The sequence below is a fragment of the Ranitomeya imitator genome, chromosome 9, assembly GCF_032444005.1.
Source record: "Ranitomeya imitator isolate aRanImi1 chromosome 9, aRanImi1.pri, whole genome shotgun sequence".
Taxonomy (NCBI): Eukaryota; Metazoa; Chordata; class Amphibia; order Anura; family Dendrobatidae; genus Ranitomeya; species Ranitomeya imitator.
In genome coordinates this window covers 45,094,355-45,166,443 of record NC_091290.1, presented here as the reverse complement: position 1 = coordinate 45,166,443, position 72,089 = coordinate 45,094,355, and the positions used below count along the sequence as shown (strand labels likewise).

General features: G+C 44.6%; 1 protein-coding gene across 1 annotated transcript; it reads left to right on the top strand.

Annotated features, from left to right (window-relative positions):
* Window positions 1–21,821: 21,821 nt before the first annotated feature.
* On the top strand, window positions 21,822–53,372 carry GATD1 (glutamine amidotransferase class 1 domain containing 1). The gene is made up of 8 exons (XM_069740420.1): window positions 21,822–22,019; window positions 23,939–24,015; window positions 25,228–25,333; window positions 29,295–29,402; window positions 40,944–41,038; window positions 42,105–42,198; window positions 43,236–43,347; window positions 52,909–53,372. The coding sequence occupies exons 1-8, from the start codon at window positions 21,926–21,928 to the stop codon at window positions 52,913–52,915; spliced, it is 693 nt and encodes a 230-aa protein (XP_069596521.1). The 5' UTR covers window positions 21,822–21,925; the 3' UTR covers window positions 52,916–53,372.
* The last annotated feature ends 18,717 nt before the right edge of the window (window positions 53,373–72,089 follow it).

Genomic DNA, 72,089 nt, shown 5'->3' with positions numbered 1-72,089 from the left:
CCAGAAGAAGCAGCAGGACAGAGGCCAGAAGAAGCAGCAGGACAGAGGCCAGAAGAAGCAGCAGGACAGAGGCCAGAAGAAGCAGCAGGACAGAGGCCAGAAGAAGCAGCAGGACCACGCAGTGCCACATCCTCCAATATATCAACCAGTATTTGAGAGGAAAGAAGAACATCATCTGGACAATCCTGCTAGGACCTCTCAGCCGATAACATCATATACGGCGAATACTGGGAGGTAAGTATAAAAAAAGAATAGCAATAAGAGCGGTATAATAATTTTAGAGCAGCAGTATATTAATATTAGTAGGAAAAACTATAATAGTAGCTATCATAGTAGTAACAAAAAGTAGTAATTATAGTAAAAAATAGTAGGCGTAAAAATGTAAAAATAATAATATTAGTAGTTATAACAGCAGGTTTGATGTAGCAGTAAGTAACATAGGGACCTTATTATTGGTAGGGGCGTAGAATTAATAATAATTAATAATATAAACAATTAGTTACAGTAGTATAAATAGGATATAGAGAAGTAGTTGTCATAACAAGGTAGTTAGCTAGTATTACCCACTATTCTATTAATATAACACAATATACACATTTCATTAGAATTAGGCGGCTTGATCCAGGGTTCTAGGACTGATCGCCTTTTCCTGGGGTCAAGAAGGAATTTTTCCCTTCAGACACAAATTGGCTGAAAGTGTCCAAGGGTTTTTGCCTTCTTCTAGATCAAAAGCATGTACATAGTATAGTAGTAGTATTTATAGTAGAAAAGGTACAATAGTCGTTTTATAGTAATAACAAAAAAATAATTAAAGCTGCAATGGTAGAATATTTATAATAAGGAAGAAAAACGAGAAAAAGCATAAAATAATTATAACAGTTATTAAATTAGTATTTTAATAATATGCATATAGTAATGATTTTAGTTTTAATATTTTCGAATAAACATTACATAGAATAGAAACAATAATAATAAATAAATAATAATAGATAATGTGGGAGGATAATAATAACCTTAGTATTAGTAGTAGGGTTTGATCCAGGGTTCTAGGACTGATCGCCTTTTCCCGGGGTCAAGAAGGAATTTTTTCCCTGAGTCACTAATTGGCTGAGTGTGTCCAGGGTTTTTTGCCTTCTTCTGGATCAACAACATTAGACATAGGGGCGTTATTAATACCGGTTAGTGTAGTGTTAGTGTAGGGTCCCATCTGAAGAGGTCGCCTTGTCGTTGGCAGATGGGCTCGCACAGTTTGATAAAAGTGTGCGCTAAAAACCTCACGTTTCTCGGAGCTGTGTAATAAATATGGCCGTTTACATATTTGCGGTTGCAGAATTTTGTTGCCTCTTTTCTTTCTGCTTTTGATTGCGTCTACAGCAGCTGCTCCTGCACATTTATTTCAGTTTGTTTGTGTTAGTTTACTTTCTTTCTGGATTAACACCTTTAGACATTATAACCTTACAACTAGTTAGTAATAATTTAAGTACGGATGTTGGGTAAAATTGGTGATAATTTTAGATACTGAAAGAAATTACCCGTATATACTCGAGTATAAGCCGACCCAAGTATAAGCCGACCCCCCTAATGTTGCCACAAAAAAACTGGGAAAACTTAATGACTCGAGTATAAGCCTAGGGTGTAAGATGCAGCAGCTACCGGTAAATGTCAAAAGTAAAAATAGATACCAATAAAAGTAAAATTCATCGAGACATCAGTAGGTTAAGTGTTTTTGAATATCCATATTGAATCAGGAGCCCCATATAATGCTCCATAAAGTTTGATGGGCCCCATTAGATGCTCCATATTAAAATATGCCCCATATAATCCTGCATAAAGGGTAATAAGGGCCCCATAAGATGCTCCATAGACACATTTGCCCAATATATAGTGCTGCACAAGCGTTATGGCCCCATAAGATGCTCCGTACAGTCACTTGCCCCATATAGTGCTGCACAAGTGTTATGGCCCCATACAGATGCTCCATACAGTCACTTGCCCCATATACTGTGGCTGCGATAAAATACAAAAAATCATATACTCACCTCTCTGTCGCTCAGGCCCCCGGCACTTTCACCTGCTCCTCGTTCGGGTGCGGCTCTGTCCTCAGCACTGACGTTCAGCAGAGGGCGCGCACTGACCACGTCACCGCGCCCTCCGACCTGAGCGTCACAGCCAGAGGACGCTGATGACGGAGCCGCACCGGAATGAGGAGAGGTAAATATCGCACAGCGCTCCCCTCCCTGTATACTCAACTGCTCCTGGCGCGTGCAGTCCCTGCTTCTCCCGGCGCTGCATATTCTTCCTGTATTGAGCGGTCACCGTTACCGCTCATTACAGTAATGAATATGCGGCTCCACCCCTATGGGAGGTGGAGCCACATATTCATTACTGTAATGAGCGGTACCATGTGTGTTGTGAATTCTGTGGCAGAGCTCCCTCCTGTGGTCACAAGTGGTACTTCGGCTGATTCTCTCTGGGATCTTCCGTTTGTGGAGGAAAGTGGTACTGCAGCTTCTGAGTTTCCTCCCTCAGGTGATATGGTGAGCTCGTTAGCTTCTTCTCTACTTAACTCCACCTGATGCTTTGATCCATGCTTCCTGTCAATGTTCCAGTGTTGGACTGGTTTTTTCCCTGGATCATTCCTGTGGCCTGCTGCTCTGCAAAGCTAAGTTTTGCTTTTGTTATTTTGTTGCTATTTTTCAGTCCAGCTTGCTTTATTGGTGTTTTTCTCGCCTGCTGGAAGCTCTGAGACACAGAGGGACGACCTCCGTACCGTTAGTCGGTGCTGAGGGTCTTTTTGTCCCCTCTGCGTGGTTATTTATAGGTTTTTGTGCTGACTGCAAAGTTATCTTCCCTATCCTCGTTCTATTCAGCTAGTCGGGCCTCACTTTGCTAAATCTGTTTCATCTCTATGTTTGTGGTTTCATCTTACTCACAGTCATTATATGTGGGCGGCTGCCTTTTCCTTTGGGGAATTTCTCTGAGGCAAGGTAGGCTTATTTTTCTATCTTCAGGCCTAGCTAGTTTCTGAGGCTGTGACGAGGCGCCTAGGTTCTGGTCAGGAGCGCTCCACGGCTACCTTTAGTGTGGTTGGATAGGATCAGGGATTGCGGTCTGCAGAGTTCCCACGTCTCAAAGCTCGTTCTATTATTTTGGGTGTTTGTCAGACCACTGTATGTGTTCTGACCGCTATGTCCATTGTGGTACTGAATTGCCTTCATATCAGTTTTCATAACAGTACAGGAAGCCAACAGTGCTAATGATTCTCAATAGAGGGAAAAAAGAAGTTCTGAGACCATTTTTTTTTCTTTGCACTGTGTTTTGTCTTTTTTTTCCCCTAGACATTTGGGTGGTTCAGGACACAGGTGTAGCAATGGACATTAAAGGTCTGTCTTCATGTGTGGATCAGCTCTCGGCAAGAGTACAAAAGATTCAGGACACTATTGATCAGAAATCTATGTTAGAGCCGAGAATTCCTATTCCAGATTTGTTTTTTGGAGATAGAATTAAATTTCTGAGTTTCAAAAATAATTGTAAACTATTTCTGGCTTTGAAACCTCGTTCTTCTGGTGACCCAGTTCAACAGGTTAGGATCGTCATTTCTTTTTTGCGCGGCGACCCTCAGGACTGGGCATTTTCTCTTGCGTCAGGAGATCCTGCATTGAGTAATATTGATGCGTTTTTCCTGGCGCTTGGGTTGCTGTACGATGAGCCTAATTCAGTGGATCAGGCAGAAAAGAATTTGCTGGCTCTTTGTCAGGCTCAGGATGAGATAGAGGTATATTGTCAGAAATTTAGAAAGTGGTCAGTGCTCACTCAATGGAATGAATCTGCGCTGGCAGCAATATTCAGAAAGGGTCTCTCTGAAGCCCTTAAGGATGTTATGGTGGGATTTCCTATGCCTGCTGGTTTGAATGAGTCTATGTCTTTGGCCATTCAGATCGGTCGACGCTTGCGTGAGCGTAAATCTGTGCACCATTTGGCGGTATTACCTGAGCTTAAACCAGAGCCTATGCAATGTGATAGGACCTTGACTAGAGTTGAACGGCAAGAGCACAGACGTCTGAATGGTCTGTGTTTCTACTGTGGTGATTCCACTCATGCTATCTCTGATTGTCCTAAGCGCACTAAGCGGTTCGCTAGGTCTGCCACCATTGGTACAGTACAGTCAAAATTTCTTCTGTCCGTTACCTTGATCTGCTCTTTGTCATCGTATTCTGTCATGGCATTTGTGGATTCAGGCGCTGCCCTGAATTTGATGGACTTGGAATATGCCAAGCGTTGTGGGTTTTTCTTGGAGCCCTTGCAGTGTCCTATTCCATTGAGAGGAATTGATGCTACGCCTTTGGCCAAGAATAAGCCTCAATACTGGACCCAGCTGACCATGTGCATGGCTCCTGCACATCAGGAGGTTATTCGCTTTCTGGTGTTGCATAATCTGCATGATGTGGTTGTGTTGGGGTTGCCATGGCTACAAGCCCATAATCCAGTATTGGATTGGAAATCCATGTCGGTGTCCAGCTGGGGTTGTCAGGGGGTACATGGTGATGTTCCATTTCTGTCAATTTCGTCATCCACCCCTTCTGAGGTCCCAGAGTTCTTGTCTGATTACCGGGATGTATTTGATGAGCCCAAGTCTGATACCCTACCTCCGCATAGGAATTGTGATTGTGCTATCAATTTGATTCCTGGTAGTAAATTCCCAAAAGGTCGATTGTTTAATTTATCCGTACCTGAGCACACCGCTATGCGCAGTTATGTGAAGGAATCCCTGGAGAAGGGGCATATTCGCCCGTCATCGTCGCCATTAGGAGCTGGGTTCTTTTTTGTAGCCAAGAAGGATGGTTCGCTGAGACCTTGTATTGATTACCGCCTTCTTAATAAGATCACGGTTAAATTTCAGTACCCCTTGCCATTGTTGTCTGATCTGTTTGCTCGGATTAAGGGGGCTAGTTGGTTCACAAAGATAGATCTTCGTGGTGTGTATAATCTGGTGCGAATTAAGCAAGGCGATGAATGGAAAACTGCATTTAATACTCCCGAGGGTCATTTTGAGTATCTTGTGATGCCGTTCGGACTTGCCAATGCTCCATCAGTGTTTCAGTCCTTTATGCATGACATCTTCCGAGAGTACCTGGATAAATTCCTGATTGTGTACTTGGATGACATTTTGATCTTCTCGGATGATTGGGAGTCTCATGTGAAGCAGGTCAGAACGGTTTTTCAGGTCCTGCGTGCTAATTCTTTGTTTGTGAAGGGATCAAAATGTCTCTTTGGTGTGCAGAAGGTTTCATTTTTGGGGTTCATCTTTTCCCCTTCTACTATCGAGATGGATCCTGTTAAGGTCCAAGCCATCCATGATTGGACTCAGCCGACATCTCTGAAAAGTCTGCAAAAGTTCCTGGGCTTTGCTAATTTTTATCGTCGCTTCATCTGCAATTTTTCTAGTATTGCTAAACCATTGACCGATTTGACCAAGAAGGGTGCTGATGTGGTCAATTGGTCTTCTGCTGCTGTGGAAGCCTTTCAAGAGTTGAAGCGTCGTTTTTCTTCTGCCCCTGTGTTGTGTCAACCAGATATTTCTCTTCCGTTCCAGGTCGAGGTTGATGCTTCTGAGATTGGAGCAGGGGCTGTTTTGTCGCAGAGAGGTTCTGATTGCTCAGTGATGAAACCATGCGCTTTCTTTTCCAGGAAGTTTTCGCCTGCTGAGCGAAATTATGATGTGGGTAACCGAGAGTTGCTGGCCATGAAGTGGGCATTCGAGGAGTGGCGTCATTGGCTTGAAGGAGCTAAGCATCGCGTGGTGGTATTGACTGATCATAAGAACTTGACTTATCTCGAGTCTGTCAAGCGGTTGAATCCTAGACAGGCTCGTTGGTCGCTGTTTTTTGCCCGGTTTGACTTTGTGATTTCGTACCTCCCGGGCTCTAAAAATGTGAAGGCGGATGCTCTGTCTAGGAGTTTTGTGCCCGACTCTCCGGGTTTGTCTGAGCCGGCGGGTATCCTCAAGGAAGGAGTAATTGTGTCTGCCATCTCCCCTGATTTGCGGCGAGGGCTGCAAAAATTTCAGGCTAATAAACCTGATCGTTGTCCAGCGGAGAGACTGTTTGTCCCTGATAGGTGGACGAATAAGGTTATCTCTGAGGTTCATTGTTCGGTGTTGGCTGGTCATCCTGGAATCTTTGGTACCAGAGAGTTAGTGGCTAGATCCTTTTGGTGGCCATCTCTGTCGCGGGATGTGCGTACTTTTGTGCAGTCCTGTGGGATTTGTGCTCGGGCTAAGCCCTGCTGTTCTCGTGCCAGTGGGTTGCTTTTGCCCTTGCCGGTCCCGAAGAGGCCTTGGACACATATCTCTATGGATTTTATTTCAGATCTTCCCATTTCTCAAAAGATGTCAGTCATTTGGGTGGTCTGTGATCGCTTTTCTAAGATGGTCCATCTGGTACCCTTGTCTAAGTTGCCTTCTTTATCTGATTTGGTGCCATTGTTCTTCCAGCATGTGGTTCGTTTGCATGGCATTCCAGAGAATATCGTTTCTGACAGAGGTTCCCAGTTTGTTTCGAGGTTTTGGCGAGCCTTTTGTGGTAGGATGGGCATTGATTTGTCTTTTTCCTCCGCTTTCCATCCTCAGACTAATGGCCAGACCGAACGAAACAATCAGACCTTGGAAACATATCTGAGATGTTTTGTTTCTGCTGATCAGGATGACTGGGTGTCCTTTTTGCCTTTGGCTGAGTTCGCCCTTAATAACCGGGCCAGCTCGGCTACCTTGGTTTCGCCATTTTTCTGCAACTCTGGGTTCCATCCTCGTTTCTCTTCAGGACAGGTTGAGTCTTCGGACTGTCCTGGTGTGGATACTGTGGTGGACAGGTTGCAGCAGATTTGGACTCATGAAGACACAAAAGAGAATAGTAAAACCAAAAACACTCAGTTTGAAAAAATGTTGCAGTAATCCGCAAGTGCTAGTAAAAGATGTAAAAAACAGGGTATTTGGTTGATACGTTTTTTGCAAAAAATGTATACTAAGCTGCTCTACCAATCTTCACGGTATACCCTTATCAGAGCAGTCCTAACTAATGTATGCAATCCCTATCTGATGTATTTAAAAACCTGATCATCTGTATATAACCTGTGTGAACAGGGTTCAGAGAGGAAAAATCCATGTGTGCATACAGGGTAGAACAGCTTTTGTGCAGATAGCCCAAGAGGAGTGGTGGAACTCCCCAGTCTTGTAGACACAAGAGAACAATTATGGAAACAGGAACACATGGGCTACTTGCACAGTGAACAAGTCTGTATGATCATGTTCACACACCACCAAGAAACCTGAAGACACAAAAGAGAATAGTAAAACCAAAAACACTCAGTTTGAAAAAATGTTGCAGTAATCCGCAAGTGCTAGTAAAAGATGTAAAAAACAGGGTATTTGGTTGATACGTGTGTTCCTGTTTCCATAATTGTTCTCTTGTGTCTACAAGACTGGGGAGTTCCACCACTCCTCTTGGGCTATCTGCACAAAAGCTGTTCTACCCTGTATGCACACATGGATTTTTCCTCTCTGAACCCTGTTCACACAGGTTATATACAGATGATCAGGTTTTTAAATACATCAGATAGGGATTGCATACATTAGTTAGGACTGCTCTGATAAGGGTATACCGTGAAGATTGGTAGAGCAGCTTAGTATACATTTTTTGCAAAAAACGTATCAACCAAATACCCTGTTTTTTACATCTTTTACTAGCACTTGCGGATTACTGCAGCATTTTTTCAAACTGAGTGTTTTTGGTTTTACTATTCTCTTTTGTGTCTTCAGGTTTCTTGGTGGTGTGTGAACATGATCATACAGACTTGTTCACTGTGCAAGTAGCCCATGTGTTCCTGTTTCCATAATTGTTCTCTTGTGTCTACAAGACTGGGGAGTTCCACCACTCCTCTTGGGCTATCTGCACAAAAGCTGTTCTACCCTGTATGCACACATGGATTTTTCCTCTCTGAACCCTGTTCACACAGGTTATATACAGATGATCAGGTTTTTAAATACATCAGATAGGGATTGCATACATTAGTTAGGACTGCTCTGATAAGGGTATACCGTGAAGATTGGTAGAGCAGCTTAGTATACATTTTTTGCAAAAAACGTATCAACCAAATACCCTGTTTTTTACATCTTTTACTAGCACTTGCGGATTACTGCAACATTTTTTCAAACTGAGTGTTTTTGGTTTTACTATTCTCTTTTGTGTCTTCAGGTTTCTTGGTGGTGTGTGAACATGATCATACAGACTTGTTCACTGTGCAAGTAGCCCATGTGTTCCTGTTTCCAGATTTGGACTCATGTAGTGGACAATTTGACCTTGTCCCAGGAGAGGGCTCAACGTTTTGCTAATCGCAGACGCTGTGCGGGTACCCGACTTCGTGTTGGGGATCTGGTTTGGTTATCTTCTCGTCATATTGCTATGAAGGTTTCCTCTCCTAAGTTTAAACCTCGTTTTATTGGTCCGTATAGGATTTCTGAGGTTCTTAATCCTGTGTCTTTTCGTCTGACCCTTCCAGATTCTTTTTCCATACATAACGTATTCCATAGGTCGTTGTTGCGGAGATACGTGGCACCTATGGTTCCATCTGTTGACCCTCCTGCCCCGGTTTTGGTGGAGGGGGAGTTGGAGTATATTGTGGAGAAGATTTTGGATTCTCGTGTTTCAAGACGGAAACTCCAGTATTTGGTTAAATGGAAGGGTTATGCTCAGGAGGATAATTCCTGGGTTTTTGCCTCTGATGTCCATGCTCCCGATCTTGTTCGTGCCTTTCATGTGGCTCATCCTGGTCGGCCTGGGGGCTCTGGTGAGGGTTCGGTGACCCCTCCTCAAGGGGGGGGTACTGTTGTGAATTCTGTGGCATAGCTCCCTCCTGTGGTCACAAGTGGTACTTCGGCTGATTCTCTCTGGGCTCTTCCGTTTGTGGAGGAAAGTGGTACTGCAGCTTCTGAGTTTCCTCCCTCAAGTGATCTGGTGAGCTCGTTAGCTTCTTCTCTACTTAACTCCACCTGATGCTTTGATCCATGCTTCCTGTCAATGTTCCAGTGTTGGACTGGTTTTTTCCCTGGATCATTCCTGTGGCCTGCTGCTCTGCAAAGCTAAGTTTTGCTTTTGTTATTTTGTTGCTATTTTTCAGTCCAGCTTGCTTTATTGGTGTTTTTCTCGCCTGCTGGAAGCTCTGAGACGCAGAGGGACGGCCTCCGTACCGTTAGTCGGTGCGGAGGGTCGTTTTGTCCCCTCTGCGTGGTTATTTATAGGTTTTTGTGCTGACCGCAAAGTTATCTTCCCTATCCTCGTTCTATTCAGCTAGTCGGCCTCACTTTGCTAAATCTGTTTCATCTCTATGTTTGTGGTTTCATCTTACTCACAGTCATTATATGTGGGGGGCTGCCTTTTCCTTTGGGGAATTTCTCTGAGGCAAGGTAGGCTTATTTTTCTATCTTCAGGCCTAGCTAGTTTCTCAGGCTGTGACGAGGCGCCTAGGTTCTGGTCAGGAGCGCTCCACGGCTACTTTTAGTGTGGTTGGATAGGATCAGGGATTGCGGTCTGCAGAGTTCCCACGTCTCAGAGCTCGTTCTATTATTTTGGGTGTTTGTCAGACCACTGTATGTGTTCTGACCGCTATGTCCATTGTGGTACTGAATTGCCTTCATATCAGTTTTCATAACACATGTGACCGCTCAGTACAGGAAGAATATGCAACGCTGGAAGAAGCAGGGACCGCGCCAGGATCAGGTGAGTATAATTAGATAGCCCCCGCTCCCCCTCCCCTGCCGACCCCTGGGTATGACTCCAGTATAAGCCGAGAGGGGGACTTTCAGCCCCCAAAAAATGGGCTGAAAATCTCGGCTTATACTCGAGTATATACGGTATGCTACAATTCGTGTTAATTTATTTTTGTAAGAAAACCACATTCACACGTTTCCTTTATGCTTCCAAGTTTGATATCAAAGGCACCATATGAAGATTTATATTCATGTTCAGCTTTTGATTCTTAGCTAGGTCTGCCTGATCCCTACAGAAATGTCAGTAGTAAACGGACAAACCTTACATTTGACACCCATATGCATAACTGTAACAAGTAACCATATAGCCCAGCGCTGGAGTTATACTCTACACTATCTTCACATTCAGAAGTAGGACACGAAAGACTCTCCTCTGTCTAATAAGCCTTACCCTCCACAGCTCTGGATTGGTCTGGTGTATAGCGCCACTCTTCTCTTTAGGCTGTGTTTGGTATTGCAATAATAAATGTATTGTAATTCAAAGGATGAAGGAATAAACATTGCTGGACGAATCATCAGCAATCTGAAATACGCAGGCAATTTAATATTGATAGTAACAAGCGTAGATGGACTTATGGAATTATTACGGAGTGTCCAGATGGAAAGCTCAACCGGGGACTATTACTCAACACAAAGAAGACAAAGATATTACTGACTACTGACAGGTACAACCGGACACATTAGAGATAAACGGCGACAAACTGGAAGCTGTAAGGCTACGTTCCCATTAGCGTTTTGCGGGGCTGCGTCGGGCGCAGCCGTGGCGATGCATGCGCCATGCGCCCCTATATTTAACATGCGGGGTGCATGGACATGCGTTGTCTTGCGTTTTGTGACGCATGCGTTTTTTTGGCGCAACAGTAAACGCTGCATGATGCAGTTTTTTCTGCGCCAAAAATCATGAAAAAATGAATGCATGCGTCACAAAAAGCTGCGTTTTGCATGCGTTTTTGCATGCGTTATGCGTTGTGTGTTGCGTCGCCGACGCAGCACCGCAAAACGCTAATGTGAACGTACACTAAAAGACTTCCACCTACTCAGATCAATGATCACTCAAGATAAAACGACAACACCAGAAGTGAATATCTGTCTAGCTATGGGCAAATCAACAATGAAGACACTGGACAAGGTCTTCAACTCGAGGAACATTTAATTGGCGACGAAGACACGGCTCATACATAGTTTTATCTTTTCTGCGGTAACAAACAAATGGGAAAACTGGGCGATGAAGAAGCAAGACAGAATCAATCAAGAAGAATCAATGCCTTTTCAAATGTGGTGCTGGAGAAAGATGTTATCAATACCAGGAATGGCAAGAAGAATGAACAAATCAGTTTTGGAACAAATGAAGCCGGACACGTCACCTAAAGGACCCATCACAAAGCTACGACTTGCCTACTTTAGGCACATCATACGAAGCGAGCAATCACTGGAGACGGACATCATAATTGGAAAAATAGAAGGAACAAGGAGAAGAAGAAGAACCCAATGGCTTGATACAATCAAGATAATGGCGGAAAAAACCCTGGTGGACCTATCTAGGCTTGCACAAGATCGATCTCCCTACAGATTGTTCATCCATCAAGTCGCCATTACTGCAGACTGAGCTGAAGGCCATGAATTAATAATTAAATAGTGATATACTGTAGCTATAAATTCAATAGTAGAGGTGAAAATGTTATGGTGGTACAGCTGTATCATAATAGAGGGGTGACATATCTGCAGTTATTTGGCCGTACAATAAAAGGGAGGGGGTGATGTCACCACTGTAGTGATACAGCTATGTAATAAATGGGAAGAGGTGATGACAAAACCCCCAAACATAGAACTGACAGTGTCCAAATAGTCACAAACGCTCCCTCCTCACATCACATACAAACACATTGCTCTTCTCAGCCAAGTAAAGACCCTGCCACCTAGGAGAAGTGGCTTCCCTATCTGTCAATGTCTGAACATTAAGCTTTGTGATGACCAGAGAGAAGTTCCTGGCCAAAAACTGACTCGGGGCAAATCTGCGTACATTCCCAGTATGGAGCATTGCCAGTAAGACACCATATTCAGCTGGTTTCTTTAAGGAAAACCAGTGCTTCCCTCAAGCTAGCAATGATAGATGTCTTAGGCCTCTTTCACACTTCCGTCTTTTAGCTCCCGTCGAAATCAGTTGATTTTAGACAAAACAGGATCCAGCAAATGTTTCTGCTGGATCCTGTTTTTTCCCATAGACTTGTATTAGCGACGGATTGTGACGGATGGCCATCCGTTTCATCCGTCGTGCACTGGATCGCTGTCCGTCGGGCGGGGACAACGCACAGAGGAACGTTTTTTCTGCACATCGGAAAATCGCTCAGTGACGGGTTCTGCGCTGTCCGTCGTTGGCTATAATGGAAGCCTATGGACGCAGGATCCGTCACTGACTGTCAAAAGCAGGAATCCAGCGACGGATGCCGTCTTTTGAAATTGAGCATGCGCAGAAGAATTTCCAGTCAGGGAAATTCTCTCTCGCTCTCTCTCTTTCTTTTTACTATTGATGCTGCCTATGCAGCATCAATAGTAACAAGATATAATGTTAAAAAAAAAAATTGCAATATTCTCACCTTCCGGCGTCCTGCGCAGCGTTACCGATGCTTGCGATGCTCCCGGCAGCTAGCGTTCCCATGGATGCATTGCGAAATGACCCGATGACGTCGCGGTCTTGCGAGAACGACATCATCAGAGGTCATTGCACACAAGGCATTACTGGGAACACCAGCTGCCGGGAGCATCGCGAGCATCGGTAACGCTGCGCAGGACGCCGGAAGGTAAGAATATTGCGATTTTTTATTATTTTTAACCTGGGTTTTGTTGCGTATGCATTTTCGCAGCGGAAAAACGCTGCGAAGATGCGTACACAGCAGGTGCACATAGCCTCAACGGGTCTGTCAGAAAAACGGGCCCAGTGCACCAGTTTTTTACAATCTGCACAGGATCCGTCATTTCAACATTTTGACAGATCCTGTGCAGATTGTAAAAACGGAAGTGTGAAAGAGGCCTTAGAAAAGCAGTTTGTGTAAAGCAGAAATTGCTGAGCATCTAAAAGGCTAAATAGAAATCTGCAATACAGCAAAAAATAGTGTGGTAATAAAAGTCCAATGGTGACACAGTGTAAGACTTCTGTACAAAAAGACTCAGGAATGAGCTGAAACATTGCAATGATAGATACAAGTGATACAGTTTCTCACTATCTTGAACTTAACCCCATCACGTGTTGGCGATTTTCTGTTTTTTTTCATTTTTGTTTTTTCTTCCCCTTCTTTCAAGAGCCATAACTTTTTTTTGTTTTTCCATCCATATAGCCATATGAGGGCTTATTTTCTGCTAGGCAAGTTGTACTGTTGAATAATACCATTCATTCTACCACATAGTGTACTGGAAAATGGGAAGGAAAAATCCAAGTGCTGTGAACTTGCAAAAGAAGTGCAATTACACAATAGTTTTTTTTTATTATTTTTTTATTTACCATGTTCACTATATAGCAAAACTGACTTAGCAATATGATTGTCCAGGTCAGTGCAATTACACAGATATTAAACACAAATATATATTTTTTAAGTGGTAAAAAAGTGGAAATTTGTAAGTAAAAAATGTTGCTTTTGTCAACAATTTCAAAGGTCAAGCCGTGAAGATCTCCATCAACTAGGAGGCACAACTGCAGTTGCAGAAGAAGAGTGGGTGAAAGCAGGGCTGTCACATCCGGCTCTCACAGACGGTGTCGGGAATGGTCGGGATTAGGGCAACAGGTTGGGCGGGGTGCGGATGTTGTGAGCAATGATGGAGGCTATCACCACCTCTGATAGCATACTACGAAAGAAAAACAAAAAACGGATCAGTACCTCTAAACAGAATAAAGCAAGTGTGAACAGGTGTAAGCGGCTATGACGTCATACTGTGCAAACAATAGAATTCAGCAGCCTTTGTAAGCGGTAAGATAGGCGCACCTTTTTTTTGCTGGGACCTTAAACCCAGGGCTGCCACTAGGAATTTCCGGGCCCCATACTGGCAACATTTTCGGGCCCCCTTGAGACTCCACCCAGGCTCCAACCGAGCCCCGCCTCCACCCCTCGAACTGTCAACAGTCCCATCACCTTCTCTTGGAAAAACTCAATTTCTGCACCACGTCCACACCAATCACGCATTAACAGTTCCCATCACCAGATCACATACATAGCCAGCAGTTTTTGTTTTGGCCAAAAGATTTTTTAACCCTTTTACCCCCAAGGGTGGTTTGCACGTTAATGACCGGGCCAATTTGTATTATTCTGACCACTGTCCCTTTATGAGGTTATAACTCTGGAACGCTTTGACGGATCTTAATGAGTCTGACAATGTTTTCTCATGACATATTGTACTTCATGATAGTGGTAACATTTTTTTGATATTACCTGCGTTTATTTGTGAAAAAAACGGAAATTTGGCGAAAAATTTTGAAAATTTCGCAATTTTCCAAATTTGAATTTTTATGCAATTAAATCACAGAGATATGTCACACAAAATACTTAATAAGTAACGTTTCCCACATGCCTACTTTACATCAGCACAATTTTGGAACCAAAATATTTTTTTTGTTAGGGAGTTATAAGGGTTAAAAGTTGACCAGCAATTTCTCATTTTTACAACACCATTTTTTTTTAAGGGACCACATCTCATTTGAAGTCATTTTTAAGGGTCTATATGATAGAAAATACCCAAGTGTGACACCATTCTAAAAACTGCACCCCTCAAGGTGCTCAAACCCATATTCAAGAAGTTTATTAACCCTTCTGGTGCTTCACAGGAATTTTTGGAATGTTTAAATAAAAATGAACATTTAACTTTTTTTCACAAAAAATTTACTTCAGCTCCAATTTGTTTTATTTTACCAAGGGTAACAGGAGAAAATGGACCCCAAAAGTTGTTGTACAATTTGTGCTGAGTACACCGATACCCCATATGTGGGGGTAAACCACTGTTTGGGCGCATGACAGAGCTCGGAAGCGAAGGAGCGCCATTTGACTTTTCAATGCAAAATTGACAGGAATTGAGATGGGACACCATGTTGCGTTTGGAGAGCCACTGATGTGCCTAAACATTGAAACCCCCCACAAGTGACACCATTTTGGAAAGTAGACCCCCTAAGGAACTTATCTAGAGGTGTGGTGAGCACTTTGACCCACCAAGTGCTTCACAGAAGTTTATAATGCAGAACCGTAAAAATAAAAAATCATATTTTTTCACAAAAATTATCTTTTCGCCCCCAATTTTTTATTTTCCCAAGGGTAAGAGAAGAAATTTGACCCCAAAAGTTGTTGTACAATTTGTCCTGAGTACGCTGATACCCCATATGTGGGGGTAAACCACTGTTTGGGCGAATGGGAGAGCTCGGAAGGGAAAGAGCGCCGTTTGACTTTTCAATGCAAAATTGACAGGAATTGAGATGGGACACCATGTTGCGTTTGGAGAGCCACTGATGTGCCTAAACATTGAAACCCCCCACAAGTGAAACCATTTTGGAAAGTAGACCCCCTAAGGAACTTATCTAGAGGTGTGGTGAGCACTTTGACCCACCAAGTGTTTCACAGAAGTTTATAATGCAGAACCGTAAAAATAAAAAATCATATTTTTTCACAAAAATTATCTTTTCGCCCCCAATTTTTTATTTTCCCAAGGGTAAGAGAAAAAATTGGACACCAAAAGTTGTTGTACAATTTGTCCTGAGTACGCTGATACCCCATATGTGGGGGTAAACCACTGTTTGGGCGCATGGGAGAGCTCAGAAGGGAAGGAGCGCCGTTTGACTTTTCAATGCAAAATTGACAGGAATTGAGATGGGACGCCATGTTGCGTTTGGAGAGCCACTGATGTGCCTAAACATTGAAACCCCCCCACAAGTGACACCATTTTGGAAAGTAGACCCCCTAAGGAATTTATCTAGATGTGTTTTGAGCGCTTTGACCCACCAAGGGCTTCACAGAAGTTTATAATGCAGAGCCGTAAAAATAAAACAAAAATTTTTTCCCACAAAAATTATTTTTTATCCCCCAGTTTTGTATTTTCCCGAGGGTAAGAGGAGAAATTCGACCCAAAAGTTGTTGTCCAATTTGTCCTGAGTGCGCTGATACCCCATATGTGGGGGGAACCACTGTTTGGCCGCATGGGAGGGCTCGGAAGGGAAGGAGCGCCATTTGGAAGGCAGACTTAGATGGAATGGTCTGCAGGTGTCACATTGCGTTTGCAGAGCCCTAATGTACCTAAACAGTAGAAACCCCCCACAAGTGACCCCATATTGGAAACTAGACCCCCCGGGAACTAATCTAGATGTGTTGTGAGAACTTTGAACCCCCAAGTGTTTCACTACAGTTTATAACGCAGAGCCTTGAAAATAAAAAATCTTTTTTTTTCCCACAATTAAATATTTTTTAGCCCCCAGTTTTGTATTTTTCCAAGGGTAACAGGAGAAATTGGATCCCAAAAGTTGTTGTCCTATTTGTCCTGAGTACGCTGATACCCCATATGTTGGGGTAAACCCCTGTTTGGGCACACGAGAGAGCTCGGAAGGGAAGGAGCACTGTTTTACTTTTCCAACGCAGAATTGGCTGGAATTGAGATCGGACGCCATGTCGCGTTTGGAGAGCCCCTGATGTGCCTAAACAGTGGAAACCCCACAATTATAAATGAAACCCTAATCCAAACACACCCCTAACCCTAATCCCAACAGTAACCCTAACCACACCTCTAACCCAGACACACCCCATATCCCTAATCCCAACCCTATTCCCAACTGTAAATGTAATCTAAACCCTAACCGTAACTTTAGCCCCAACCCTAACCCTAACTTTATACCCCAACCCTAACTGTGGCCCCAACACTAGCCCTAGCCCTAACCCTAGCCCTAACCCTAGCCCTAACCCTAGCCCTAACCCTAATGGGAAAATGGAAATAAATACATTTTTTTTATTTTTCCCTAACTAAGGGGGTGATGAAGGGGGGGTTGATTTACTTTTATAGCGGGTTTTTTAGCGGATTTTTATGATTGGCAGCCGTCACACACTGAAAGACGCTTTTCATTGCAAAAAATATTTTTTGCGTTATCACATTTTGAGAGCTATAATTTTTCCATATTTTGGTCCACAGAGTCATGTGAGGTCTTGTTTTTTGCGGGACGAGTTGACGTTTTTATTGGTAACATTTTCGGGCACGTTACATTTTTAGATCGCTTTAGATCGCGTTTATACCATTCCGCGTTTGGTAAAATTGATAAAGCAGTTTTATTCTTCGGGTCAGTACGATTACAGCGATACCTCATTTATATCATTTTTTTATGGTTTGGCGCTTTTATACGATAAAAACTATTTTATAGAAAAAATAATTATTTTTGCATCGCTTTATTCTCAGGACTATAACTTTTTTATTTTTTCGCTGATGATGCTGTATGGCGGCTCATTTTTTGCGGGACAAGATGACGTTTTCAGCGGTACCATGGTTATTTATATCTATCTTTTTGATCGCGTGTTATTCCACTTTTTGTTCGACGGTATGATAATAAAGCGTTGTTTTTTGCCTCGCTTTTTTTTTTTTCTTACGGTGTTTACTGAAGGGGTTAACTAGTGGGCCAGTTTTATAGGTTGGGTCGTTACGGACGCGGCGATACTAAATATGTGTACTTTTATTGTTTTTTTTATTATTTAGATAAAGAAATGTTTTTATGGGAATAATATTTTTTTTTTTCATTATTTAGGAATATTTATTTTATTTTTTTTACACATTTGGAAAAATTTTTTTTATACTTTTTTACTTTGTCCCAGGGGGGGACAGTACAGATCGGTGATCTGCCAGTTTGCACAGCACTCTGACAGATCACCGATCTGTCTGAGAGCAGTGCAGCGTTACCAAGTGCCTGCTCTGAGCAGGCACTTGGTAAGCCACCTCCCTCCCTGCAGGACCCGGATGCCGCGGCCATCTTGGATCCGGGTGCAGCAAGGAGAAAGGAGGTAGGAGACCCTCTCAGCAACGCGATCACATCTCATGTTTGATCGCGGTGTGCCCGGGGTTAATGTGCCGGGGGCGATCCGTGACTGCTCCTGGCACATAGTGCCGGATGTCAGCTGCGATAGGCAGCTGACACCCGGCCGCGATCGGCCGTGCTCCCCCCGTGAGGGACCACATCTCATTTGAAGTCATTTTGAGGGGTCTATATGATAGAAAATACCCAAGTGTGACACCATTCTAAAAACTGCACCCCTCAAGGTGCTCAAAACCACATTCAAGAAGTTTATTAACCCTTCAGGTGTTTCACAGGAATTTTTGGAATGTTTAAATAAAAATGAACATTTTACTTTTTTTCACAAAAAATTTAATTCAGCTCCAATTTATTTTATTTTACCAAGGGTAACAGGAGAAAATGGACCCAAAACGTTGTTGTACAATTTGACCTGAGTACGCTGATACCCCATATGTGGGGGTAAACCACTGTTTGGGCGCATGGGAGAGCTCGGAAGCGAAGGAGCGCCGTTTGACTTTCCAATGCAAAATTGACAGGAATTGAGATGGGACGCCATGTTGCGTTTGGAGAGCCACTGATGTGCCTAAACATTGAAACCCCCCACAAGTGACACCATTTTGGAAAGTAGACCCCCTAAGGAGCTTATCTAGAGGTGTGGTGAGCACTTTGACCCACCAAGTGCTTCACAGAAGTTTATAATACAGAACCGTAAAAATAAAAAATCATATTTTTTCACAAAAATTATCTTTTCGCCCCCAATTTTTTATTTTCCCAAGGGTAAGAGAAGAAATTGGACCCCAAAAGTTGTTGTGCAATTTGTCCTCAGTACGCTGATACCCCATATGTGGGAGTTGGGCGCATGGCAGAGCTCGGAAGGGAAGGAGCATCATTTGGAATGCAGACTTAGATGGATTGGTCTGCAGGCATCACATTGCATTTGCAGAGCCCCTAATGTACCTAAACAGTAGAAACCCCCCCAAGTGACCCCATATTGGAAACTAGACCCCCCAAGGAACTCATCTAGATGTGTTGTGAGAACTCTGAACCCCCAAGTGTTTCACTACAGTTTTTAACGCAGAGCCGTGAAAATAAAAAATCTAATTTTTTCCCACAAAAATTATTTTTTAGCCCCCAGTTTTGTATTTTCCCAAGGGTAACAGGAGAAATTGGACCCCATTCTGCCCCATGATCCTGAACCATGTGTCTCCATCCTGCACCATGTCACATGGCGCAGGATCATGAGGCAAGAAGGAGGCAGATGGGGCAGGAAAAGAGGCAGATGGGGCAGGAAGGAGACACATGGTCCATGTTTCTCCATCCTGCCACCCAAACATAATGCGGCTTGCCGCTTTCAATATATATATAAAAAAACAAACACTTTATCCTTACCTGACCGCGGTCCACCCCAGGCATTTCAAGCACGTACTCGCCAGCAAATGACAATGACGTCATACCCCGGCGACGTGTGGGCTGACGTCAGCTGCCAGCCTCCTATTGGCTGACAGCTTTTAACTATTGCCGCCAGGGCCCGCACGGCTATAGAGTTAAACTGAACCTACATCTCGGTCTCAGCTTCATTTACTGCATTGGCAGATGCCTGCCACTGGGTCCCGATGAGCAGAAGAGACGGGGACCATTGGGACCATCAGAACCATCATCAGTACAGCAATACCAAACCAAAATCATCATCAGTACATAACTAGAACGCCATCAACAGTACATAAATAGGGCACCAGAATCATCATCAGTAAGTAAATGGGTGGGTAGAATCACCATCAATACATGAATAAGACCCAAGAAACACCATCAGTAGATAAATGTATCAGCAGAACCACCATCAGTACATGAATACATCACCAGAACTACTTTCAGTACATTAATGCATCATCATTACCTCTATCAGTACATGAATGCATCACCAGAACCAAAATCAGTACATGGACACATCACGAGAACCACTATCAGTAAATACAACACCAGTACCATCATCAGTACATATATAGATAACCAGCACCACATCAGCACATGAATACATCACGAGAACCATCATCAGTACATGAATAAATCACCAGAACCACCATAAGTACATGACTACATCACCAAGCTTAGTACAGCTATCAGTTGTAATCTCAAGTCAGGCCCATATATATTTACATCTCATGAACTTACAACTCCCAGTATGTCTTTAACAATGGTAAGGAGATGCTGAGTGTTCTTGTCATCAGTCATTATCAGACTGCGGACCATACAGGAATCACAGTACTGATCAGACATAGTCAGAATGAACAAATAGACATTCACATCCAGGTACCTTATAGGTGACATTTTATCTGACTGAGTTGCTTCTTTCTTTTCGTCTCCATCTTGTCCAGAGGCCATGATGACTTTTCACATCCACAGCTGTTCTCTGCAGACCTCCCCTTAAATGTCCTCCGCATAAAAATATTTGTCCATATTATGACCCTAAATAATTCTCCTATGGTATATGACCTCCACACTGTCTACCTTAATGAGCTACACCCACCACACTGTCAGCCATTATCAGCTATAACCACCACACCATCCACCCTTATGAACCATGACTTATACCATGGCTGTCCCCTCTCCACTGTTTTCCCTTATACTCTCTATATGTCCACACTGTCCCCCATCAGGCCAACCTCTCTCCAAACTGTGCCAACATTGTACGCTGTCCCCTCTCCATATCCATACTGTGTCCCCTCTTCACACTATGCCCTCATACTGCCCACCACATTGTCCTCTCCAAACTGTACCACCCTCCTCACACTCTCCCCCTACACTGTATGATGGACACCACAGCCACCCATACAGTACAATATATCCACGATAGACCCCCAATATATACTATGATAGCCACCACAGCCCCCTAAACAGTATGAAGTCCACTGAAGCCCCCCACTACATAGTATGGTCACCTCCACAGCCCCTCATAAATAGTATGATGTCCACCACAGCCCTGTATATGCAGGGTAATGATGCCCACAATCTCCCATATAATATGTACCCCACTGCCCCTCTTCTACTGTCCCCACAGTCAGCTGCTCTTGTAATGTCCACACAGCCAGCCCCTTGTGTAATGTTCCCAAAGCCAGACCCTCATAATGTCCACACATCCAGCCCCTACTGTTATAGCCCCCATTTCTTGTCAAAAGTAAAATAAGAAAAAATAAAAAAGCGTATACTCCCCTCATCCAGGCTCCTGGGCCTTGCCCAGCCTCCTCTTCTGTCTAGTACAGCAGTGGGCACTGGACAGTGTGACGCCATTACTGCATTCTGCTGGAGTTCCCGGCGGAGCAGAGAAATGATTACAGCTCCTTTGCTCCCGAGCCGGGCGACGCTCACGGTAATTGTATTCGCGTGCGACAGACACAAATAAAATTGAGTGTAGGGACTGAGCGACGGCCGGGGCGCGGACAGGTGACTGACACTGTTTCCGTGTGCCCGTGCCCTGGGAATCAATGTGCTATTGTGCTGAATGCCTTAGGCCAGAGGAAGGCGACAGGCGGCCGCAGGCATTCAGCAGTGTCAGGTGTTCTTTTTCCCAAAGTGCGCCCCCTTGGGGAGGCAAGAGGTAGCGCTCTAGGCAGGTGTCTACCCTGCCCACGCCTTGTCCCTCCTTAGTGTATATACACCGCCTCATGTACACACTCCCCCACAATATGTGACTGCTCACAAACCAGTCTGTTTCCAATAGCAACCGTCAGAATTGTGAGTTCAGCTCTGGGCTATATAATACTGGGCTCTGACTGTGTTATTTACTTAGTGCATGTGAAATGATGCTTCCATAACAATCAGCTCCCTGCAGAACTCACTATATACAACACACTGCCCCCTACGGGCAGCACTGCACACATACACGGCCGATGACTAGTAAGCCCCGTATGTCCGCTCCCTGCACCGCTTTAATATGCACCAATGACAGAGCAATGTGGAAAAGCACTCGGCTCCGCCCCCAAACATGACGTCACACACATCAGCGCGTCATTCCAACAATCTTTATTGGCAACGTCGCGGTTTTGACAACTCCTAATGCGCATGCGTTCAGCGATAGCCGGCGTTTCACCCTTGATATGATGAAGAAACAAGGGTCTACCGGAGGCGGCGGAGCGACAGACCGGCTCACCAAGCCCAGCTGTCTGATCGTGTGCAGCGCCGTTACCGGAGGTGAGAGGTTGGTTCTGGTCATGTGACAGTCGCCGCCTAGTGGGTCATGTGATCTGCCTCCTATGCTGTTGTATTGGATCTGAGCTGACACGTGACTGGATCAGCATGCTGGTAGTTGTAGTTCACAGTCGCCACAGAGTTAGAGCAGACACACTTGGTGCCATCATTAAAGGGGCAGTCAGACTAGAAAGTGTGGGGGGAAAAAAAGATTTTTGCTTTATCTTTATTAAAGGGGTTTTTGGACAGTTCTAAACTCGGCAGAGAGTACGGCTGTGTTCACATGGGGCATAGTTCTGGCTGTGTTCACATGGGGCATAGTTCTGGCTACGTTCACATGGGGCATAGTTCTGGCTACGTTCACATGGGGCATAGTTCTGGCTGCATTCACATGGGGCATAGTTCTGGCTGCGTTCACATGGGGCATAGTTCTGGCTGCATTCACATGGGGCATAGTGGAGGCTGCGTTCACATGGGGCATAGTTCTGGCTGCGTTCACATGGGGCATAGTTCTGGCTGCATTCACATGGGGCATAGTTCTGGCTGCGTTCACATGGGGCATAGTTCTGGCTGCGTTCACATGGGGCATAGTGGAGGCTGCGTTCACATGGGGCATAGTTCTGGCTGCGTTCACATGGGGCATAGTTCTGGCTGTGTTCACATGGGGCATAGTTCTGGCTGTGTTCACATGGGGCATAGTTCTGGCTACGTTCACATGGGGCATAGTGGAGGCTGCGTTCACATGGGGCATAGTTCTGGCTGCATTCACATGGGGCATAGTTCTGGCTGCATTCACATGGGGCATAGTTCTGGCTGCGTTCACATGGGGCATAGTTCTGGCTGCGTTCACATGGGGCATAGTGGAGGCTGCGTTCACATGGGGCATAGTTCTGGCTGCGTTCACATGGGGCATAGTTCTGGCTGTGTTCACATGGGGCATAGTTCTGGCTGTGTTCACATGGGGCATAGTTCTGGCTACGTTCACATGGGGCATAGTGGAGGCTGCGTTCACATGGGGCATAGTTCTGGCTGCGTTCACATGGGGCATAGTTCTGGCTGCGTTCACATGGGGCATAGTGGAGGCTGCGTTCACATGGGGCATAGTTCTGGCTGCGTTCACATGGGGCATAGTTATGGCTGCGTTCACATGGGGCATAGTTATGGCTGCGTTCACATGGGGCATAGTTCTGGCTGCGTTCACATGGGGCATAGTTCTGGTTGCGTTCACATGGGGCATAGTTGCGGCTGTGTTCACATGGGGCATAGTTCTGGCTGCGTTCACATGGGGCATAGTTCTGGCTGCGTTCACATGGGGCATAGTTCTGGTTGCGTTCACATGGGGCATAGTTGCGGCTGCGTTCACATGGGGCATAGTTCTGGCTGCATTCACATGGGGCATAGTTGCGGCTGCGTTCACATGGGGCATAGTTGCGGCTGCGTTCACATGGGGCATAGTTCTGGCTGCGTTCACATGGGGCATAGTTCTGGCTGCGTTCACATGGGGCATAGTTCTGGCTGCGTTCACATGGGGCATAGTTGCGGCTGTGTTCACTTGGGGCATAGTTGCGGCCACGTTCACATGGGGCATAGTTCTGGCTGCGTTCACATGGGGCATAGTTGCGGCCACGTTCACATGGGGCATAGTTCTGGCTGCGTTCACATGGGGCATAGTTGCGGCCACGTTCACATGGGGCATAGTTCTGGCTGTGTTCACATGGGGCATAGTTCTGGCTGTGTTCACATGGGGCATATTTGCAGCAGTTTTGGCAAATGTGATGTGTATTTTGGAGCAGAATCCGTTCCTATATTGTCGTCACAAAAAAGCTCCAGGTGACCGTACCCTGCCTTGTACAGCAGGAGAGCACGATGTGGTGAATTGTGGTTTTTCTACCTTCTGTGGTGACATTGTCTCTCTATTTCAGGGGTCTCGGCACCATCGTTCCTGCAGACCTTCACCCTTGCAAGTTCAGCCTTCAATCTCCAAGTGGCCTCCCCGGGGGTTTGTATTGTAATCGTGCGGCTGAAGAAACCGTCCTCTGAATATTACACTATTACTGCCTGAAATAGTCCCATGAATCGATGCCATCCTGTCTTTTCCCACATGACAAGGGGAGGCCAGTCAGTGGTCCTGGCAGATATGACATTGGGAGACCCCCAACCTCCATTGCTTAGTGGCTGTACCATATTTGGGTCCCTGCTCACCTTATTACATAGATAAACTAATTATCGGTTGGGTTGGAGGTCATCAGAACAAGCAATGCATGGTTACACTGCGCACACAGATGAGACATGCGGCCGTGGGGACTCGAACATATTTTTCGAGCATCCTGAAGACACTCGGGTAACGCCTTAGCCAAGTACCTTCGCTTATCACTAATGTGCACAGGTTGAGTATTTGCTGAGTGTTGGCAGGAAAACAACTGCATGAAATATGTGAAGCTTTTTATCTGCATTTTATTCCCATTCATTTAAATTGGGGAAAAATGCTAAAGTGACATGTTGTAGATTTGAGAAAATGCTTTGATGGTTGAAATCTGGAAGGAAAAAAATAAATCTCATGTGCATGAGGTTTCCGAGATCTCATTCACTTTACTGTTAATGTAAACACTATGTTTTCTATGCGGAAATAAATGCAACATGTGAACAAGCCCTAATAGTTGCTCATATAAGATGCAGTGAAATGTATTATAAGCTTCATCTGTTCTTAAAGGGGTTAGCCGGGACTATTTTATTTTTTTTAAATGGGCTAAGAACCAACAGACAGGCAGTTACTATCTGCTGGTTCTGCCTGCGCCACTGATTTCTGAGTGCTTAGATTGGTCACTGACTGCTTCAGCTGACACCACGTTGACAGAGCGGCGGCTTCTTTTCCGCTCTGTCCTGTTGATGGGGCGTGATTGCCGATGTCATGCTGATTGATAGCTCCCTGCTGCCTAACTGTGGGGAGCCAACAGTCAATCAGCATGACGTCGGCAGTCGCGCCCCGTCGACAGAACAGCCCAGAAGAAGAGGAGCTGCTCTGCTGATGTTGGGCGGCTGAATCCCCAGCAGGAGCGGTCGGTGTCCACTCAGAGCCGGTGTCGGTTAGAACAGGCAGGTAGTTAGTAGTTACCGGCCTGTTAGCTCTCAGAACCATAAAAAAAAATAGTCTTGGATTACCCCTTTAATTATTTGTTTCTTTTTAGAATGACCGCTCTTTTTTTTTCCCTAGGGAAAGGCTCTAGATTTTGTGGGTGTCAGTGAAATAGACACAAGATGGTTCCAAGATTTCCAACTTAAGCCATATGCCAATCCAGCCAGACTGGAGTCAATAGATGGTAAGATACAGTGACAGAACCATGTGTAGCATTACCGCAGTCCCTACATCTGTCAGCCAAGCCAGTGCCAATCCTTCTCTTGCTCTGAGGATTTGCCGCTCGCTTTGCTGCATAGATTGGGACAGATATTGTGTAATGAGGAGTCATCTCCTTATCATTAAGGGCGGCACTGCTGGAGGTGTATGAGGCTGGATAATGGCAGTGTGCACAGGTGATTCCCTATATACATCTCGCACGTTACTTGCTCTATGCCTACAGACTAATATCGCTGTGGGGTTATTCCTGCACTCTGATCTGTATTATTCCTGTAAATCAGTACATTTAGTGCAGCAAACATCTGCTTAGTCCGCTATCCAGGTTTAAAGCGCATGATCTGAGCGTGCATATGTATGTATGTAGGGATTGGGATAGACGAGTGTCAGCTAACTCCATGGCATGGATAATGGATCACAATTAGTGATGAGCTAATGTGCTCGGGTGTTATCCGAGTGACTTCGGCGTGCTCGAATATTATGTTCGAGTCCCTGCGGCTGCATGATTCTCTGCTGTTAGACAGCAGCATCCCATTTGGGGATTCCCTAACAAACACGCAATCCCTGCATGTGTTGCAGCTGTCAAACAGCCGAGAATCATGCAGCCACAGGGACTCGAACATATTATTCAAGCACTCCAAAGTCACTCGGATAAGACCCGAGCATGCTCGGAGAACGCTCATTACTAATCACAATACTATATATGTTACGTTGTGACAACCTGTAGAGGTGATGACTTCCAGTAAAGCCATGATGAAACGTTTGCATCCTCATATTTGTGCCTTTCAGTAGAGGTATATGTCTGGAGCCATGCTCATAGTACACAAGACTCCAAACATAATAACTAGAGCGGGGGCACCACATAGGAAACGGGGATCCAACCTGGTCTATACTATACTAAGCCATGAAAAAACAACACAAGAAATAGACCATAAAAGGGGATCACCCAAGGCAATGGATTAAATATGAAAATTACAAATTTTATTAGAATAACACTCATGGACATAGGAAACAACCACATGAAGCACACAATTAAAAGCATTTAAAATTGGTCACACATAGGACCTAGAAACATGAACAAATGGCCCATAATAGAACCCTCCTCCTAGATGCGATCCCTCCCCAAACACACTGTAATGGCTAATAATAATATATAGTACAGTGTAAGATGTCTGCATGAACAGCACTATTGGAATATAGGGTAAAGCAACACAACCTAAGAAGTATAATTGTGACCATGATATATAATGCACCAGTCTATGAATACCTCACACCAGCAGGATTACCTATGTAACACAAATAAGCAGATATGCAAAAAAAAAAAAAAAAAATTAACCTTTTTGCAATAACATAAGACATAGACAAAAGCTTAATAAAGCATACACAGTGAATCAGATTGATCCCAAACCACACATATAGCATGTAGGTCTACTCCATTAAGGTATAGAGTTGTATATAATGCAGAGTTAGTTGTGTAGCGCTTCCACTGGTCTAGTCTAACGTGGTATATAACCTGTGCCATTAAATTGCAAAAGCTCCCATAGTAAGGGAAATAAAAAGATCTGCTGAGGAGTGAGGATTCAGATCACCAATAACAAGAAACCAGTATGCAAACCCAGGAGCTGTTCAAGCTCTGTACATAGCCAAGGGGGGTATCAACAGGAGGAGCAGAGACCCTACGCGTGCATATCTGCTTATTTGTGTTACATAGGTAATCCTGCTGGTGTGAGGTATTCATAGACTGGTGCATTATATATCATGGTCACAATTATACTTCTTAGGTTGTGTTGCTTTACCCTATATTCCAATAGTGCTGTTCATGCAGACATCTTACACTGTACTATATATTATTATTAGCCATTACAGTGTGTTTGGGGAGGGATCGCATCTAGGAGGAGGGTTCTATTATGGGCCATTTGTTCATGTTTCTAGGTCCTATGTGTGACCAATTTTAAATGCTTTTAATTGTGTGCTTCATGTGGTTGTTTCCTATGTCCATGAGTGTTATTCTAATAAAATTTGTAATTTTCATATTTAATCCATTGCCTTGGGTGATCCCCTTTTATGGTCTATTTCTTGTGTTGTTTTTTCAAGACTCCAAACATAAGCCACGGTCTAGCAATATATATGTCTCCAATTCTTAAAAAAAAAAACATATCCCGTGCAGTATACGTCTTCTCTGTATTGAAAAGCATATTGGTGAAAAAAAAAAAAATAATAAAATATATATATAAATTTATATATATATAAATATACAGGTCCTTCTCAAAAAATTAGCATATAGTGTTAAATTTCATTATTTACCATAATGTAATGATTACAATTAATCTTTCATATATTATAGATTCATTATCCACCAACTGAAATTTGTCAGGTCTTTTATTGTTTTAATACTGATGATTTTGGCATACAACTCCTGATAACCCAAAAAACCTGTCTCAATAAATTAGCATATTTCACCAATCCAATCAAATAAAAGTGTTTTTTAATAACAAACAAAAAAACAACAAATAATAATGTTCAGTTATGCACTCAATACTTGGTCGGGAATCCTTTGGCAGAAATGACTGCTTCAATGCGGCGTGGCATGGAGGCAATCAGCCTGTGACACTGCTGAGATGTTATGGAGGCCCAGGATGCTTCAATAGCGGCCTTAAGCTCATCCAGAGTGTTGGGTCTTGCGTCTCTCAACTTTCTCTTCACAATATCCCACAGATTCTCTATGGGGTTCAGGTCAGGAGAGTTGGCAGGCCAATTGAGCACAGTAATACCATGGTCAGTAAACCATTTACCAGTGGTTTTGGCACTGTGAGCAGGTGCCAGGTCGTGCTGAAAAATGAAATCTTCATCTCCATAAAGCATTTCAGCCGATGGAAGCATGAAGTGCTCCAAAATCTCCTGATAGCTAGCTGCATTGACCCTGCCCTTGATGAAACACAGTGGACCAACACCAGCAGCTGACATGGCACCCCACACCATCACTGACTGTGGGTACTTGACACTGGACTTCAGGCATTTTGGCATTTCCTTCTCCCCAGTCTTCCTCCAGACTCTGGCACCTTGATTTCCGAATGACATGCAAAATTTGCTTTCATCAGAAAAAAGTACTTGGGACCACTTAGCAACAGTCCAGTGCTGCTTCTCTGTAGCCCAGGTCAGGCGCCTCTGCCGCTGTTTATGGTTCAAAAGTGGCTTTACCTGGGGAATGCGGCACCTGTAGCCCATTTCCTGCACACGCCTGTGCACGGTGGCTCTGGATGTTTCCACACCAGACTCAGTCCACTGCTTCCTCAGGTTCCCCAAGGTCTGGAATCGGTCCTTCTCCACAATCTTCCTCAGGGTCCGGTCTCCTCTTCTCGTTGTACAGCGTTTTCTGCCACATTGTTTCCTTCCAACAGACTTACCATTGAGGTGCCTTGATACAGCACTCTGGGAACAGCCTATTTGTTGAGAAATTTCTTTCTGGGTCTTACCCTCTTGCTTGAGGGTGTCAATGATGGCCTTCTTGACATCTGTCAGGTCGCTAGTCTTACCCATGATGGGGGTTTTGAGTAATGAACCAGGCAGGGAGTTTATAAAAGCCTCAGGTATCTTTTGCATGTGTTTAGAGTAATTAGTTGATTCAGAAGATTAGGGTAATAGGTCGTTTAGAGAACCTTTTCTTGATATGCTAATTTATTGAGACAGGTTTTTTGGGTTATCAGGAGTTGTATGCCAAAATCATCAGTATTAAAACAATAAAAGACCTGACAAATTTCAGTTGGTGGATAATGAATCTATAATATATGAAAGTTTAAGTGTAATCATTACATTATGGTAAATAATGAAATTTAACACTGTATGCTAATTTTTTGAGAAGGACCTGTGTATGTATATATATAATCTTTTTTTTTCTGTTGATTTTTTTTTTTTTTTTTTTTCCTCCCTAGGTTCTCGTTATCACGCACTTTTAATCCCACATTGTCCGGGAGCTATGACTGACTTGGCTAATAGCGGTTATCTGGCCAGAATCTTGCAGCACTTCAAAACAGAAAAAAGTAAGAGCAGCAGAGCGATGCAGGACGTGTTGGGGAATTGGTGGAGGATTTTAGTGTTTAGTGGGAGATCAGTGCAGAAAATGTCTTCCTTAGGCCATGTGCACAGGACGTCTTTATCAGGCTTCCCGAAACGACTTCCATCTTTTTGATCTTTGTTTCTCTGCTCCAGGCTTCAAAAGCCACAAAGCGGTTAGAAGAAGTGGCCGGTCCATTCTTCAGGTGACTTCGGCTTTGAAGCTGCTTACTATTGTCTATATAAAGTAAAATGAAAATGCTGGTGGTAAAGAGCAACACAGAAAAACACTTTAGGAAAAACAACCTTTCTTATTTTCTTGATGCACCTTCTGCTTGAAAAACTCAATGGATTTGTAGGCTTCTAAATTATATACTGTGTGGAGGGTTTTATTGGGGATATTATACTGTGTGGAGGGCTGTGGTGGGGCTATTATACTGTGTGGATGGTTGTGTTGGGGCTGTTATACTGTGTGGATGGTTGTGTTGGGGCTGTTATACTGTGTGGGGGGCTGTGCTGGGGCTATTATACTGTGTGGGGGGCTGTGCTGGGGCTATTATACTCTGTGGGGGCTGTGCTGGGGCTATTATACTGTGTGGGGGCTGTGCTGGGGCTATTATACTGTGTGGGGGCTGTGCTGGGGCTATTATACTGTGTGGGGGGCTGTGCTGGGGCTGTTATACTGTGTGGATGGTTGTGTTGGGGCTGTTATACTGTGTGGGGGGCTGTGTTGGGGCTGTTATACTGTGTGGGGGGCTGTGCTGGGGCTGTTATACTGTGTGGGGGGCTGTGCTGGGGCTGTTATACTGTGTGGGGGGCTGTGCTGGGGCTGTTATACTGTGTGGGGGGCTGTGCTGGGGCTATTATACTGTGTGGGGGGCTGTGCTGGGGCTATTATACTGTGTGGGGGGCTGTGCTGGGGCTATTATACTGTGTGGGGGGCTGTGCTGGGGCTATTATACTGTGTGGGGGGCTGTGCTGGGGCTATTATACTGTGTGGGGGGCTGTGCTGGGGCTATTATACTGTGTGGGGGGCTGTGCTGGGGCTATTATACTGTGTGGGGGGCTGTGCTGGGGCTATTATACTGTGTGGGGGGCTGTGCTGGGGCTGTTATACTGTGTGGGGGGCTGTGTTGGGGCTGTTATACTGTGTGGAGGGCTGTGTCGGGGCTGTTATATTGTGTGGAGGGCTGTGTCGGGGCTGTTATACTGTGTGGAGGGCTGTGTCGGGGCTGTTATACTGTGTGGAGGGCTGTGTCGGGGCTGTTATACTGTGTGGAGGGCTGTGTCGGGGCTGTTATACTGTGTGGAGGGCTGTGTCGGGGCTGTTATATTGTGTGGATGGTTGTGTCGGGGCTGTTATACTGTGTGGAGGGCTGTGTTGGGGCTGTTATATTGAGTGGATGGTTGTGTTGGGGCTGTTATACTGTGTGGATAGTTGTGTTGGGGCTGTTATACTGTGTGGATGGTTGTGTTGCGGCTGTTATACTGTGTGGATGGTTGTGTTGGGGCTGTTATACTGTGTGGAGGGCAGTGTTGGGGCTGTTATATTGAGTGGATGGTTGTGTCGGGGCTGTTATACTGTGTGGAGGGCTGTGTCGGGGCTGTTATACTGTGTGGAGGGCTGTGTCGGTGCTGTTATACTGTGTGGAGGGCTGTGTCGGGGCTGTTATATTGTGTGGATGGTTGTGTCGGGGCTGTTATACTGTGTGGATGGTTGTGTTGGGGCTGTTATACTGTGTGGAGGGCTGTGTTGGGGCTGTTATATTGAGTGGATGGTTGTGTTGGGGCTGTTATACTGTGTGGATGGTTGTGTTGGGGCTGTTATACTGTGTGGATGGTTGTGTTGCGGCTGTTATACTGTGTGGATGGTTGTGTTGGGGCTGTTATACTGTGTGGAGGGCAGTGTTGGGGCTGTTATATTGAGTGGATGGTTGTGTTGGGGCTGTTATACTGTGTGGATGGTTGTGTTGGGGCTGTTATACTGTGTGGATGGTTGTGTTGCGGCTGTTATACTGTGTGGATGGTTGTGTTGGGGCTGTTATACTGTGTGGAGGGCAGTGTTGGGACTGTTATATTGAGTGGATGGTTGTGTTGGGGCTGTTATACTGTGTGGATGGTTGTGTTGGGGCTGTTATACTGTGTGGATGGTTGTGTTGCGGCTGTTATACTGTGTGGATGGTTGTGTTGGGGCTGTTATACTGTGTGGAGGGCAGTGTTGGGGTCCCAGTTGGGGTATCATACTGTGTTAGTGTCACCATTAGTGACGAGCGAGTGTACTCATTGCTGGGGTTTTTCAGAGCACGCTCGGGTGATCTCCGAGTATTTGTTAGTGTTCGGAGATTTAGTTTTCATCACCGCAGCTGAATGATTTACAGCTACTAGACAGCTTGAATACATGTTCAGATTCCCTAACAACCAGACAACATGTACTCAGCCTGGCTAGCAGCTGTAAATCATGCAGCTGCGGCGATGAAAACTAAATCTCCGAGCAGTTACAAATACTCGGAGACCACCCGACCGTGCTCTGGAAAACCCGAGCAATGAGTACACTCGCTCATCACTAGTCACCATACTTTGCCGGGAGGGGGGTTTCAGTAGGTTTATTGTACTGTGGAGGAATTCACTGTTGGGGTATCATACTGTGTTAGGGAGGCACTTTTGTATGGGCAAAAAAGGGGTAATCTAGGGGCTTCAATAGTAGTAAAATTACACTGTAAGGGCTGCAAAGTTGTTAGATATACTCTTGTGACCCCGCCGAATATTCTTTTTCTTTTTTTTTTTTTTTTTTTTATTATTGTGAGAAGGGGGCAATTAAAACTTTGGCTATGGGGCCCCGTAATTTCTATGTATTCCCATGCAGAAGGTATATTGGGCAGGTACAATCCTAGCTAAAATCTCTCCGTCCTAATGTGGTAAATGTCCTGAAAACCTCACTATGAACATTCGGGCACTTACTGTCTTCAATCACATCACACTCTGTGGTTTCACAGCTCACCCTTCCTCCACCATTCTCCGGGAAATGACAACTTTGAAATCTAATTGCTTTGTGTGTTTTTACCCACATCTCTAACCCACCATTTCTGATACTTACTTAAAATGCAGGCTCTCGGGTGAAAAAGTAAAAAAAAATACATGGTGGTTCTCAGATCTTAAAGTGTATTTCCACCTTTTTAACATCATTTGGTTTTAGATCTAAGATTCATTTCTTAATATATCGTTATAGCATGCAGAGCCCAGTTTTTCTGCTAGAGCTCTAAATCCTCTGTATAACAGTAACATTAAAGGGAATTTGTGAGCAGGTTTTTGCCACCAAATCTGAGAGCAGCATAATGTAGTTGCAGAGACCCTGTGTTGTGGGTGCAGTTATAGAGAGCTCAGCATTCAGAGAACTGCTAAGTCTGCAGCAGAGAAAGCTGTGACTTTATGAAAACTGAAGCAAGCAGCCAAGTAACGCATCAGGGTCTCTGCCCCTGCATCATGCTGCTCTGAGATGGGATAGCAGGCATCTGATGACATATTACCTTCAGATGACAACATTCCAGCTGACTGGAGCCACAGATAGAGGAGTTTCTATGTTATCCATGGTGGTGGATTAAGACGGCCAAAAGTATAATTCTGCAGAGACCCCTTGTATTAAAGGGGTGGCCCGGAACATAAAATCATATTTTCTCACTATCTATCTTTACACCCTAACCACTTTTGTAATTTGCTTTTCCACAACACCCTATATTTCTCCCTTATCAAGCTAGTCCCTAAATGTGTTTTTACTGTCCTTCCTGTGACATTTAATTTGAGAGGCGTCTCAAATGTGATGTTCCTGAAGATTGGGGCTGCTCTCACTTCCCGCAGCTTTCATCGCCCCTCCTGGAACAGGAAGTCACAAGGAGCAGTACTGCGGTTAGTCACTAGTTTCTTGTATTGTTGTCTCCACTGAAGATGTCACGGATCCTGGGTGATGGGCGCTGTGAGAGATGCGAGTGCAGCGCCAGCATTCTGCTTCTGTCTCCACCACCCAAGAAGATATCATCAGGGGGTGGAGATGGAAGCAGTGAGTGACACCAGTGCTGCTCCACAGCTTTCTGCAACCCTCAAACGAGTCGTCTACAAGGGGCCACAATGGTGTCATTCTTCTATCTCCACCCCCTGATGATGAATTGTTTTAGGGCGGTGATGATGTCACTGACTGATTCTTTCTCGGCTGCCTGACAACGTCTTCCTTCACAGAAGCTACAGTGGCAGCGGAAATAGAAGCAGAAAGCCGGCGCTGTGCTCACCACTCCTACAGGAGCCAGGACGTCTTCAAAGGGGACGGTGCTGCAAAAATCTAGTGAGTAACTGCAGCGCTCCCCTCTGATAACATCCTTTTTCAGGAGGGGCTGTGGGTGCTACAGTGAGTGAGTGCAGCCCCAGCCTCCTGTGAAATCTTGTTTGAGACTACTTTCAAATGAAATGTCACAGGAAGTACAGTAAAAAAAACACATTTCCAGATTATGTAGGTCTGCTGTATTCTTTCGTTTGCATATTATGCAGTCATAGCCGCTTGCACCTGTTCACACTTGCTTTGCTCTGTGCAGAGGTGCTGGTCAGTTTTTTTTGTAGTATATTAGCAGAGGTGGTGACTGCCTCAATAATTGCTTGTGCTCTCCTCTCATCAGACTAAGGCCATGTTCACACAGTGCGTTTTTTACTGCGGAACCGCAGCGGTATTGCCGCTGCGGTTCCGCAGCAGTTTTCCATGCAGGGTACATAACAATGTAACCCTATGGAAAACAGTCACTGCTGTGCACATGGTCCGTAATTTCGTTTAAAAAGCCGCGCAGAATAGCTGCGGCAAAAAAGAAGGAGCATGTCACTTCTTTTTCCTGAACCACAGCGGTTCTGCACCCATAGACCTCCATTGTGAGGTCAAAATCGCAGTAAAACCCGCAGATCAAAAATATATCTGCGGGTTTTACTGCGATTTGATGTGCAGAACCGCTGCAGCAGGAAGTGCGGGGGAGCGGGCGGAAGTGCGTGGGCGGAGTGTGGCTGCCCCCCCGTGCTCCGATCCCACCCCCCCATGCTCCGATGCCCCCCCCCAGTGCTCCGATGCCCCCCCCCCCGTGCCCTAATCTCCCCCCCTTATACTTACCCGGTGTCCGTCCGGCCGTCTTCTCCCTGGGCGCCGCCATCTTGCAAAATGGCGGGCGCATGCGCAGTGCGCCCGCCGAATCTGCCGGCCGGCAGATTCGCTCCAAAGTGCATTTTGATCACTGAGATAGGTTATATCTCAGTGATCAAAATAAAAAAATAGTAAATGACACCCCCCCCACTTTGTCACCCCCATTGGTAGGGACAATAAAAAAATTAAGAATTTTTTTTTTTTTTTTTTTTTTCACTAAGGTTAGAATATGGGTAGGGGTAGGGTTAGGGGTAGGGTTAGGGGTAGGGTTAGGGTTAGGGGTAGGGTTAGGGGTAGGGTTAGGGTATGTTCAGCCATTTTAGCCCTAAAAAGCTTCCTAGGAAACACACAGTCTCTGCATAGAAAACTGCATAAAAAAAGGATAAAAAAACGCATCAAAAAAGGACAAAAAAAGGACCAAAAAAAGGACCTGCGTTTTCTGCCAAGAGCTGCAGTTTTTTAAAAAAACTGTCCTGAAAAAAAAAGGATGGAAATCCTGAACGTGTGAACATACCCTAAGGCTTTTTTGTTTAATTTGTGCTGGATCCTACCTGTCCTTTAATTGTGGAGCCTTTTAGCCTGGGAGAGATGTTTGAGGAATGTTAATTTGAGGGTTACATAAAAGTACAGTACTCCCATCTTATTGCTTACAGAGTGCTACTGCAGAGATTTAATTTAAAAAAGAGTGTTTTTACTCCCGAAATTAATTACCATCAGACCAAGAAATCTAATTTACTTAAAGAAGCCCTCCTCCTCCTCCCCCATCAAATTTTTTATCCTCTTATTATAATGCAGCCATCATATTATACAGCACTGTGTACATACAATTGCTCATTTTGCCTTTCTACCCAGTAATTCTTTTCTTTTTCATTAGGTCTATGACCTCACATGATTAAAAACTGACTAGCTGAATCCTCCTAAGCTCTATGTAGAAACAGGAGGTCAATTTTTCCTGTATGAGTCATGAGTCACTGCAAAAGTCCCCAGCAGGGGGAGGAGGGAGCAGCTGGGTCAAGAGTAGAAAAGGGGAATGATAAATGCAGGGAAACAAGAAGACTTATCTGAAAAGTAAAATGTGCAATTGTAAGTACACAGTGCTATATAATTTGATGATTGCAATATATTAAGAGTATAAAAACTTTGTTGTGAGGAGGAGAAGGGCTTCTTTAAATACAGGCCAGGTACCTGCTATATGACACAGGTTGCACATTGTTGCTATTATGCCACCTGAGTCAGAGAAAACTCTGCTCACCTTTTCCTCTGAATGTTTAGTTTCTGTTATTCTTGCTTCAGTCTTTTTTTAGTTTAACAGGTGTTTTTAAGTTACTCTTTTGTCTGTCCTATCACCTTGTGGATGCAGCTTTATATATTTTGCCCCTGCTAGTGTTTCCAGCTGGGATGTCCAGCCATACTGCTGTAGTTTAAGCCAGTCAGTGAAAGACCAGCTAGGGTTTATCTCTCTGCTGTTTATGTTCATTCCCCTGCACTTGTCTTCTGTTTCTTCTTAGGAAGTAGGCGGCATAGTATCAGTACGTACTTACCTTATATACTCGAGTATAAGCTGAGAATTTCAGCCCATTTTTTTAGGCTGACATTGCCCCTCTCGGCTTATACTCGAGTCATACCCAGGGGTTGGCAGGGGAGGGGGAGCAGCAGCTGTGTAACCATACTCACCTGCTCCTGGCGCAGTCCCTGGACGTCCCTGGTTCTCTGGGCGCTGGCAGCTTCTTCATGTAGTGAGCAGTCACATGGTACCACTCATTACAGTAATGAATATGGACTCCCATAGTGGTGGAGCTGCATATTCATTACAGTAATGAGCGATACCATGTGACCGCTCACTACAGGAAGAAGTAGCTGGCGCCGGAGAACCAGGGACACCGCGCCAGGAGCAGGTGAGTGTAACACAGTGCGCGATATTCACCTGCTCCCCGTTCCAGCATTGGCGCCGCTGTGTCTTCCGCGTCCTCTGCAGTGACGCTCAGGTCAGAGGGCGCGGTGACGCTACTAGTGTGCGCCACCCTCTGCCTGAATGTCAGTGCAGAGGACGGGGAAGACATCGGTGGAACGTGGACCGGTGAATATAGCAAGTGCCAGGGGCCCGAGAGGTGAGTGTGTTTTTTTTTTTTTTTTTATCGCAGCAACAGCATATGGGGCAAATGTCTGCATGGAGCATTTTATGGGGCCATATGCAGCGTTATATGGGGGCAAATATCTCTATGGAGCATCTTATGGGGCTATGTGCAGCATTATATGGGGCAAATGTGTCTGGAGCATCTTATGGGGCCATTATTAACCTTTGTGCAGCATTATATGGGGCGTATTTTAATATGGAGCATCTTATGGGGCCCATCATAAACTTTATGGAGCATTATATGGGGCTCCTGATTCAATATGGATATTCAAAAACACTTGATCTACTGATATCTCAATTAATTTTACTTTTATTGGTATCTATTTTTATTTTTGAAATTTACCGGTAGCTGCTGCATTTTCCACCCTAGGCTTATACTCGAGTCATTAAGTTTTCCTAGTCTTTTTGTGGCAAAATTAGGGGGGTCGGCTTATACTTGAGTATATACGGTAATCCCTTATTTTGTGGATAGGTCCTCAATGTCTGATCCGTGGGGGTGTCAGGTGCCAGCTGTTATTGGTATTGGCGGCTCGGCCGAAAGTAAACACTTGACAACCTCTTTAATGCACAAAAAAATAAATCCATAGGTCCCAACCATCTCGAATACAGCAGGACAGTCCCGGATTTGCGGCGACTCCTCCTTACATGACTCTTCACGTTTCCTGCCGGAGCGCTGAATTTGTCGGTGTTGCGATACTGGTTGTTGCACTGATGGAATACAGTGGTCGGAGGAGCAGAAACCGCAGGACTAGCAGAAGATCTTGCAAGTAGTAGTAGGAATTCTAGCAACAATCCGTAGAGAAGTGGGAATGGTCTGTGTAATATAGTTCTGAGACTGAACAGCTAGACACATTTTCAACAAATGAGTGAGGAATCATGTGGCTTAAAGTAGGTCCAAACAGGAAATAAGATAGATTTGACAGGTTCACAATCTGCCATCTTGGTAAAGGGCAATTGCAGCACACAACAGTGGTAACGAGTGGAATTGCAGCAAAATTATCAAGGTGAACGACAGCAGCCACTAGTGGTCAAACTGTAGAAAGACAACAGGAATCCTGACATTAGGTCGAGAAACGCCATTGTCCATGGCTGTGCCATCAGGAGAGATAGATGAGAGTTACTGTCCGTTCGGTCACCAGTATGTGGGCACCTGGTTGTGTCACACTGGCAGCAGTGCTCAACCGGTTGTTTTTAATGCACCAAAATGGTGCATCTGTGCTCTGGATCTTTTGGAAAGGGGGTATGGTGATTGATTTTGGTGAAATGTATACAGTATATTCATACAACAGTGGTGCACTGTGTGGGATTGTAATCTAGAATGGTGGGTGCATAAAGGATCATTCCTCAAAAAAATGAAGCTAATATTCAATATACATAGAGTATGGCATACATTTCTGATCGGAGGGGCCTAACTGTTAGGACCCCTAGTGATCCTTAATGGAGCAGCGGTGGACTGCAGGGTTTGGGTACGTTATACCCTGAGTGCGGGTGTTACTTATAACATTTCACTGCAAGAGGTATGAAATAGTAGTGGAGGAAACTATTTATCATTGTACTATGGGGGAGGGGCTTTTATTACTGCAAGGGTCTATGTGATTGTGATGGGGTGCCTGAATTGCAGTGTCTTTCCATGTAAAATTACATATCAAGTGCAAAGTGCAAATTGTTTGTGGCTGCATACTCTTTCTGTATACATAAGACCCGAGTCAAAAGAGAAGCTGAACCAAGAATAGACTACTGCTTTGAGCTGCCCCCCCCTTCCCCCCCCTTCCCCCCCAAACCAAAACTGTAAGGCCCATTATATTGAATGGGAGGCAATGTGGGGACCATAATACTAAATGAAGGACTATGTGGGGACATTATGCTGTATGAAGGACTGTGTGGGGCCCAGTATACTGTATAGAGGACTGTCAGGCCCATTGTACAGTATGGAGGACTATGTGGAGCCCATTATACTGTATGGAGGACTGTCAGGCTTGTTATACTGTATGGAGCGCTATGTGGAACATATTATACTGTATGGAGGACTATGTGGGGACATGCTGTATGAAGGACTGTGTGGGGCCCATTATACTGTATAGAGGACTGTGTAAGGCCCATTATACAGTATGGAGGACTATGTGGAGCCCATTATACTGTATGGAACGCTATGTGGAGCCCGTTATACTGTATGGAGGACTGTCAGGCCTGTTATACTGTATGGAGCGCTATGTGGAGCATATTATACTGTATGGAGGACTATGTGGGGACATTATGCTGTATGGAGGACTATGTGGGGCCCATTATACTATATAGAGGACTGTGTCAGGCCCATTATACAGTACTAGATTGTGGCCCGATTCTAACGCATCGGGTATTCTAGAATATGCATGTCCCCGTAGTAATAATAATAATAAATAATCTTTATTTTTATATAGCGCTAACATATTCCGCAGCGCTTTACAGTTTTGCACACATCATCATCGTCCCCGATTGGGCTCACAATCTAGAATCCCTATCAGTATGTCTTTGGAATGTGGGAGGAAACCGGAGTGCCCGGAGGAAACCCACGCAAAGACGGAGAGAACATACAAACTCTTTGCAGATGTTGTCCTGGGTGGGATTAGAACCCAGGACCCCAGCGCTGCAAGGCTGCAGTGCTAACGACTGCGCCACCGTGCTGCCCACATATGGACAATGATGATTCCAGAATTCGCGGCAGACTGTGCCCGTCGCTGATTGGTCGAGGCAACCTTTATGACATCATCGTCGCCATGGCAACCATTATGACATCTACCTCGATACTGTGCCCGTCGCTGAATCAGAGACACGGGATGTCTACGTCCTTTATGACATCATCGTCGCTGTGCCAGTCGCTGATTGGTCGAGGCCGCCAGGCCTCGACCAATCAGAGACCCGGGATTTCTACGTCGATACTGTGCCCGTCGCTGATTGAGACAATCAGAGACGCGGGATTTCCAGGACAGACGGAAAAACCCTTAGACAATTATATATATAGATGGAGGACAATGTGGAGCCCATTATACTGTATGGAGGACTGTCAGGCCTGTTATACTGTATGGAGCGCTACGTGGAGCATATTATACTGTATGGAGGACTATGTGGGGACATTATGCTGTATGGAGAACTATGTAAGGCCAATTATACTGTATGGGGGACTATGTCAGGACCATTATACAGTGTGGTGATCATTGTTGGGGCATCATACTCTGTTGGGAGTCACCATCCTTTACGGTGGGAGTTGAGGGGAGTTCAGTGCAGTCATGATACCATGCATGTGGAGGGTAATGTGGTTGAATTCACTGTAGAGATATCACAAGGTGTTTAGGGGGTACTTTTGTTGGCATCATACTTTATCAGGGCAATCCAATCTACGGGCTTCAATAGGAGGACAATTACTTTGTAATGGCTGCAAAGTTGTGCGATATGCCCTTCTGTGATCCCCCCGAATATTAAGGTGTTTTTTTTGGGGGAGGGGGGGGGGTGTAATTAGAACTTCTGCTATAGGGCACCATGATTTTTATGTACGCCCCTGCACATGAATGCTCTGAGCGCTCCTGTGTTGCCTATAAGAGCCGCTGCCAGTCTTCTCTGGTGGCAGCTTATCTCAAAAAGAACATAAGAATGAGCCACTGAAATTCCGCAGGCCGGATCCCTCTCTTACCCCGACCCTTTCACTGTCATGTGTACCCCAAATACGTATGTCCTGATCTCAATGCAGCTGAAGGCAGGGAAATAGGCTGAAAAAGAAGAGGTTTGGAAGCCACTTACATGCAGTTTTTTTTACAGGAATAAAGACAAATTCCCTAATAAAGTTTTATAACTTTCCATGCAAGACAAAATTACATATACCTGTGTGTGTGTGTGTGTGTGTGTGTGTGTGTGTGTGTGTGTGTGTGTGTATGTGTGTGTATGTGTATATATATATATATATACATATACACACATATATATATACATATACGGTATATATATATATATATATATATATATATATATATATATATATATATACACGGTATATATATATATATATATATATATATATATATATATATATATATATATATATATATATATTTTTTTTTTTTTTTTCCTCTAAGATGTAAGAGGATGGAATTACCCACACATTTCTACTAGAAACACAAAAAAAAATGATTTAATTTAGATGTAATGAATGTGAATTCCTCATTAAAGGTAACTTTACTAATTTCTTTTCTTTCCTTACAGAACCCATCTGTGCCGTTGGACACGGGGTGACGGCGCTGTGCTGCGTGACCAACGAGGATAAAACCTGGGCTTTCCAGGACTACAGTGTCACCGGGGTGAGTATTGGGCTCTGTGCCCGCTGCCTGGGGACCATCGTGGGATCTGGAATCGTATCCTTGTTACTTTGTTGCCCAACTTTCCCGAAATCTGATATTACCAAAATATCTCCGTATTTGAATCCACTCATGTTCAGTTATTGTCATTTCTTCATGTTGTACCAATGTGTGACCCCCATCGTGGTCTCCAATAATCTGAGAACGTCATCTCTACGGTGTCTAGAATGAATGACGATGTTTGATCACGGCCCCGTGATCCTTTCGGCCTCTCGTATACATTCTATGAAAGGATCGCCTGATTGTTGACGGTCCTGGCCAAATGAAGAATATCGGACATGTAGCAATTATTGAATATATTACTTTTATTTAAAGAAAAATCCAAATCTGTATTTTCAATGACATTTCAATTAAAATTAATATTCGCTCTCTTAAAAAAAATGAAGCTTGATTTAAAATTGTATTTAAAAGGGACGTTCACCTTTTTAGAGACTTTTTTTTTCTGCAAAAATGGAATGTGATTGGAGCTAAAAAGTAATTTTTCTTAAACATTTTGCACCGTTCGCCATCTATTGCTGGCTGCAGAATGAGTTAACTGAGGATCCATCAGTCGGCTCACTGATAACTCTTTTATCTGTCTTTTTCTGACCTCCTCTGCTGATTTATGGCCACAAACCCCATCGTGGTTGAATGTGAAAAGATATAAAGAACCAGCGAAAGCCAAACAGCGCCAACGTTTTAATGAAAGCCAATTGTAATACATGCATTTAAATAAAAACTAAAACAAAAAATAATTCCTCAATGGTAGACAACCTATTTAAGGATTTTAAGTGCCCATTTTCTCCTGTTCTTTCCAATGCAGAACACAGAATAAATGGCACTGCCAAATATTAGCTCAGGATTTCTCCCCACAAATCTTTTGTCGTGGCTGATGGGCAATGCTGGTTCCCAGACCTCGTGGCCCTGTCTGACATCGCTGGGGTTGGGCTATCAGGATTGGGCTTGCTGCCTGTACGATTGTCCTTCAGTGTAAAGCATGGTGGCGCTGACACTCCTGCTCTTGTCGCAGCCCTCGGTGTATGAGCTGGTCCGTCACCCAGACTTCGCCAGCTTGCCGCTGATCCTAGAAGACTTCGCTAAAGACTCTGGGGCGACATTTAGTGGTAAGTAGTGGTAATGGGGGGTCTCTGCTGTCTGTACAGTCCCCCACTATACCAGAGATTAAAGTTGATGAAAAAAAGAACAATTTATAAGAACAATTGTGGAGATCCTAATGTATAGATTTTATAGTGTATAGCCTGGCACAATCAGGGGTCACCTTGACATAGTGGGGAAGAAGGAGCATAGGGAAGGGGCATGTGGGCACAGATTGCCGTTCTGTCACAGAAACCTATTTCCCCCCATCCCTTTTCTGACACACTTCTATGGTGCGCCCCCTGTTGGCAGAAAGTTACATGTTTTACTTTTTCAGGTAGATTTCGGTTCCTAAATTCATCTCCTCATCAGAGATCGATGCTAGAATTGATGTAGTGCTTCATTATGTGGTGGTGGCCGCTTTGTGCTCTTGCTCTTTGGCCACTGCTGGACAGTGAATCTGTCAGTGATGACGATGGTGCTGTCCTCGACTGCCCGGCTCTATGGATCGGGCAGTGGGTGGAATCGCCCAGCAGTCAAGTACAATAGATCTAGGCAGAAAACCAGGTCTCCGGGGCTGAGTCGCTAATTGTCAGCGACCTGGCGGCAGCTCTCCGCTCCTGTTTTGGGTCATCTCTTGGTGAGAAGACTCTGAGGGCAGGTGCACACGAGCCATTGTGTCATCCGGGAAAATCGGATCAATTTTGCAAATGAGTGATATTCATAGTGTGATCCGATTCTCTAGGATAAGAAGATGGAGAAATAAAACGGTCTCCATCTTCTCCATTCTGTCTCTGTTTGCGGAAATCGGACTGCACTCAGATGTCATCCGAGTGCAGTCCGATGGTTTCCCCGGATTCATTGTCTCGCATGGCCAAGTGCGATCCGAATATTTGGTCAAACTTGGGCATGCAACTTGAGCATCAAAAATTTTGGAGTAACACGTAGCTGATCACTGTTAAGGGGGTTTTGGGGGACTATAAAGATAAGGTAATAATGTCAGATAATGAACCGAACCATTCCATGAATAACACTGAATATCGTTAATCGTTTTGTCTGTTTTTAGCCAGTGAGCCGGATGCTGTGCACATGGTCTTGGACAGACATTTGATCACGGGACAAAATGAAAACTCCACAATGGCGGCCGTTCAGAATCTAATCCTGCTCTGTAATGGAAGGTTAGTGATCACTCTCAGCCCCTCATCCAGAGGCCGAACATTGTGTTCTCCGACTTATGTAGGATTACACTAAAGTATCCAGAAGCCCCCCGACGCAGTCCAGCTGCTGAACAGTCATGGCCAAAAGTTTTGAGACTTGACACAACCTTTGCCGCTTCAGTGCTTTAAGACCTATTTGTCGGATGTTTCTCTGATTACTGATGTACAATTGTAAGCATTTTGTACATTTAAATTTTTTTTTTTTATATAGCTAATTTTTTAGAAATTTTTAACAATTAACCCCTTACCGGCATCGGACGTACTATACCGTCCGATGCCGGCTCCCCTGCTTTGATGCAGGGCTCCGCGGTGAGCCCGCACCAAAGCCGGGACATGTCAGCTGTTTTGAACAGCTGACATGTGCCCGTAATAGGCGCGGGCAGAATCGCGATCTGCCCGCACCTATTAACTAGTTAAATGCCGCTGTCAAACGCAGACAGCGGCATTTAACTACCGCTTCCGGCCGGAAATGACGTCATCGCCGACCCCCGTCACATGATCGGGGGTCGGCGATGCTTGTGAATGGTAACCATAGAGGTCCTTGAGACCTCTATGGTTACTGATTGCCCGTCGCTGTGAGCGCCACCCTGTGGTCGGCGCTCACAGCACACGTGCAATTCTGCTACATAGCAGCGATCAGCAGATTGCTGCTATGTAGCAGAGCCGATCGGGTTGTGCCTGCTTCTAGCCTCTCATGGAGGCTATTGAAGCATGGCAAAAGTTAAAAAAAAAAAGTTAAAAAAAATGTGAAAAAAAATAAAAAAAACATAAAAGTTTAAATCACCCCCCTTTCGCCCCAATCAAAATAAATCAATAAAAAAAAATATCAAATCTACGCATATTTGGTATCGCCACGCTCAGAATCGCCCGATCTATCAATTAAAAAAAAGTATTAACCTGATCGCTAAACAGCGTAGTGGGGAAAAAATTCGAAACGCCAGAATTACGTTTTTTTGGTCGCCGCGACATTGCATTAAAATGCAATAACGGGCGATCAAAAGAACGTATCTGCACCGAAATGCTATCATTAAAAACGTCATCTCGGCACGCAAAAAATAAGCCCTCAACTGACCCCAGATGATGAAAAATGGAGACGCTACGAGTATCGGAAAATGGCGCAATTTTTTTTTTTTTTTTTTTTTAGCAAAGTTTGGAATTTTTTTTCACCACTTAGATAAAAAATAACCTAGTCATGTTAGGTGTCTATGAACTCGTAATGACCTGGAGAATCATAATGACAGGTCATTTTTAGCATTTAGTGAACCTAGCAAAAAAGCCAAACAAAAAACAAGTGTGGGATTGCACTTTTTTTGCAATTTCACCGCACTTGGAATTTTTTTCCCGTTTTCTAGTACACGACATGCTAAAACCAATGATGTCGTTCAAAAGTACAACTCGTCCCGCAAAAAATAAGCCCTCACATGGCCAAATTGACGGAAAAATAAAAAAGTTATGGCTCTGGGAAGGAGGGGAGCGAAAAACGAACACGGAAAAACGAAAAATCCCCCGGTCATGAAGGGGTTAAAATAAGCGCAAAATATTCAGATTTTTAACAAGCAAGACGACAAAGAAAAGAATCAATGAGGATAGGAAACATTAAAGTTTAACTGATGGAAAACATTTCCCTCTAGTGGCATCAAAACATATTTCAAACTAAAACAATAATAAAAGACAAAAGTTCCAAATAAAAAAGTGATATATTAGTTACACCTGATGCCGTAATAAACCAAACCCCATCCAATTAAAATGTCTTACTTAACAATCGACAAACAGAAGACAGGCCACACATTAAGGGGTGGGGAAAAAAGGAGCAGTAGTCCAAAAAATTCTGTGTCGTCTTTCATTCCAAATAAACGTCATTATAACATCTTGTAGAGAACCAAGTTCCCCCAGAGGAACTTTGACGGGGAGAGGTAAGGCTTCTGTTTTGGAGGGGTTTCCTTTATATCCCGATAATTGTCCATAAGATTGAGGAGCGTTGTGTGGAGCGTCAACAAAACCTCATTAGCAAAATGGGCTATCTTTTATTTCCACCCCTGAGATATTCGGATTCTGTGGAATCATTGCTGCTAAGGGCTCAGTACACATTACATATAGAAGGGGAGAGGGGACACCCCTGTCGTGTACGTTTTTAAACTTTTAATAAGTTTATGCAGTGACTCAAGATTTTCAGCATTGACTCTTGTTTTTTAAGACTTCTACCCCTAGTATTGATAGCTGGATTTCAGCTCCTGGGCCAAATTCTCACTCATGACCCATAATCAGTCCTCGGAGATTATTACAGTTTCTGAGATTCTTTGTCGTCCACCTTCTTTTTGAGGATTGAGCACAGGTTCTCGGTGGCATTGAGATCTGAGCAGTGTCCAGGATTTGGCCCGGAAGCTGATATCCAGCTGCCAATACGAGGGGTAGAAGTCTTAAAAGAATAAGGGTCAACGCTGTAAATATTGAGTCATTGCATCAACTTAACCCATTACTTGCCAAATTAAAATTTTTACAAGTACGGATTTTTCAGAAAAAGGGCGTCCCAATATTCAATTTAAAAATGACAGTGACACGATTTCCTATTTTGAAAACATTCATTTTACAAACACAACACAAAAAATTGGACCTAATTATAAAAATTATAAAATCTTAGTTGCTAGAAGCTAAAGATTAGGCGTCCCCAAAAAAGGACGAGTTTAAAAACGTATGAACTGTTTCTAGCTGTACTTCAGTAACCATGAAAACACTGAAGCAGCAAAACTTTGTGAAAACCGAAAAATAGGGATTTTTGGTTACTCACCGTAAAATCCTTTTCTCCAAGACGCTCATTGGGGGACACAGGACTGTGGGTGTATGCTTCTGCCGCCAGGAGGCTGACACTAAGTAAACTTAAAAAAAAAAAAAATTAGCTCCTCCTCCATCGTATACACCCTGACACTGGCTACCAGAGACTCCAGTTTGGTGCAAAAAGCAGTAGGAGAACAAAAGAAAATACAAAAAAATAATATAACAGCATAAATACAGAAACTTTATGTCTAGAAAAGATCCTACTGACTAATGTAATCAGAAATAACCAAAGCAGCCATAAGGCTACCAGGGAGGGAGCTGTGTCCCCCAATGAGCGTCTTGGAGAAAAGGATTTTACGGTGAGTAACCAAAAATCCCTATTTCTCCTTCGCCTCATTGGGGGACACAGGACTGTGGGATGTCCTAAAGCAGTCCCTGGGTGGGAAAAATCACTCACCAGAAAAAGACATCCAGATAATGTTTGTCTATAAATGCGCCACTGCCGCTTGAAGAGTTCTTCTACCCAGACTTGCATCTGCAGAGGTCTGGGAATGGACATTATAATGTTTGACAAATGTATGCAGACTAGACCAGGTCGCAGCCTTGCAAACCTGTTCTGCTGAGGCCTGGTGCCGAACGGCCCAGGAAGCCCCCACTGCTCTAGTCGAATGAGCCTTGATTCCGGCCGGAACCGTCATGCCCATGGAGCGGTAAGCCTCCTGAATGGTCGCCCTTATCCATCTGGCCAGGGTAGATTTTGAAGCCGCGCATCCCTTCCTGCGACCCTGCGGAAGGACAAACAGAGCATCCGTGGAAACGTACCTCCTCAGAGCCCTCACCAGATCCAACGTATGGAGAGCCTTTTCTACACGGTGCGTAGGTGCCGGACAAAAAGAGGGCAGAACAATATCTTCATTAATGTGAAATGATGAAACAACCTTCGGCAAAAAGGATGGAGCTGGTCTGAGCACCACCTTGTCCTGATGAAATCGCAAAAAAGGAGGACGACAAGAAAGAGCTGCCAGCTCCGATACCCGTCTTATGGACGTTATGGCCACTAAAAATACAACTTTCCAAGAGAGAAACATCAAAGAAACCTCTTGAAGAGGCTCAAAAGGAGCGTCCTGTAAAGCCCTTAAGACCAGATTAAGGTCCCAAGCTTCCAAAGGAGTCTTATAAGGAGGGACCTTATGAGCGACTCCTTGGAAAAAAGTCCTGACTTGACGATTAGGAGCAATCCTGCGTTGAAAAAGTACTGATAAAGCCGAAACCTGCCTTTTAAGGGTACTCGGAGCCAGCCCAGAATCCAGACCTGCTTGAAGGAAGGCTAGAATGTTAGGAACGGAGAAACGCAGAGGGGGCAGCCCGCGTTCTCTACACCAGGAAAGAAACACCTTCCAAGTGTGATAATAAATCCTGGCCGAAACGGACTTACGTGCACTGATCATGGTATCAGCCACTTCTTGAGAAAAACCAGCCTGAGTTAAAACCCAAGATTCAACGGCCAGGCCGTCAAACGTAGGACCTCTGAGTTCTGGTGGTAGATCGGCCCTTGAGATAGAAGATCTGGCCGATCGGGGAGCCGCCAAGGAACCCCGGCTAGAAGTTGTACCAGGTCTGCATACCAGGTCCGTCGTTGCCAATCCGGAGCGATCAGGATGGCCGGCACTCTCTCTGATTTGATCTTCTTGATTACTCTCGGGAGCAGTGCCAGAGGAGGGAACAGATAAGAGAGATGAAATTGGTTCCAAGACAGTACCAGCGCATCCACGGCGATAGCCTGGGGATCTTGGTACCGAGAGACAAAACTGGGCACCTTGGCATTCACCTTGGACGCCATTAGATCCACGTCTGGAGTTCCCCAAAGATGGCATATCTGCAAAAATACCTCGGGGTGGAGAGACCATTCCCCGGAGGCTAGACCCTGACGGCTTAGGAAATCTGCCGCCCAGTTTTCTTCACCCGGAATGTGGACCGCTGAGATCAGAGTGATTTCTCTCCGCCCAGAGTAGAATCAGTTTTACCTCCTGCATGGCTGCCTTGCTGCGGGTGCCCCCCTGGTGATTTATGTAGGCTACTGCTGTAGCGTTGTCCGACTGAATCCGGACAGGGCGACCCGCCAGAAGATGGTGAAAACATAACAAGGCTAGCCGGACCGCTCGAATCTCTAAGATATTGATGGGGAGTTTTGATTCCCGAGGAGACCAGCGTCCCTGAGCTGTGTGATGGAAGAACACTGCTCCCCAACCAAGGAGACTGGAATCTGTTGAGACCACTAGCCAATTGGTTGGGGGAAAGGGCTTCCCCCTGAGAAGAGATGAGCTGTTTAGCCACCAAGCGAGAGCTTGTCTGGTCTGAAAAGACAACCGAAATTTGCGGTTGAGAGAGAGAGAGGATTTTTGTTCCATGCTGATAGGATTGCACGTTGGAGGGGTCGAAGATGAAACTGTGCAAACGGAACCGCCTCTATGGTTGCAACCATCTTTCCTAACACCCTCATCCCGGACCGAATCGAATGAGGGTATGGTTGTAGAAGGTTCCTCACTTCCCGCCGAAGGGCTAGGACCTTGTCCTGGGGAAGGATAGTTAAGGCTTGAGAGGTGTCGAAGGTCATGCCTAAGAAAGAGATTTTTCGAGACGGCCGTAGAGATGACTTCCTTAAATTTACCAACCAACCTAGACGGGAAAGGGTGTCCAGAGTGATGTCGACATTTTCCTTGCAAGACTGAAATGTCGGTCCCTTGATCAGCAAATCGTCTAGGTATGGCAAGACAACTATACCTGCAGAATGGACACCACAGTCGACATGACTTTTGTGAACACCCTGGGAGCGGAAGCCAGTCCGAAAGGTAATGCCGTGAACTGGAAGTGTAGATTGTTTACGGCAAACCGGAGAAATCTTTGATGGAGCGGAAAGATGGGAAGATGAAGATAAGCATCCTGAATGTCTACTGAGGCCAAAAATTCTCCCTTTTCCAGAGAGGCGATGACCGACCGCAGAGACTCCATCCGAAAGTGTCGAACGCGGACAAACTTGTTTAAGAGTTTGAGATCTAGAATAGGCCTCACTGCTCCATCCTTTTTGGGCACTACAAAAAGATTGGAATAAAAGCCCTGGAATCTTTCTTCCTTTGGAACAGGAGAAATGACACCGCTGATCTGGAGAGACTCTATGGAATTGAACAAGCTTTGACGAAGAGATTTGCACTTGGGAAGACGGGATGGAAAGAACCGGGGAGGAGGAAGGCAGACGAGCTCTATTTTGTAACCTGAAGCTATGAGCTCTGCCACCCACTGGTCGTGGATTACCTGAAGCCAGACCTGGCGAAATAAAAGTAGACGTCCGCCTACCCTTTTGGAGATGCCCGGAAGAGGCCTCCAGTCACTTGGCCGAAAATCTTTGCGTCCTAGATCCTCTAGATCTAGAAGACTGGGGACGCATTCTTCCCCCCTGACTGGCCGAATAAGGGGTCCGACCGTCTCGGTCCTGATTGGGCCGACCCTGCGCAGGAGAACCTGATGCTGGGGCCCATCTGACATAGCGAAAGGTTCTAAAGCGAGCCTGAAAATGGCGCCGAAAAGGCTGTCTGGCCCTCTGCTGAGGAAGGAATTTACTTTTCCCTCCTGTGGAGTCAGAAATGAGCTGATCCAGCTTTTCTCCGAACAAACGACCACTCTGATACGGCAGGGATGTAAGAGATTTCTTAGAGGTAGAATCAGCCCGCCAGGACCTTAACCAAAGGGCCCTTCTGATGGCAATAGCATTAGAAGCAGCTGAGGAAGCACAATCTGCCGCATCCAGAGATGCGTTAATCAGATAGCTACCGGCCATAGCTACCTGAGAAGACATTTCAGCCAATTCTGCTGACACATTACCTTCCTGGAGAGCCTTAGATAACGAGTCAGACCAAGATATCATAGCCCTGGCAACCCAGGTTGCCGCAAAAGAAGGAAAAAGTGCTGAGCTTGAGGCCTCAAAGACGGAACGAGCCAAGCTCTCTATAAGACGATCCGTAGGATCCTTAATTGATGAGCCATTAGGGAGAGATAGTAACGTGTTAGAGGCTAAACGGGACACTGGAGGATCTACAGAAGGATTTTCTGCCCAATCACTACAAAGTTCCGAAGCAAAAGGATACCTAGCCTTCAGAGCTCTTTGCCCTGAAAAGCGTTTGTCCGGGTGCTCCCTATTGCGTCGAATGAGGTCCTCGAACTCAGGATGAGAGGAAAAAACCCTATGGGCCCGTTTAGACCGCTTAAATGAGACCTTATGATCAGAGGAAGAGACGAGCTCGTCTTCTATCCCCAAAGACTGATTGACAGCTTCAATTAGGCTGTCTACTGACTCCTGAAACCCAGGTTTATCAAAATTAAGAGACCCTTCTGACTTGTAGTCAGTCTCAACTTCACCGCTTTCTGCAGGGGAAGGAGAGCGAGATACGGAACTCCAGGATGCGGAAGCACCTGAGTGCCTGGGAGACGCTTTGCGAATCCGCTTTCCATGCGTCTGTCGAGTGAGAGCGCGCCCCCTGCAGGCCGCAGACTCCTGAGACCCCGAGGCCCTCTCTGAGACAGACGGATTACCGGTCCCGACCGCCGGGGTCTGCAGTGATTTGATTGCTTCAGTAAGGGACGCCATGGATTGTGACAAGGACGTGACCCATTCCGGAGGAGCTACCACAGCATCTGGCTGAGGGACCGGAGCTGGAGAGACTACTGGAGGACTGGCGGGGGGGCTCCTGGACATGTTCAGGGTCACAGGCCTTACAGAGGCGATTACTTTGGGCGTGCGGAAAAAGGGCACTACAAGATACACAACTGGAAAAAAGAACCGTGTGAGTCTTAACCCTTCTAGACATAATGATCCGTAATGCTATACCCAGGGCCAGAGACTGGGAAAAAAAGGAATGCTTCAGCCAGATGGAGGGAGAAGCACTTACCCCAGTCCTGTGTCCCCACGAGTACCGAGATGGATCCTCAAAGCATGATGCTGAGCCCAAAAGCGCTGTTTTATATGCATAGCAGGCCTTAGGGGGGAGGGACCGCCAAACGATGCTGCGGCCTGGAGCAGGCCCGAAGCCGGGGCCTCAATTTTTCCCCCTTAGAGCGAGGAGAGCCGGAACCGGAAGTGACGCACCGGAAGGGGCGGAGCCTCACAGTGCGGTCCGATGGCCGGAAGTCCCGGCTCCAGGAAGCTGCTCCACGCCCGAAGCGGCCAGGCAGGGCCGATGCCTCCGGGGGGACAGCGGCGCTAACCGCGCGCCGCCGGACCACGCTGCAGCGTAGCTGCACCACAGCGTCGCCCGACATAACGCCACAGCGCCGGACAACGCTGCAGCGCCAACGCCCCAGCGCCGGATCACGCCGCAGCGCAGAAGTCCCAACACAGCAGCGCCGACCAAGACGCCGGCCTCAGCAGTGCTGAAAAAAAGGCACCGCACTCCCGGAGGACACAGCCGCAGGTAATGCCAGGAGCCCCCCCATCATACCGCACTATCGAGGGGTAGAACCAATGACGGTGCAGGAACCCTATCTCCATTATCCCCAGGATAAGGAGAGGGACCGTCCACCACCCCAGCTAACACCGCAGGGGTGTAGAATTCAGGGGGGAACACACGGACATCTTATGGGCACCTGTACAGCCTGGAGTCTAGGTACCTCAGGGTGGTCAGGGCTAAGTCCGGTGAAGAATCCCACGTCGCGGGGAAGGATACGTGGAGAAACATCGCACGTACTTGCCCGTTGATGGTTTGGGGAGATCGGACCCTCAAAAAGGTCCGTCGCCCCTTCAATCCAAAGATGTTGAAAAATCGGGTCCATCGATCCAGGACCCAGAGATGTGCCTCCTTGAGACACTAAGCATGAACTGGAGTCTCTGGTAGCCAGTGTCAGGGTGTATATGATGGAGGAGGAGCTATTTTTTTTTTAAGTTTACTTAGTGTCAGCCTCCTGGCGGCAGAAGCATACACCCACAGTCCTGTGTCCCCCAATGAGGCGAAGGAGAAACTTTGTGTCAGTCTGAACTTTTGGCCTCGGCTGTAGAGTAGCTCCACTCAGCTGCTCGTCCTCGATTATATGCGGTAGGTAGATTAAACGGAAACGTCATAATGACCGGTTCGCTTTCAGTCTCTGTCTATGGAGGGGATGTAGAGGAAAACAAACAATTGGGAAACGCTACAGTTGATGCTTGTCAGTAATGGTTTCCATTGAGTTGAGCATAAAGATCCGTGCTGCCCTGCTCCAGGCCGTCCTGGCAACCAGACCGGGGTAGTCTTTATTTCTGAGGCTAATATCCGTGGCCTGGCTTTTTAGATGGTCCTCATTAGTGATGAGCGAGCATGCTCGGGTGCTAACTGGGTGTCTTCGGTGTGCTCGAGTAATATGTTAGAGACCCCGCCGTTGCATGTCTAGCAAACACAAGTGTTGTGGCTGTCGAACAGTCGCGAGTAATGCATCCGCGGGGACTCGGGATATATTTTTCGAGCACGCCGAAGACAATCAGTTAGCACCCGAGCATGCTCAGATAACACCTTATCCAAGCACATTCGCTCTTCACTAGTCCTCATGACATTAATGGGTCAAGTAAAGAGGTGCCCTGGATGCTGGGCCATGGATGTCGGCCTCAAAAGTGAAGACTGCCCTTGACCGGCAGCCACAGAGGACTGGACTCAGGATCAGGGCAGTGCAAATCTTTTTTTTTTTTTGTCCATCTTTGGATTTAATGGATCTTGTTTCTTCTACTGTATATAGGAAGTAAATCTACTGAAGGACCGCCGTGGACCACCACTCCTCATGTGCTAGTGTGTGTATAGAAGGCCTGGAGACGCGTGCCGTGTACCTTACTGTGCACACCCGGAGCAGCCGAGCCGCCACGTCCGCACCAGACTTGCTGCATTGCTCTGATCATTCTGCTGCCTGTAGGAAGCGGATTGAAGAAGGGTCCCGGTGGGCTCTAGCGGACCCTTGCAAAAATGTCAGGGAAGTGCTGAGATCCTGATTGTACTTATGTAAGTAGTTATCATTCTGTTCTGTACATCATGATTAGGTTTTCTTTTGTAGGCTTTAAGATCCTTTGCCTCCGACCAATAACCGTCATTTCATTGATGACCACATGGAACCGTTCATGTCACTGTGATTGTCTGCAGTGGTTTTGTAAAATGTAAATCTGTTCAATGTCCTTTTTTTTTTTTTAAATAAAATATTCCGTTCCTCCAGTCTTGCTCTTTCCTGTACACATCCTACTGCAGAGAAGACGACCCTATCGGTCACAGGTCCATTAGTATATTCCTCCGTCGCACCCCGGAAAAAGATTTCCTTACAAGCAAAACCACCACCGCTAAAACCGTGCCACCAAGAACCGTGCCGATCACCACGGCTGCGTAGTTTGTGCTGGCTGTTGGGAAGAAAAACAAAAGTGAGTGAGTAACTAAGATATTTTTATTTATTTTTTTATTTTTAAACAAACCAACTAGAATCAATGGTTTTCTGTAACCAGAAAACCCCTTTAAGGTCCAGTTCACAATGTACTTATACAAAAACAGAATTCAGACGAAACCCCCAATCCACCTTTGTTGTTCCAGAGAAAATGTTGAAAATCTGTCTGCGGCCCATAGCCCGAGAAGAGACGAGTGCAGACAGCCTGGGATCCATGCCGCCCATGGTTTAGGCAGCATGAATCATCTGACAGGTTCCCTTTAAATAGACATTTTTATACAGGGGAGTTAGATCTCTGTTTTAGAAAAATGGCTCCGATAATGAATAGTTATGAGCGCAAGTGCTCGTTACTATTGCACAACTCCATTTTTGAAATTTTTGCTGTTTACCAACAACGCGGAAGATTTACTAAGAAAATGAGGTCAGAATTCAGACTAAATTTATGCCCAAAAAAACTAGTTCACCTTCACCACATTTATATTTTTGTCTTTGAAAATAGATGAGGTTATAGCAGGAGGGATACGGCTTATAGGGAATCTGTCACCAGGTTTTTGCCACCTAATCTGAGAGCATCATAATATAGAAACAGAGACTCTGATTCCAGTAATGTGTCACTTACTAGGCTGCTTGCTGTAGTTTTGATAAAATCATTGTTTTATCAGCAGTAGATTATCACTAGATGACTAGTAAACCTGCTCCCATGTTGTCCTCCATATTTCTGAGCTCTGTACAATCCCACTCCCCACCAATTGGCAGCTTTCTGCCTATGCACAGTGTACAGAGAAAGCAGTCAGTGGTGTGGACAGGGTTATGCAGGGCTCTGAGTAGATCTACAGCAGAGAAAACAAGGATGTTATCAAAACTACAGCAAACAGCCCAGTAAGTGATACATTGCTGGAATCAGGGTCTCTTCCTGTACATTATGCAGCTCTCAGATCGGGTGGCAAAATTCTGGTGACAGATTCCCTTTAAATTGCAACAATGTGTGTCACAATGTAGTCCAACCCTTTTATTGGCACTGATTGGACACGCTTACACTTCCAAGCTGTGGTTCTTATCTGTTGTTAGGACCAGCACCAAGTCCCTCTTGGAGGTATTTCTAATTGCTTGTTACTATGGTTACAGTGCCTGACAACCACCAGGCGGCCGGTCCCTAGCACCAGTCAGCCCACGTCTGTACCTGAGAACCAATCGCTGGTCCCCATACTCGCCTTTTTTCCGTTCCTCCCGTATCACATGGATGGGGTTGGTGGTGATGTGGTAGGTCCTGGTCTCCAGGATCGCCTTTGGTGGTTGCTTAGACAGTAATTGTAAAGGACAGCAGGAACTACAAGACTTTGAGTGGTTAGACTTGAGGCAGAGCTTTACTTCACAGCTTATAAATACCTAATAAGAGAAACAATAAGATATATACATAATGATGGATGGCAAAACAATAATATGTTATCATATGTTTAGCTGTTACTGTCCTTTCAAGAAGAGTTTCCAGCAGTCTCATTATCATCAGAGACAGGATTACAATGACAGATAACACCTCTATATACAGCTGATGACACAGAATCCAAAAATCCCAATAGGTGATGTTATAGCTCACCTCCTGTACAATGACAGGTAATGTCTCCATATACAGCTGATAACACTGGATCCACCATTCACAATAGGTGATGTCACAGCTCACCTCCTCCCCCTCCCTTAACAATGACCCATGCACCCTTCAGGACGAAAGATAGGGTCAGCGTCTGTTTATTGTGTCTACGTACATGTGTCGTTTCCTGAAACAACAGGAAGTTTCATAGTTTATAAGGCTGAAGACACAAATTCATCAAGTTCAACATATAACATGTTGATCCAGAGGAAGACAAAAACCCCATGGAGCAGACAATAATGGCTTCATATTAGGGGAAAAATTCCTTCCCGACTCCACATGCGGCAATCAGACTAGTTCCCTGATCATCGCTCCATTAGAATCTAGTGGCCATGAATGTAATATTAGATTTTTCTTTAACCCCTTCATGACATTGGGATTTTTCATTTTTCCGTGTTCGTTTTTCACTCCCCTCCTTCCCAGAGCCATAACTTTTTTATTTTTCCGTTAATTTGGCCATGTGAGGGCTTATTTTTTGCGGGACGAGTTGTACTTTTGAACGACATCATTGGTTTTAGCATGTCGTGTACCAGAAAACGGGAAAAAAATTCCAAGTGCGGTGAAATTGCAGAAAAAGTGCAATCCCACACTTGTTTTTTGTTTGGCTTTTTTGCTAGTTTCACTAAATGCTAAAACTGACCTGCCATTATGATTCTCCAGGTCAGTACGAGTTTGTAGACACCTAACATGACTAGGTTATTTTTTATCTAGGTGGTGAAAAAAAATTCCAAACTTTGCTAAAAAAAATAAAAAAAAATTGCGCCATTTTCCGATACCCATAGCGTCTCCATTTTTCGTGATCTGGGGTCGGTTCAGGGCTTATTTTTTGCGTGCCGAGATGACGTTTTTAATGATAGCATTTCGGTGCAGATGTGTTCTTTTGATCGCCCGTTATTGCATTTTAATGCAATGTTGCGGCGACCAAAAAAACGTAATTCTGGCGTTTTGAATTTTTTTCCCGCTACGCTGTTTAGCGATCAGGCTAATGCTTTTTTTTAGTTGATAGATTGGGCGATTCTGAGCGCGGCGATACCAAATATGCGTAGATTTTATATTTTTTTTATTGATTTATTTTGATTGGGGCGAAAGGGGGGTGATTTAAACTTTTATATTTTTTTTTATTTTTTTCACATTTTTTTCAACTTTTTTTTTTTACTTTTGCCATGCTTCAATAGCCTCCATGGGAGGCTAGAAGCAGGCACAACTCGATCGCCTCTGCTACATAGCAGCGATCTGCTGATCGCTGCTATGTAGCAGAAATGGAGGTGTGCTGTGAGCGCCGACCACAGGGTGGCGCTCACTGCCACCGGTGATCAGTAACCATAGAGGTCTCTAGGACCTCTATGGTTACAATGGAGATGCATCGCCGGCGTCGGCGATGACGTCATTTCCGGCCGCCCGGCCGGATGCGGTAGTTAAATGCCGCTGTCTGCGTTTGACAGCGGCATTTAACTAGTTAATAGGTGCGGGCAGATCGCGATTCTGCCCACGCCTATTACGGGCACATGTCAGCTGTTCAAAACAGCTGACATGTCCCGGCTTTGGTGAGGGCTCACCGCGGAGCTCACATCAAAGCAGGGGATCTGACCTCGGACGTACTATCCCGTCCGAGGTCAGAAAGGGGTTAATGGCATCCAGGCCCTCCTTGAACTTCAGAGTCTTAAAAAAAAGAACCAGTAGCCAGTGTGAAAAGTGAGATTTCTATTTTAGATTTTTTTTTTTTTTTTTAATACAAAAAAATCTGAAAATTTGTAAAAAAAAATAAAAAATAAAAATACACTTTTGTCTATGTGACTAAGCAGTGGTGTGCTCAGGTAATAGTGGAGTAGGCCTAAAGTGTGTCCCACTATTTCCGTAGAGGGGTTACCTACAAATGATGTCGGGGAGAGAAGGATACAACCATTGGAATCTCAACAATTGATCCTTTTGTTCAGCAGGAGGATGAGATCCATGCCGTGATGTGCCAAGTGTTTCTACGTTTGGGAGTTATTATGACTGACTGCAGTCTAAAGGTACCTTCACACATAACGATATTGTTAACGATATCGTTGCTTTTTGTGATGTAGCAACGATATCGTTAAGGAAATCGTTCTGTGTGACAGCGACCAACGATCAGGCCCCTGCTGTGATATCGTTGGTCGCTGAAGAAAGTCCAGAACTTTATTTCGTCGCTGGATCTCCCGCGGACATCGCTGGATCGGCGTGTGTGACACCGATTCAGTGATGTCTTCACTGGTAACCAGGGTAAACATCGGGTAACTAAGCGCAGGGCCGCGCTTAGTAACCCGATGTTTACCCTGGTTACCATCCTAAAAGTTTAAAAAAACAAACACTACATACTTACCTACCGCTGTCTGTCCCCGGCGCTCTGCTCTGCACTCCTGTACTGTCTGTGAGCGTCGGTCAGCCGGAAAGCAGAGCGGTGACGTCACCGCTCTGCTTTCCGGCCGCTGTGCTCACAGCCAGTACAGGAGGAGTGCAGAGAAGCAGAGCGCCGGGGACACACAGCGGTAGGTAAGTATGTAGTGGTTGTTTTTTTTACTTTTAGGATGGTAACCAGGGTAAACATCGGGTTACTAAGCGCGGCCCTGCGCTTAGTTACCCGATGTTTACCCTGGTTACCGGCATCGTTGGTCGCTGGAGAGCGGTCTGTGTGACAGCTCTCCAGCGACCAAACAGCGACGCTGCAGCGATCCAAATCGTTGTCGGTGTCGCTGCAGCGTCGCTTAATGTGAAGGGGCCTTAATGTATACGAGGGCCTTCAAAGGAATTATCCAGTTTAAATAAATTATCACCTAACGGGGGTAGGTTCCTCGTTCTGCTGATTGATGCAGGTGCCTGAGGTTAGAATCCCATCTATCCCATCAATAGAATGGAAAGAAGAACTTGAGAAGTAATCTATGAATTAATTGAGAAGTAATCTATGCTTTGGGTGTGACCCCCCCTGGTGAACGGAGACCTTTTTTTGGTTTGTTCAGTCTTCATCTGATCAGAAATGTCCACGATTCTGTAGAACATGTGAGTGTTGAAACCATCAAGCATATTGTGCCTCTTGAAGACAAGGTAGCCAAAAAGCTTCTGGAGCCTCTGTGAGCAGGCGCGTTCCATAGAAGTTGAGCGGATCAAGCTTTATTGGTCTACAATTCTCTTTTTTAAAGGGAATCTGTCATCAGGTTTTTGCTATTTAACCTGAGAGTAGCATAATATATGCTGTGTGTTGTAGCTTCAATACATTCAGTGTTTCATCAGCAAGAGATTATCACTACGAGACTAGAGCTCACATACCAGGCAGTCAGGGTAATCTATGTAACCACACCCCTACCTCTGATTGGCAGCTTGCTGACAGTGTATACAGTAAGCTACCAATCAGGGGTGTGGGCGGGGTTATACACAGTGTAAGTCTTATCTCTGCTACATCGTACAAAACAAGGGTTCTATCAAAATTACACCAAGCAGCCTAGTAAGTGATACATCACTGGAATCAGGCTTTCTTGCCTTCTATTATGCTGCTTTCAATTTATGTAGCAAAAACCTGCTGACAGATTCTCTTTAAGACGGCCCCTCAAGAAACACTAAGTTCTGAATTTCTTTACATATTATACAAGTCAAAGCACTAGAAAAACTCGTCATTCCTACCATAGAGGAGCCAGAAATCTGGGCAACTCCTGAGAGATGCAGTGTGAACACCATCTTGTTGTCTTCCCTTGAGATGTTCTTTGCCATTCTGTTGTCTAAACACCTGGAACTGAATGAAAAGTATATTGGTTAGGAATGGATGATGTTTTATGTAAAGACGACCCGTGCCCTTCCCTGACGTGTCTGTTCTCCTAAACCAGAGATCTAACCAGATGTGCCGCCATTGTTATTTGGGCGGCACGGTGGCACAGTGGTTAGCACAGCAGCCTTGCAGCGCTGGAGTCCTGGGTTCAAACCCCACCAAGGACAACATCTGCAAAGAGTTTGTATGTTCTCTCCGTGTTTGCGTGGGTTTCCTCTGGGTTCTCCGGTTTCCTCCCACATTCCAAAGACATACTGATAGGGATTCTAGATTGTGAGCCCTAACGGGGACAGTGATGATAATGTGTGCAAACTGTAAAGCGCTGCAGAATATGTTAGCGCTATATAGAAAAAAATAAATAAATAAAGATTTTTTTTTTTTTATCAGGAGTCCAAGTATTTAGTGACGCACTAAAGTAGTATCGCTCCATAATGTAAGTGAAGTGGAGCTCTCATGGCAGGAGTTCTCCACTTCAGTCTTATTTTCTTTATGGAGCAAGACTACTTTAAGGAAATCTGAGCAAAATAAGTTTTTCTCATGCGATTGTTTAACAGATGTTTGAATTCCAGCAGAGGAGATAGCATCACTAATTCCACTACGTCACCTACAAATTCCATCATATGTTACCCAGACAGGACCTTGGTGTCTCTCCAGAATGTTACCTTATACTCTGCTGACTTGGTCAATGTGAGGATAGCAGAGCAAAATAGACCTAAAGGTCTCTCTTCACAATGATCCTCCAAAATTGACACCTTTTGGTCATTTTATAGATTGTGATCACGTGCCTCTGCATCATGGTACAGATGCTTTAGTTACAGGGAGTCTGACAGTAGGATCAACCTCTCCAGGCCAGCTACAGCTCTGGCAAAAATTAGGAGACCACTGCAAAATGTTCAGTTTTTAAGTTTTTTCTCTTTATAGGTTTTTTTTTTTTTAGTAAAATGTAAATTGTTCTTTTGATCTATAAATTACTGACAACATGTCTCCGAAGTTCCAAGCAAAACATTTTGCATTTATTTTCTGAAAATGAGAAATGGTCAAAATAACAAAAAAATGCATTGTTTGCAGACCTCAAATAATGCATAGTTCATAATCATTTAGAAACAACAATACTAATGTTTTATCTTGGGAAGAGATCAGAAATCAATATTTTGTGGAATAACCATGATTTTTATTCACAGTTTTCATGCGTCTTGGCATGCTTTCCACCAGTCTTTCACACTGCTTTCTGCGTGACCTTATGCCACTCCTGGTACAAAAATGTAAGCAGTTCTTTGTTTGATGGCTTGTGACTATCCAGCATCCTCTTGATTACACTCCAGAGGTTTTCAATGGGGTTCAGGTCTGGAGATTGGGCTGCCCATGACAGGGATTTGATGTGGTGCTCCTTCATCAACACCTTGATTGACCTAGCTGTGTGGCATGGGACATTGACCTGCTGGAAAAACCAGTCCTCAGAGTGGGGGAACATTGCCTGAGCAGAAGGAATCAACTGTTTTTCCAAGATAATCTTGTATGCAGCTTGATTCATACGTCTTCGCAAAGATTAACCTGCCCAATTCCAGCCTTGCTGAAGCATCCCCAGATCATCACTGATCCTCCACCAAATTTCACAGTGGGTGCAATACATTGTGGCTTGTACGCCTCTTCGGGTCTCCGTCTAACCATAAGACGACCAGGTGTTGGGCAAAGCTGAAAATTAGACTCATCAGAGAAGATTGCCTTACTCCAGTCCTCTATGGTCCAATCCTTATGGTCTTTGGCAAACTTGAGCCTGGCTCTCCTTTGCTTCTCATTGATGAAAGGCTTTTTTCTACCTTTACATGACTTGAGTCCTGCCTCTAGGAGCCTGTTACGAACTGTTCTTGCCGTGCACTACACCCCAGCTGCCATTTGCCATTCCTTTTGTAGGTCACTTGATGTCATCCTGCGGTTGCTGAGTGACATTCGACTAAGATGATGGTCATCCCGGTCAGTGGAGAGTCGTTTTCACCCTCTGGAGGTCTGTAGCTTTGTTGTCCCCAATGTCTGCTGCTTGACCTTGTTGTAATGGACTGCCATCTTAGAAATTTTAAGGATGAAGGCAACATGACGCTCACTGTATCCCTCTGCTAGAAAAGCCAGAATTGAGCCCTTCTTTTCCTCACTCAAGACTTTTCTTTTCAACTCCTTTGGCATGGTTAAAAGTTAATTTTTCTTTCCTATTACTTTTGTGATATTACTAGCACTTGTTTTGCCATCCAGCTTGTCCTATTGCAAGAGGATTGTGAACACCACAGCAGGGTTTTTTATACTTTCCTTTGTTAAATTAAGATTTGGTTCAGGTGATCACCTAATCAGAAGCTCAATAAGTAGAATGAGGTGTACTCTGGTTAGAATTCAACTGACACTGGAATGGAATGGCTGTCAGACATGTAGAGAAGCTGATTTTTATAAAACTGTGCAGTGGTCTCTTAATTTTTGCCAGAACTGTATATGGGCATGCAGGTCATAGGAAACTGAATAAAATGATACCTTGATACCTGATAGCCTTTGTTTTATTGCAGAGAAATCCACATTTTTCTTAATATGTAAATGAGCTGTTAAGATCTATGGGCCGGACATAGATCTTCCTGAAAATCTGCCTCCAGAGATTATTGTAACTGAAAAGAGACGTTACCAGTTTGAAACATAATGACTGACAGTCTTCTCTCTTGATCTTCCTGTCTCACTCTGGTAATGCTGCTTTACATTTATAATAACCTCTGGAGGCAGATTCTCATGGAGATCTACGTCCGGCCCATAGATCTTTACAGGTCATTTACATATTAAGAAAAACGTGGATTTCTCGGGAATAAAACATCAGATCGCAGATATCAAGGTATCATTTTATTCAGCTTCCTATGACCTACATGCCCATATAGACGGCTTAGATGGGTTGATCCTATGGAAAGACTCCATTTAAAATTTTTTATTAAGGACAGAAATAGCTAAATATACAGATGTAGCAAAGGTTACCTTGACTCACAGTGCATCGTCCTGATAACTTCCTTCGACAATGTATCTCATTGCATAAGCCATTGACCAATGTCGAGATAGGTGTTGAGTTACTTTTTTTGCGCCACGATATGAGTCAATGTAACCTTTGATTCATCTGGATCTTATCAATACAAGGTAAGAGAAGTTGCATATGACACAAGCAGATTCACAAGACTCAGACCAAGCAGGGGTACTGGGCACAACAACGGGTGGATGAGCAGAGGGGTATGGAAGCAAGAGACGCTGACCCCCTTTGTTCTTTTCGGTAGAGGACAAGGTGGTCCGTCAATGGAAATTCTGTAAAAACTACCTTCACTTAGGCAATGAAGGTAAACACGAGAATTTTTTTATTTTTCTAAGAGTTTCCTTGGAGGTTTAGGAAGACGACAAAAAAACAACACAATGAAAGTTAGTTTCTTACCCATCCTGGATGAAGTAGGACCTGGTTTTGTTCCTGTTGCTCACCAGCTTACATTCCATGATGACCAGCCGGACGTCGCTCCTGTTGGTCTCTGCGGTCACCGTGACAGAAAGCCTCTCAGAACCCCCGATGTGCAGGAGAGGGGATGGATCCTCATTTATGTTTGTGGCCAGGACTGGGCCGAGTCCAATGCCAAAACGGAAGTGACCAAACTTTCTGTCAGTCAAGCAATCCGTCCACACAAGATTGGTTCGCTTGGTATTTTGAAGATGATTTTGGACAACCAGTACAGCGGTGTCATTACTGACGTTCCTCACCGCCGCGCTTGTAGTGAATTCCAAGTTATGTTCCTTTAATAAAAGAAAAAAAAGACTCTTGACAAAGTGCTGCGAAGATTTTATCATAGTCCATACAAGCAAACAGTGGAGGCCATAAAATATCCACATTGCAAAAACGATCATGCAAAAAAAAATGATATTCCCCCATTCTCTCCCAAATTCAGCAATCGCCTGCGCTCGTTCTCTCCAAAGACAAATCTTTAGGATTAATCTTCTTAGATATTATTATAAGGTTTAGTTGTTGTTGTTTTTTTAACTATCTCCAGTCAAAATCCCCTCTCCCCAATAATGATTGTAGTGGAATTCTACCTTCACACCTGGAATGGACACTCAAGAGTAGTCGTCATTTTTTTCAAAAATCAAAAGTAAATGTGAAAAAAGCAACTTTGTAATATACTGTATGCTATAGGAGAAATCTGCTTCTTTCTCCTCGACTGATCAATTAATGGATAAAATCGATATAAAGTGAGGACAGATTGTCACATTCCTGGAATAGGAGATGACAGTTGGTGCTTTTAAAATTCTATGGAAAAGGATGGGCGGATCCTCTCAGAAATCCTCCTTAAGAAAAAACCTTCAAGAACTCCTGGAAAACTCTTCTAAATTATTTCTATAGGAAATCCGGTTTGCAGTTCATATGATGAGTTTTGTCTACTTTTTTTTTTTTTCTCGTAAAGACGTTTTAAAAAAAACTCCTAATGGAAACTAATAACGAGGCAAATTATTGAATAAAAAACTGCACATGACAAAAAAAAAAACTCTTCAGGAACAAAAGACTCCCCAGGAAAGGGTTTCCTAAAGTTTCCCGCTTGAAAAACTCATTGTTTTTGAACACCTCAAAAAGTGTCTCTGTCTGAACATCGCCTTATGGATCGCTTTGTAAAACCTCCGGGGGGCCGCAGTCAGTGCCCTTGTGCCATATACATAGCTTTATGCACCGACATATGGCGATACCGGCATTGCTGCAATTCTTGTACTTTGGAGCGTGGTCCTTGTATATATGTATAGTGTTGTGTAACTATATACAAAGTCTCAGTCACTCATCAATGGCCAGGAAGGAGATTCCATCACATGGAGAGAAAATAGTCGTAGGCATTAGTGAACTATAGACGTTACATACCTTCCTGTAATAGAGTGCTAATGCACACGTCTGTCATTGTATAACGGGATGGATACCTCTGGTGCCGCTCATCAGGAGGAATGACCGCTCTGGAGGAATGCTCCTCATGGCAATACTGTATGTGTGTGTATTAGTACCAAAAGACCCAGGTTCTACTTTCTGGGTAAGTGTACTATCAGAAGACTGAAGGCGCCATTAAATGTACAAACATGCTGATTCTCTGATCTGGTTTGCCGCCCTGGTCCGAGGCTTTGGGGGGACCCATCACCAGATTGCCCTCATTATAATGTTTTGTGCTCCGCTACCTGTGGCGTACATATCCCGGCTGGGAGCTTTCCTGGCGCTGTGCTGCGATGATGCAGAACGGCAGCTACAGAGGAGCTCCTGTCGCCTCTGCTGTGACATGCCGGCGCGATGACGTCATCAGCTGGCGCTAGTGCGCATGTACCCGCTGGCCAGACTAAAAGTGGAACCTCGGGGAAGAGCAGAACGTCAGGGGAACGGGAGCAAGGTAAAGATGTCTTTTTTTTTTTATTAATATTTGTATAGGATGTGCTGGCTCATGCCATATGGGAGCTCACACTGTATACAGAAGACTATGTACGGGCTCATACTGTATATAGGAGGCTATATGGGGGCTCATACTGTATATAGGAGGCTATATGGAGGCTCATACTGTATATAGGAGGCTCATACTGTATATAGGAGGCTATATGGGGGCTCATACTGTATATAGGAGGCTATATGGGGGCTCACGCTGTATATAGGAGGCTATATGGGGGCTCATACTGTATATAGGAGGCTATATGGGGGCTCACACTATATACAGAAGACTGTGGGGGCTCATTCTGTATATAGCAGGCTATGTGGGGGCTCATATTGTGTATAGGAGGCTATATGGGGGCTCACACTATACAGAAGGCTATGTGGGGGCTCATATTGTGTATAAGAGGCTATATGAGGGTTCATACTGTATACAGAAGGCTATGTGGGGGCTCATTGTGTATAGGAGGCTATATGAGGGCTCAAACTGTATGGAGAAGGCTATGTGCATGCTCATACTGTATATAGGAGGCCTGATTGAAGGAATTCCCCGATGAAACCCTGAATTACTAAAAGAGGGGGGAAAACTTGTCAGAAGAAGATGCAATTAAGCTAAATACACAACTGTTCAGGCCACATAGGGTCTCTCTCTCTCTCTCACAATGTATGTATATCTATATATATGCACTGCTCAAAAAAATAAAGGGAACACTTAAACAACAGAATCTAACTCCAAGTAAATCAAACTTCTGTGAAATCACACTGTCCACTTAGGAAACAACACTGATTGACAATCAATTTCACATGCTGCTGTGCAAATGGAATAGAAAACAGGTGGAAATTATTGGCAATTATCAAGACACCCTCAATAAAGGAGTGGTTCTGCAGGTGGGGACCACAGACCACATCTCAGTACCAAGGCTTTCTGGCTGATGTTTTGGTCACTTTTGAATGTTGGTTGTGCTTTCACACTCATGGTAGCATAATACGGACTCTACAACCCACACAAGTGGCTCAGGTAGTGCAGCTCATCCAGGATGGCACATCAATGCGAGCTGTGGTAAGGTTTGCTGTGTCTGTCAGCGTAGTGTCCAGAGGCTGGAGGCACTACTAGGAGACAGGCCAGTAGACCAGGAGATGTGGACGGGGCCGTTGGAGGGCAACAACTCAGCAGCAGGACCGATACCTCAGCCTTTGTGCAAGGAGGAATAGGAGGAGCACTGCTAGAGCCCTGCAAAATGACCTACAGCAGGCCACAAATGTGCATGTGTCTGCACAAACGGTTAGAAACCGACTCCATGAGGATGGTCTGAGTACCAGATGTCCACAGATGGGGGATGTGCTCACAGCCCAACAACGTGCAGGACACTTGGCATTTGCTAAAGAACACCAGGATTGGCAAATTCACCACTGGCACCCTGTGCTCTTCACAGATGAAAGCAGGATCACACTGAGCACATGTGACAGACATGACAGAGTCTGGAGACGCCGTGGAGAGCGATCTGCTGCCTGCAACATCCTTCAGCATGACCGGTTTGTCAGTGGGTCAGTAATGGTGTGGGGTGGCATTTCTTTGAAGGGCCGCACAGCCCTCCATGTGCTCGCCAGAGGTAGCCTGACTGCCATTAGGTACCGAGACGAGATCCTCAGACCCCTTGTGAGACCATATGCTGGTGCGGTTGGCCCTGGGTTCCTCCTAATGCAGGACAATGTCAGACCTCATGTGGCTGGAGTGTGTCAGCAGTTCCTGCAAGATGAAGGCATTGAAGCTATGGACTGGCCCGCCCATTCCCCAAACATGTATCCGATAGAGCACATCTGGAACATCATGTCTCGCATCATCCACCAACGTCACGTTGCACCACAGACTGTCCAGGAGTTGGCGGATGCTTTAGTCCAGGTCTGGGAGGAGATCCCTCTGGAGATCATCCGCCACCTCATTAGGGGCATGCCCAGGTAGGTAGGTCATACAGGCACGTGAAGGCCACACACACTACTGAGCATCATTTCCTTGAGGCATTTGAGGCATTTTCACTGAAGTTGGATCAGCCTGTAACTTCATTTTTCACTTTGATTTTGAGCATCATTCAACTCCAGACCTCCGTGGGATATTAGTTTTGATTTACGTTGATCATTTTTAGGTTTTATTGTTCTCAACACATTCCACTATGTAATAAATAAAGATTTACAACTGGAATATTTCATTCAGTGATATCTAGGATGTGAGATTTTAGTGTTCCCTTTATTTTTTTTTGAGCAGTGGAGGAAGACACATGTGGTGTCGAAACATGAATGTATGCAATATTGTTACTGAAGAAATCTGGAACTTTTTAATGGATAAATAAAAGGTATATTTTACTCTACCATTTGACTGATCGTTGGAGAAACAAAAAGATTTTTCTTTACATGTGTGGATTTGTCCCAATCCGTTTTCTGTGCGAACTGTAACCACTGGTTGGATGTATTCCTGTTTCTTCAAAGTGGTAAGCTGGCTTTGCTAAAAACACACACATATATATATATATATATATATATATATATATATATATATATATATATATATATATTATTATTATATATTAGTCCATGTCCATAGAAACGGGACTATGAGGTACGTGGATTTTTTGTGGTGTTCATTGACACTTGACTGGCCATTTATGATCTGAAGGGTTAATCTTTTTATTTTAATGAGGACATCATATATATTTCTTCCTGGGCTTTGTTAGGATTTTTTCTCTGTTCAGATTGTTGAAAAATATTGATGATACAGTGGGGGAAATAAGTATTTGATCTCTTGCTGATTTTGTAATTTTGCCCACTGACAAAGACATGAACAGTCTATAATTAAAAGGGTAGGTTAATTTTAACATTGAGAGATAGAAAATCAAAAATAAAATCCAAACAAGGTTGATTAATTTTGGAAAGAAATCCCGTGGAGGTTAAAATAGAACTCTTCGGCCACAATAATCAAAAATACATGTAGAGAAAAAAGGGCCCAGAATTTCAAGAAAAGAACATCTCACCAACCATTAAGCATGGGGGTGGATCAATCATGCTTTGGGGTTGTGTTGCAGCCAATGGCATCTGGAATATTTAACCGGTAGAGGCTAGAATAAATTCAAAGAGATTTCAACCATCTGTAAAAAAGCCGAAGTTGAAAAGAGGATAGCTTCTAGAAAAGGCTAATGATCCTAAACACACATCAAAATCCACAATGGACGACCCCAATAGGTGCAAGCTGAAGGTTTTACAATGGCCCTCACAGTCCCCTGATCTTAGCATCTTTGAGAATCTGTGGCTAGGCCACAAAATAGCAGAGGATACAAGCAAAAACGGATGAAAATCCCTCAAACAAGAATTGAAAGACTCTTGTCTGGCTACAGAAAGCATTTACAAGCTGTGATACTTGCAAAAGGGGGTGCTACTAGGTACTAACCATGCAAGGTGCCCAAACTTTTCAGTTGGCCCATTTTCCTTTTTGTAATTTTTAAAATGTAAAAGATGAAAATGTCTATTTTTTTTTTTGCCTAAATACAAAGGAAATGTGTCGTCTCTAACTTTAGCCCTTTTAGAGATCATTTCATCTTCAACTTGCTTAACTGTTCACAATAACGGTAATTTTGACCAGGGGGTGCCCAAACTTTTACTTGCCACTGCACAACCATTTGCAGTGGAGCTAATATGATCTATTCATAACTCATACAAACTGATACATACACATGAGATGATTATTAACTACCAATCAAAATGTTATTATTAGTAATTGATCAAAATGATTAACAATCAATTCAAATGTACGGTAATTATTAGCGCTGATCAAATTGAAGTGTTAGCAACCGATCAAATATGATCATTAGCCACCTATTAAAATGTAATTAATAGCAACCTATCAAATGTACTTATGAACAATTAAAAATATAAATTATTGGTAGCAGCTCAGAATGGAAATGATTTGCGTCTGCAGATAATTCACCAACGTTCTACTGATCTTTTAGAGAACCTAATCATGTTCTTTGGCGTAATTTGTAACGGTACATAATAAAGAATCCAGATCTTACCTGCAGATGGTTTTGCACCCTGGATCCAGCGCCGATCGGCTCACATGTTACATATAAAATCCATGCCACAATGACGTTTTGCAGCCCCATTTCAAAGACAAAGGTCCATAGACGCCCGGTTGGTAGAAGGGGCTTTCTGGGCAGAAGCTTCTCTCAGCTCTCATTGAAGGTTATGGCTTCACCTTAGTGTCTAGTAATGGAGTGTCTGTGGAGCGGAGGGTGGAGACTTTTAACCTTTTAGTTGCCAAGTTTGGAATCTGATGTTTACTCATCAAAAGTGTTGATACATCTAGATATGACTTTCCTCCAGGTGGGGTCGGGACATCTCCACATGATCGAAAAATCCTTCCCGACCACAAAACAAGTGTTTTCTCTTTTTTTTTCTCTGCCTTTAGAATGGAGTTTGCGGTTTGGGAGTAATAAGAACAGGACGATGTGTAAGCAGATGTCAGATAATTATAACAGAAGACATCTTCCAGGCTTCCGGCTCATCCTGTGTGTGGTGGGATGTGCGGGATCAGGCGACTGCTTGTTCTTCGTGCATTAGTGAAAGATGATACTAAAAAGGGGGGAATATATGTAATTCTTTTTTTTTTCCCAAATCAAAGTCGCTTTCAAATTTCTATGCTGTATTTTTGGCAAACCTCCTTGAGATGGTCGTGTATTTTTACTTCCCTGCTTGTGCTACAACACATTGGCAGATGAGCTATTGATTATTCTTTATTCATTTTACTCGCATCGCCTAGGGTCACACCATCATAATTTCTCTCACCGGACAGAATCGGGTCCATTATGCTAAACAATCTGATCACACTGATGAGAGTTTCATCCGATTTTCACGGATGTGGAGATGTCATAAAAACATTTTCTCAATCTTCTTCAATCTGTCAGTCCAGTGGGCTGCACTCATACATCGTCCGAGTGCAGTCCGATTTTTTTTTTTTTATGGACTCATTGACTTGCATGACCAAGGGTGATCTGAATCAGATACAAACCAGGCATGCTGTAATTTTTTTTTTCCCCGGAAAAAAAAAAAAAAAAGGACTTGTCCATGGTCCCATTGGTCCGTGTGATCCGATATGTTGTAAGTCCCAGGTGTATCTCAATAACAAGCTTAGAAGCCCTGTATTAAAGACCTGACCATAGGAGAAAATAGCAAAAAAGCACAAATGGGGTCTAATCTGAGAATAACAATTATGCAAATAAACCTGATACGGTTGTATAACACAATATACATCAATTTGGATCTTCATTGCGAATAAACCACATTTAACTCCTTTTTTTCCCCAAGGACCTGATCATGTGACTGCTTGGTTAACTGTATTTTACTTATATAGCGCCATTAATTCCACAAATCTTTAGACATTGTCATCACTGTCCCCATTGGGCCTCACAATCTACAATCCCTATCAGTATGTCTTTGGAGTGTGGGAGGAAACCGGAGAACCTGGAGGAAACCCACTCAAACACGGGGAGAACAAACTCCTTGCAGATGTCGTCCTTGGTGGGATGTGAACCCCAGACCACAGCGCTGCAAAGCAACAGTGCTAACCACTGAGCCACCATGCTGCCCACATTACAATGCTTCTTAAGGTCTTGGATGCCGACACTCACAAAATCACAAGGGAGATGAGGACAGAGGAAAATCCTCTCTTCTGTCTAACCGCTTAGATGCTGTGATCGCTGTTGATTGTGGCATCTAAGGGTATATGCACATGTTGCAAATTTGCCTGTGGAGTGGAATTTTCTGTGCAGATTCTTCCCTCTCTTACCAGAAAAGGCAGGTGCAGATTTGCTGTGTATTTTCATGCGGAACGGTCAGCTTTATTTAGGTTACAAAAACGCAATCATACTTAAAAAAATAAAATAAAAAAAATTGTGATGTAATTTCTTGTCCATCCTCTTCACTTACATACTCCCTTGAAGAATACTGTTTACACCGATAGATAGATAATAGATAGATAAATACCAAGCCCAATGTTTAGTAATAAACATAATAAAATGGTACATAGAGAGTTAAATAAAGGCACACAAAATCTGTGTTAGGCCGGGGGTCACACTTGCAAGAAACTCGCACCTCTATACCCGGCACTGCCGCCGCCACTGGGACTGGAGTGTGCAGCTGCATGTATTTCAATGTAGCTGAATGCTCCGGTCCAAGTGCCGGCGGCAGTACCGGGTATTGAGATGCGAGACTCGTGCGAGTTTCTTGCAAGTGTGACCCCGACCTTAAACGCAGTATCTGTTTAATTTTTAAAAATTTGAAATAAAAAAATTGCGTGCGCTCACGAGCAATTTTTACGTCCAGAGTGGGAAAGCCAGTGACTGGGGGCCGATATTTGTAGCCTGGGAAGGGGTGAATACCCATGGAGCTTCACCAGCTATGAATATCAGCCCGCAGCTGTCTGCGCAGCCTTTACTGGCTATTAAAATAAGACCACCCCCCCCACCAAAAAAAAAAAAGACGTGGGGTCCCCCTATAATTTATGGCCAGAAAGGCTACACAGACAGCTGCAGGCTGATATTCATAGCCTAGAGAGGGGCCATGGATATTGCCCCCTCCCGGCTACAAATAGCAGCTCCCAGCTGCCCCAGAAATGGTGCATCTGTAGCAGTAATAAATGGTTAATGTCACCTTTGTATTGTAAGGTGATGAAGCCCGGATAGTAATGGAGAGGCGTTAATAAGACACCTATCCATTACTAATCCTATAGTAGTGAAAGAGTTAAAAAAAAAAAAAACAACACAACCAGAAGTATTTTAATATTCTTAGTTTCACCATACTTACAACCACACCTAATTCCCCGAAGCCCTCAATCGCCTGCACAAAAATAAAAATAAACCAACAGTATACTCCCTGGCCGACGTAGTCCAATTAACAACGCATGGCCCGTGAGGATTTCCCCTATAGAGCCGTCACAGCGGGTGATGTCACTGCTCTACAGGGCCTCCAGTGACACACCGACAGGAGACAACGGCTCCCGCTGTATTATGACTGAGGGTTCAATGAGTTCATTGCTCTCTCTTTACGGCACTGCTGTGTGAGAATTTTCCCATGTTGCAAGTGACAGTATGAACTATACTGCACTCACAGCGGCGGAGGGATACAGTGCGGAAGGATACCTTCCGTCATTATATCGCCAGAGCCCCTGGAGAGCGACCGCATCTGCCGATGTGACAGCTCTCCACAGGAGATAGTCGTGGGACACTCGTTATTACATGGATTCCTGCAGATCAGGGAGTATACTGTTGGATTTTTTTTTTTTTTTTTTTTTTTTACAGGAGAATCGAGGGCTTCGGGGTCTAGGTGATTGATGAGTGTGGTGTACTGTCCAATCAGCCGGCTAGCTGTCACTGTAGCAGGCATAGCCGGATGGGACTAAGGCTATGTGTACACGTAGTCTGGGTCCACTGCGGATTTTTCCGCAGCGGATTCTAGCAGATTTGATAAATCCGCAGTGGAAAACCGCTGCGGATTTACCACGGTTTCCTCTGCGGATTTACAACCGCGGTTTTCCAAAAGGGCAGTTGTAAATCCGCTGCGGAAAACGCATTCATTTCACACAGATTGCAAAA

Bases quoted from the DNA above. Each gene is read 5' to 3' on its own strand.
- GATD1 (XM_069740420.1), top strand. From the start codon at position 21,926: ATGATGAAGAAACAAGGGTCTACCGGAGGCGGCGGAGCGACAGACCGG. The intron at 24,016-25,227 runs GTTTGTATTGTA...TTTTTTCCCTAG, and splicing joins TCCAAGTGGCCTCCCCGGGG to GGAAAGGCTCTAGATTTTGT. The intron at 25,334-29,294 runs GTAAGATACAGT...TTTCCTCCCTAG, and splicing joins CAGACTGGAGTCAATAGATG to GTTCTCGTTATCACGCACTT.